At 40.7% G+C, this 72,089-nt stretch overlaps 1 protein-coding gene across 1 annotated transcript; it reads left to right on the top strand.

Moving 5' to 3' along the window:
- The first annotated feature begins 8,272 nt into the window (after positions 1-8,272).
- Positions 8,273-55,306, top strand: LOC148018198 (uncharacterized). Its single transcript, XM_087661991.1, has 9 exons — positions 8,273-8,514; positions 8,730-8,896; positions 9,281-9,369; positions 51,314-51,452; positions 53,981-54,055; positions 54,174-54,295; positions 54,429-54,504; positions 54,816-54,875; positions 55,040-55,306. Exons 2-9 carry the CDS (start codon positions 8,792-8,794, stop codon positions 55,166-55,168), a joined length of 795 nt encoding a protein of 264 aa, XP_087518117.1. The 5' UTR covers positions 8,273-8,514; positions 8,730-8,791; the 3' UTR covers positions 55,169-55,306.
- The last annotated feature ends 16,783 nt before the right edge of the window (positions 55,307-72,089 follow it).

Raw genomic sequence — 72,089 nt, forward strand, 5'->3', positions numbered from 1 at the left:
AAACTATCTTCAATGCATTTGTTGCTATAGGGCAAGCTCTTCATCAAGGCATTATTGTGTTTGCAACTTTGAGAACCTTTGCTTTCCTATCTTATTATTCTCCTTCTTGCTTGACCATAGAGTATGAGAGAGGTTGGGAGCTCAACAAAGTGTGAAAAAGAGCTTGGAAGAGGCTTTCCCTCTCCATTATCTTTCTTCCACTTCTCTTTCTTCTCTCTTTCTCCATGTGGTAGTATAGCGGTAGAAAGTGAGTGAAGGAAGCAATAAAATACAATGAGTCTCCTACAACACATTCTCAAGCCTTCTTAAATTTTTTGTATTCATGGGATTGAATAGAGAGAGCATACATGGTACAACGCAAGAAAAAAGTTTACTATTTGAGAGGTATCTTGAGCTTAGAGAGTGGAAGCACTTGAAAGAGTAAGTCTCTATCTTAGTCTTGGTATGATGAGCTCTCATAGAGGCCAACAAGAGTCATCACAACTATTAGATATCGATATTTAAATTCTTACATGACACTACTTTCTTGGTTGTAATGCATTTTGCTTGCCAATTATTCAATAGGCTTGTTGAAGCCATTTCTCTTCTAGTTTACTTTTGTTAAAGGTAGATGTCTTATCAACCATTTCCTTTCCCATTTACTATTGTTATATGTAGAGGCCTTATCAACCATTTCTCTTCTTATTTACTTTTGTTACATGTACAGATGTTATCTATTTAATGCTATCACATGACGATACCTTATTTTGTATTCTTATCCACCTCCTTTTTCCTTTCACTAAATATCATTATTTTATTTATGCTTTTACACATTTCTTCTCATATTTAGAAGAATCATAGCTCTTGTTCTTCAAGTGGCACTCATGCACTCTCTATTTCCTTGCATATAAATGTGGTATAGCTATAGCCAAAATTTGGTTATCATTTGATCTCTTAAACACCCATAAATGCCCCTTTAGGAGTATATACTAGAGAAAATAACCATTCAAGGCTTGGATCAAAATCCTTGTTGAGGATATGCATGGAAAGGATTACACAACCTTTATCTACAATGGTGATTTTACTAGAAAAACATATTATAGCAACTTAGATATTCATAACTTTCAATCACTAAGCTTTAAAAGTAAAGATGACTAGTTTTAATTTTTGGTCCTACCATAAAGCATGATATGCATACCATATCGAGCCAAAGCTATTGAGGTAACATGAATTAGTGTTTGAATTCTTAAATGGTAGTAGTAGATTGTCGAGTATAGGGTGGTGCTACACTAACTCTTATTAGACTTTGTGGAACAGATAAAATTAAAGTGAGTATTGCATGGCATTGCTCTTGTGCCTCCTCACTTACTGAAAATATGACTACCTTTACTAGCTAAACTTTTGAAAGTCTAGAAAAGTGCCTAGGTGTGGCACTTGCCAGCACCTTTTTACAATTGTTGCAATATTAGTACTCTTACATGTAAGTGCTGCCATTAGATGCTCTTAAATGTAAAGGTGCTATTTTCTTTTGTTGTTCACATATTTTTTCATTTAATGAGTTTTTATTAAGCCTTCCACATGTGTGAGAGAGAGAGAGAGAGAGAGAGAGAGAGAGAGAGAGAGAGAGAGAGAGAGAGAGATGCATGCATGCATGTATATATGAGAGATATATACATATACACGTACATACAAAAATACATACATACATATACACATGTGTGTGTTACCAAGAAGTATTAACATAGTAAGGTTGGTTACACACCAAATAACGGATGCCCATTTTATAAGCTTTAACCAATGAAAACACTTATTTAAGGGTTGGGCATTCGCAGTCCTTTACACACTAGAGAGGACATTACCTATTGTTTACCTGCTAAACAGGTGAACTCCCCGCCCACTTTTGGACAGGGAGTCTCCCCTGCCCACTTTGTAAAGTGGCGAACAAGGGTGCACTTTTTCCATTTGCAACCAATCAAAAGATTTATAAATTTATTATTTATTATTTTTTTACAGATTGTGTCTATTTGGTGTGTAAAGGTATGATGCCCATGTCCGTGCCCAGTTTTAAAAAGTGCATGCCCACACTCTGGGCGAGGGTTGGCCGTCCATCACTTGGTGTGTAACCAGCCTAATACTTAACCATGAATGTAGAGACGAGCTATCATCACAAACCACAATTGCTTCCATAGAGCTTTAACAAAGGACACTTACATTTCCATTATCCAACTACACAAATATAATTTTTTGCAAAAGATAAATACCCTTTTTTTTATTTCTTCAAAAAGTAGATTTCAACAATTTTCAAAGTTATGCATCCCCAACAATGAATGTCATTGTGTGTGTGTGTGTGATATAGGATATATCCCCACACACACACATACATAAGTACATACATACATACATATATACATATACATATATGGCAAGAGCTTAGCCAATCTTTGGCTCTTGTTTCTTTTGGAGATACTTGAAACCTTATTTTGTATTCTTATTCACCTCCTTTTTCCTTTCACTAATTTTCATCATTATCCTTATGCTTTTACACATTTCTTCTCATGTTTGGAAGGATCATAGCTCTTGTTCAAATGGCACTCATGTACTCTCTATTTCCCTCCATCTATGTGTTGTATAGCTATAATCAAAGTTTGGTTAGCATTTGATCTCATAAATGCCTCTTTAGGAGTATATATTAGAGAAAATAACCATGCAAGGCTTGGATTAAAATCCTAGTTGAGGATATGCCATGGAAAGGATTGTCGAACCTCCATCTACAAGGGTGATTTTACTAGCAAAACATATTATAGCCACTTAGATATTCATAATCTCCAATCACCAAGCTTTAAATGTAAAGATAACTAGTTTTTCTTTTTGGTCCTACCATAAAGCACAATATACATGCCTTATCGAGCCAAAGCTATTAAGGTAATACAAATTAGTCTTTGCACTCTTAAATGGTAGCAGTGCCTCCTCGTGTACCAAAAATATGAGTACATTTTACTGCTTAAACTTTTGAAAGTCTAGTAAAGCGCCTAAGTGTGGCACTTGCCACCACCTTTTCTCAATTGTTACAATATTAGTACTCTTACATCATGTAAGGATTTCCATTGGATGCTCTTAAATTTAAAGGTACTACTTTCTTTTATTGTTCACCTCCTTTTTCATTTAAAGGATTTTTCTTAAACCTTCCACATGAATCACACACACACACACACACACACATGTATGCATGCATGTATATGTGTGATATATACATATACCCATACATACATGCATACATGTGTGTGTGTGTGTGTGTGTGTGAGAGAGAGAGAGAGAGAGAGATATATATATATATATATATATATATATATATATATATGACACATACATATATACACATACATACATACACATATATGGAAAGAGCTTAGCCAATCCTTGGCTTTGTTTCTTTTGAAGATTCAACATGTAAGCTTTCATGCTCTATGATGTTTGCAGTTGGAATGTTATTATAATAACTTGCAAAAGTTGAATTGACGTAGTTAATGGAAGCATTACCCACTTCATTAGTTCTCATTTGTCATGTGATTACACCCTTGCTTGCATGTATGTACATGTATAGGTGACTCAATGTTGTGGTTCAATATTATATGGCATATGTGTGTGGTTCTCTAAGTATATGTGCGTGGGTGTGAAAGAGCGAAAGTTGAAGAACACACACACATGCGCGCGCGCACGTGCACGCATGCACACATGCACATGCACACACACACACACACACACACACACCTCCCTGTCTTTAAGGTTTTGGACTTTTTGTAATGGTTGCAAGATTAAGGTATTTGGGTTGGCATGCTCGTTCATGTTTATGCTTTGGGGTTGGGTTTCAAGGATAGGTGAGGTGGATTGGAATTAGGTTAAGGGGGAGGGTTATAGTTTTAGATTGGGGTTTAGGTTTGAGGTAGTCTGGATCTTACAAGCAAATGGAGTAGGACTTAAGATTAGAGTTTTTGGAGTGGAGGGAAAGAATGGAAAGAAAGGGCAAAGGTTTTCAAGGATGTGACATTGGCATCACACCCTCTCTTTGCCCTAGGTCATTCAATTCTACTTAACAATGTTACCATTATTGAGACCAACTAAGAAAGTTTTCATGCACATAGCATAGTTTAGTCATATACCAAGTATCTCAAAACTTTGCATCAAGGTTTGTACCCCAACGGGGAATGGTTTGAGAATAAGGACAAAGTAAAAGCCTTTGTAGGCCATTCCTAAAATCCATTGGCTAGATTTGCCTTTGATACACAGGGCAAAGTGGTTACTCCATGGGATCAACATTGTCCATCATCTATTCCAAAGAAGAAGGATGATTCCTCTACCTCAAACTTGGTAAGTTTGAGTCTGAACTCTTTTGCAATGCTACCTTATTTCCTTAATGAGGGAACCCTTGATATGTTAGTGGAAAAAGTTAAATCAAGGCAAAACCATCCTCGGCCCTAATTTTCTTTCTTTGGATGCATATAAAATTTGCCACTTGGAATGTGCATGAAATTTGTTCGTGTAGTAAGCAACATAACATCCGATGCATTTTGCATGATAATAAATGGGATGTCTTGTGCACTCTTGAGCATAAGAGTCATGATAAAGTAGGGAAGATTGTGGACTATAATGGGTTTCACTTGTTTTATGTTGGGGGATCTATAACCATTACTTTGATGTGCACATGGTGGTTCATATGAGAGATTTCGCTTTGAATGTTCTTCAACAAAATCTTTGATCTTGGCTATGCCCATTGAATTCGGGATTCACTTTTCATTTGGCACAACATATGGCTACATGGTCTAGATTGGATCATATGTATGTTATGCATGAGGATGCCTTTCTATCAAGATCTTGACATGCAAGTCTTACAATGATATGTCTTATTGGATCACTTTTCCCTACAACTTGAGATGATTGCACATCTTGTTACTTCTTTTGCACAGTTTTTGGGTAAAATTCCATTGCACTTTGATTCTTCTTACTTAAAACACCCTATTTTTAATGGTTATATGGGTCGATTGCTTGACCAATTCTTGGTTGTTGACCTCTCCCTAGGGATAGTCACTCCTTCAAGCAATCGATTAGTAATGTGCAAAGGGTTGCTACCCATATGGCATCCACCATGCCTCCCTTTGCAGACAGTGTCGGTAGCTAGTGAAGGAATTATTGGCTTTGATTTGCTCATTTCTCCTTGAATCCCTAGATGGTGCATTTCTATCTCCATTGGCTACAATATTGGTTGACCTTATTTAACAATTTTATGTGAGATCTTATCAATAGGCTAGCCTAAAATCTCTAACCAAAAACTTGCAAGATGCCTCCTATTAGTCTCATAAATTCTTTTGGGATTTACAACCTTCTCTTGCTAGAGAGAACATGGTTAGACTCTAATGCTTGGAGGACCACATGGTTATGGATCTACATATGATTATTCAGATGTGTAGAAACTACTTTATGGGCCTTCTTAGCTCTATTCCAATGCCATTTGAGGAGATTTCAAATGCCCATTTGGCTTTTTATGCTTTGACCAAGGACCGCATTTGACCTAACGTCCATGTTGCTCTAGAAAGTAACATTTGCGAGGATGAAGTTATGGATGCATCATTGCACTTAACCTTGGATAAAAGTGCAAATTAGGACAGCCTCACTAATGAATCCTTTAACACCTTTGCCACTCCTTTGGTCAATATGTCTAGAAAATGAGGGTTATGATAGTATTATGGAAGGAAGGACTGAGTTATTAAATTGATCCCAAAAGTGCCTTCTCCATCAATGTTGAAACATTGGAGACCCATCTCCTTAATGGGGTTAGTGTATTAATTTTTCTCAAAAGTATTGGCTAACCACCTTCCTAAGCATCTCCCCAACATTGCACACTCCAATCAATATGTATTCATCAAGGTCAAAAGAATCTTTGCATAGTGTGCTGAATGTGCAAATGGGAATTGACTGTACCAAGCATTCCAATTAGGAGGTGGTATTAGTGTAGTTGGATTTGGAAAAGGCCTTTGATTATATAGGCTAGTCTTTGGTTGCAAAGCTTATGCATAACGTTGGCTTTGGCTCGCATATGTCTGACGACTTGGTATACACTATCATTGTTGATGCTTCACTCTTATGCACTTGATCAGATAAGGCTACCCCTTGAGCCCTCTATTTTTTGATTTGGTAGCCCATCCCATACTCACCGTGCTATCCCATGTGGTGGACTCTAGGCAGTTGACTAGTTTGTCACTTCCTTTTGAACACCATTTTGTTGCTTAGTCATTGGTGGATGACACGTTCATGATCTTGCATCCAAAAAGGGAGAAGCTTTGCACGGCTTTTGATGTTTGGAATATTTTTGGGCATAAAATCCTCCTTTATCAGTTGCACTAAAGTCTGATTTTCAATCCATGGGATGGCAAGGGTTGGCCACACCTTGTGTCTAGGATATCCCTTTAGTGTCGATGTTCAACCAAATGCTTTGATGATATGGATATTGCAAAAGTTGGAGGCTAAATATGTTTATTGGAAATCCTAGAATTGGCCCTTTCATGTACATCTCAAAGTCATGTAGACCATCATGCTACCCATGCTTGCTTACTTTGCCACTCTTGCCTTGGAGTACCTCTTCTTTGAATTCTCTTACCAAGCACATTCATTTCATGTTGTGGAAGAATGACTCATTGCATGTAGGTATTTCTTGGATTTCTTAGAGTCACGTTTCCACATCTAGGTGGTGGGGCTATTCTAGATGTGAAGACCCATACAATGGCTTTTCGTTAATTGCTTTTTATGGCTACGTGCACATATAATCACCTCTTGGTCTTTATTGTATGTTTCTTCTTAGAAGATCGGGGACTTATTATATGGTAATTCCAACATACAAGGTTCATGTGGCATATTCTTAATATTGATGAAAACTTCTCCATACCCTCTTCCTTTTTGGCAAATCATTTGGTTTATTCTTTGTGGTTCATTCTTTAGAGGGCGTGTTAGCATTTGACAGAGGATCATTAAAATCATTTGGTGCCTAATTCCTTTCAGATGGAATAGTTAGCTGTGGTGTGGATGATTTCTTAGGAGGGGAAACATGAGGACCGGCCAAAAATTAATCATATAGCACATCTTAGTTTGTCCTCTATTGTTGATGCCACTCTAGTGAGATGTGGGGTTTTGATGTCTTTTTGTACAACTAGGAAACTTTTTAGGATTCCTCATGGATATCGTGACTTATGGGGCTAGATTGAGAGGGTGGTGGAGCGTATGTAGTCCTTTCCTTGCACTTGACTCTAGTTGTCCTTGGTAAGACTAGGATCTTGCTAGCCATCTTAATCTTTGAAAGGGCTTGGTTAACTAGGTGTATCATCTCATGATTTAGGATCAAGTGCCCACTAGGATGAGTTTAACCTTAGGCTATTTTTCTAGGTGAATGAGTATGAACTCAAGCTAGTTGTTCACCTTTGATTTCACACGAGATGGAAAATGTTTATATACTAAAATTGAATCAGTCTTTAGTATCATCGGATGATTGGATTGATGGATTGAACATGAGGGCTAGTGGCCAATGGTGCAAGTTCATATACCTTAAAGCAAAGTTTTTGGATATGGGACGAGGGTGATAATTGGTATTTCTATTAAGAAAATATATCCAATTAACACATTACAGGCAATAGCTTGTGCCAACAGCAGATCAGGATGGGTGTGAATCCAGCCTATATAAATACATGACCTAGATGGGTGTGAATTTGATCTTAGAGCTAGATCATGTGTAAGTGAAATTGACTTGCACGAGTTCATAGAGTTAAGTTTTTGGACGTGTAACTAGGCTTATTGATTTGAACTTTAGATAAAGGGGAACCTTGGTAGGCGAACTGAGTACTCACACTACAACTGAGGGCACTAAGGTTTGCTCTATTTACTTATAGGACCCATGCTGGCATGTCCAATAGACATTGGCACCTCCTTAATTCTCTCACTCGAAATACATTTTCTCTCTCCTCCCGCATGCCATTGGGCTTGTTGGGAGTGGGAGCCAATGGTTACTCCAAACTTAGGCGTGACCGTAATTCTTGGCTCTTGCAGCTTGCCAAATGCATAGGTCGATTGGCCCCCGGGGCTATTACACCTACAATCTCTTAGAGAAACACACTATATTTATGTTGGTCACGTAGGATAAGAGCACGTCGGATTTCGTATAACTTATTTATAGGTGTGTCTTTGCATGGAGGATTACTTAATTATAGGTATTTCTTGCATTGAAGACTATTTAATTATTCCAGCGTTCAGAATAACCGAACGATTATTGCTGACTAATTGAGAATCAAAATTCTTTCCGATTGGGCCTTCGGGGCACGACAATCTCCCGCAAAAGGGGCCTTTGATCGATCCTCACTCAAGAAGCCTTCAAGCAGCCATAAATTCTAGACAGGTCCTCTCTCTTTGCCTTCCTTCGGACACCACAATCTCCCGCTAAAGGAGCCTCTGATCGATCCTCCCTCAAGAAGCCTTCAAGCAGCCATACCTTCTAGACAGGTTCTCTCTCTCTCTCTCTCTCTCTCTCTCTCTCTCTCTCTCTCTCTCTGTGCATGCCTGCCTGTATTTGTGTGTTGTGTGTGTGTGTGTGGGTGCAGTTGACCTCCTCCTTTCGTCGTCTTAATTTTGCCCCTGGGATTTCACCATCTGACTGGCATTGCTGGATTCCATCAAGCAATTCACCGATTCTCAAGTTCCTTTCACCGTCTGTGCAGACAATCTCGTGCAGCCTAGCAAAGCGAGCCTCCTCTCACCTGCTCACTTGATTATTGTTCACATGACGACTGTCCAAGAGAGACAGCTCTTTTCTTTTATCGCAGATGATGGCGAACCTGCTCTATGGGTCTCATCGGTGCTTCTTGGCATTCTTGGCTGTAAAACGGTAAGACCATCCAGGGTTTGCGAATGTTAACATCGTTCGCTACAATGCCAATAGAACTGATAGCAGTGATTGTTGCAATATGTTAATGACACTTAGCCTCACTAGAATTCATCTTACGCGATAAGAAATCCAAGGATTGTGAAAGGAAAGTTATTCCATTATTCTTCAGGATTTTTCCCTTAGGTTTAAGGACACTAATTCAATTTCCTCATATAGCATAAGTATGTGGACTGACAGTCATATCTTCCTCATATAAAGCTACTAAAGGTTAAGTTCTTTCTAATCCATATGCATGTTTAGGATTCTGTTTGGAGCTATGTAAGTTACATCATATTTATTTTTCTTGTCCATTGTTACTGACCTATACTGTTTCTGCATTTCCAGGTTTATAATTCTATGAAGGCGTTCAGTCCTCTTTGCTTCACCAGTTACAGGAGGCTCTCAAAGTCAGAAAAGATTGAGTGGGACAACAGGTCAGTTTTGCTGCGGTGCTTACATGAGTGAAGTATGGTTGATTCTGATTGGATCAGTGGAGTTCATGTAGACCAGTGAAGTTTCCTAAGCATAGGAGCTTTTGATGGATGTGTGAACATCTAATTTGTATACAAGTGTGAATGTTGAATTTGTACAGTGAAATTCAACCCTTCCCAGCTGCCTATGACGTTTCACAGAAGATTATAATTTCCCTAGACTGTTGTCTGCATAATTTGGATTGTGAGGGTTTACATTTGTACATAGAATTTGTATTCCTGCAACAATTTGTCTGGTTTTGTATCTAGAAGGCACGGGTATGTATGTTGCTTGATCCAGCTCCCATTTCTGTTCTACCTCCTTGCCCCTTGAAAGTGCCTAACTTAGTCCTGACCAGTCTTTCATGTCCTGGTTCCATTAGGATACATTTTCCCATATTTATTCTGCACTTTGCACAAATTATCCATGTCAGAGCATCAACTCTAATGAAGCTAAGTTTGCCAAATTCAAGGTGAAATTCGGTAAAGCCCATTTTTGGGTTGAACAAGGTATCATAATTCAAATGTAAGGGAGTTCTGCAGCAAAAAAAAGGGATATTAAAATAAGTAGATTCCAATATGCAGGGAACTACAATTTTTTTTTTCACTTCTAAGGTCAGCTTTGATGGGAATGGCCAATTTGGCTGCCCCACTATCTATCCGCCTTGTGCAATTAGGCTGCGATACCCATGTTTGGGATCAAGAACATGTTGGCACCCTGTTGCTCAACTAAGTCTTTTCCTGCACCAAATAGTAATTATTTAATCCAACGAGCACTGTTATAGCTAGTTTCACATTCCAAGTATGTAAGCATCAACGGTCAGCTAGGCAAATTAAGAATCCGTTGGGTCTAGTGCTGGTTTTTTTCCACCTACATCTGCATTGATTGTTGCTGGCCAACTCATGCAGTCAAACATGTACATATGGAGTGGGAAGAGAGGAGATAGAAAGATTGCATGGTGCATATTGAGGCTGTGATCTTATGTGTGTTCTCAAAAGTGAACTGGTGTGATCAGCATCAACCTTGCTGACATTACTACTGATGACATGGAGGGTGGTAATATGATAAGGCAAACTGGCAGTCAGGTACTAGCAAATTGGTCATTTAGACAGGTAGACACAGATGCAGTGGTGGAGTGGCAGTTGGATTCTACGTAGCTGGCCAAACAAGTAGGCAGCTTGGCCCACGTAAAGGCAGTAGGTTTGCTCTTCAGGCTGCATCTAAAATTGTGCATACTCACTCCCCATGGAATATATCCAGCCCTTGCAGTTTCTGCAATTTAGAAATGATTGTATGTCTTGGATGCATAGACATGCGAGGCTCTTGGGGATACTCACTTTGCACTAGAGCTTATTTAACTGTTAAGTTCATCATTCTCTTTTCTACCTTTTAGTAAGTTTTAATTACTGTACTCTCTAAATTTGACTAACCGTTACATTTGGTATCAAAACCAAATATCAAGAACCTGTGGTGAAACTTGGCAGAGCATCTTAGGTGATGGCTTATTCAAGAAAAGGAACTTAGGTATCATCTAGCTTTGGAGGGCTAGTTGTGGCAAAAGTGGCAAGTATCGTTGATACTTTGACAATTTCACTTTGAAGTTGTCTCTCTCAATGATTTTGAACTCCTAGAGCTCATGATCAAGATTGATCCGATTATGAGCCATATAATTGTGGGTCAAATGTGCCCAATGCTCAGAGTTGTAATTGTGAGTGGATTTCAAGCATGAGACCTTGCATTGACTAGACATTAGTTGTGGCATTATGGTTCTTCCAAGAGCGAACCACCTTATGTGAAGACCATTGTGGATTAGGTTGGGGTGGTTGTCCTCAAATGAGGTTGCATAGGTCCTAGGAATCTAACAAATGCCACATAAGGTCAAACCACATCATGTAATTTAACTCATGAAGCGAGTCTTGTCATAATCATGTTCTTGGCCACAATGGTATGTTGAGAAACCCACTTCTTCAGTCGATATACTTCATTTAGGGTTTCACACTGATAGCCCCAAAAAGGGTTGTGTCCACATTTTGACCACTTTTTCAGTGGGCACCCACAAAGTGGTGCGCTGCCCTAGATAGCTTATGCGTATAAATAGGTAGTCACTTCATTCATTCTTTACCACCTTCTTTGGTCACCACCACCACTTCTCTTCTCTCACAAGCCCCTTTCATTGCCCTCACACCCCTTTAGGAGGACATTGTGATTCGTGGCTCGTGGTTACTATAACCAGCCTTCCTTTTGTGGATGGGTGGTAAATCCATGATTACAACTTAATTACAGCAACAAACAATAAATGCAAATCTGAAAATATAAATTTACCTATTGATCTTGGACAATGCACACCCGATTGGCCTCGAAATTGGCGCCTCTTTCGGTATTTTTTTAGCCTTATTGAAGAAAAAGTTGTTTTACAATGGGATTCTCCCGATCCCCTTCGCAATCCAAACTCCCCTTGTTGTCCAAAGTGACGAGCAAGTCTTCAATCTGATTTGCCCCTTGATTTAGGCTCTTAATTGGCCTTCACCCACTTCATAGACGACGGAAATGCCCCAAATTCTATGGTTGGTTGGTCCTCCACTTGAATTTAGCTGAAATTCACATTCAGCCCTGTTGAATCCAAGTCTTGGAGCTTCCAATTTTTGGCACGCTTCTTGAGGCTATTGCTAAACCCTAATTTCTGCTGTAAATTAGGGTTTACAAATTGCAATTTCTCCGCCTCCAAGGGTCCAAATGTTGAGATCATCGGAGCAAGGCTGTGAAATGGTTGGGAGATAAGAGAGAAAGCTGTAGAGAGAGGAAATTCAGAGTTTTGTCGCGAATAATGACTAAAAATCAATCAAATGTAGTTGTTGCCTTGCCACAACAACTTGTAGATGCAAATAACTGAAGAAAATCAATCATTTATTGCTGTTGCCCTGTCTCAACAGCCTGTAGATGCTGTCACTTGTTGTTGATTGGTCTTCTCCTGTCCCTGACTGCCTCAAATGGTCCTTCAATGGTTGCAAATCAGACCAGCAGCATCTCCTCCCTCTCTCTTGCAGGCTGAATATACTATAAATGTCTCTTTCTAGCCTCTAAAGACGTTTTTCAGACTTGCACGGGCATTTTTTGACTTGTGGCAGTCTTTCCAAATGGTTTTTTTAGCATTATCCATAACTAAATATCAATTTTCAGTCTTTAAATACTGAAAATTAATTTAATAATTATTTCGGTGCCTTGAAAAATAATCTGACTGGCCAATAATTAAATTGGCTAGGCAACTTCCGTTCCCGAGTGTCTCTGCGCCATCTTTGACTATCAGATTGGTGTTAGGTACCATTAAATGCCACTTCTCTAGTGTCACCAATTGACACTTATGGCCAAATGAATGACTTAGACCAACAACTGGCACCAGATACCACCAAGTACATGTGTGGCATAACTTATAATAACTTTTGCGTTTGACATCCCGTGATTTCCTCGAGTCCTGGACTCGTAAATTTACTCTAACCCCAGTTACACCTCACATGTGCAACATTAACTTAACCATGTGATTAAAAATTAATCCACATGCTAAGTGAGGTTTCAAAAATACATGTTCTCATGATAGCCCTCCCCCTTGAAATCCTTGCAATCGTCCTCAATTGCATTGCCAAATGCATCAAAAGCAAAGAATTTCCATAGGGCATCTTAGTCAACACAACATTGTGCACTGCTGTTCAACCATTCCATATGCAACATATGCTGAAAATTACTAGCCAACATAACATAACTTAAGACTCACAAAGAATCTCAAAAACATTGCTAGATTATCATGTGATATGTCAATTTCTAATGAGTTCAACTCATTTGGCAAAATCAAACCATAGTATAGCGAAAACCAAGCATAAACCATGGCTGAAATATCAATGGCATCATAACATATGTTGCTATCCATGGAACCAGATGTAAACCATTGAAAACTGAGCATAATCTATTATCATAAATTGATCACTTGTTGATCTGAGAACTGATCACAAAATGCTGCAAATGTGACCCCAAACTGATCACAAAATCATTACAAAAACTGACCAGTAATTAGTGTAAAAACTGATTCAAAAAGTGACCATAAACGGTTCTCAAGCCGATCAAAAACTGAGCTGAAACTAATTAGAATTTGTCTCAAAATTGAGGCAAAATTCACGCTAAATTGATCATAAGTTGATGCAAAAGTATAGTTTCAGTGCTCGGGTGAAACTCATACTCATTTGCATACATCTCACAGTGACTAGTACACTAAGTAGTGACCTCATGGCAAACATAGTATCAGCGCAGTACCTTGGATGCATGCTGAATACATCCGAGATCCACTATATACGAGAGCTGTCCATTACTTGAGAGGCAGAGGTGCTAGTTTCCTCACAAGTATCAGGTAATACTCTGGACCTCTGCTCTGTTGAACCTGATTGAGCCTGAACTAAAGTCGGCTCTAATTGGAAAGCATCAAGGTAAAGTTGCAACAACTGAGGATGGTCTGTCAACGTCCAAGTCATCCTCCTCTATCCATTTGGCATCCACGGGTAAATAAGTCTGAAACTTCACCAAGTACCTTTTGGAACCCTTACCCCTGATCTTACTCTCTTTGTGCGCCAAAATCTGCTCTGGTACCAGTATTTCATCAAGCTCTTCAACCTCCGGCTGAATTTCAGCAAAGACATCCTTTGGCACATCTCCATGAAAAGGTCTAAGCAAGCGCACAAGAAAGGCATTGTGTATCCGCTAGTGTGGAGGCAATTTCAGCCTATAACATGCATCACTGGTCCTCTCCAACACTTGAAATGGTCCATAGTATCTCATAGACAGCTTCGGATACAATTGCTCTTTGCCCTTCATCTTTCTCAGTTGTGCCTTTTCAAATCACAGCAATACATAATCGCCCTCTGCAAAGTGCAAAGCATGCCTATGACGATCAACTGCTCTCTTAGTAAGCTGAAAGATGATTTTTCATTACTTTAGAAATAGCAGAAGCATATACAACAAGGACAGATTCCCCTTTCAATTTTACATCCAAAGTATGAACTTTGCCTCTATGGAAGAGGGTCACAATCATATCATGAGTATCAATCACTGCATGCACACGATGACACCAAGGCATACCAAGCAAGACATCACATCCTTCCAATGGAGCAATAAAGAACTCCTCTGTCCACATAACTTTAAATGTGCAAATGAAGCTTTCCAATGATAGGAGTGACCAACTTTGCATGTCCCTTGCATGCCATACCAATCTCACCCATGGGCCCCATCTTATCCTCTCTGATGCCTAAATGGACTGCCATATCAAGAGAGATGAAATTTGACCATGCTCCTAGATCAAGAAAAATCAATGCATGCTAATCTCTGATTTTGCTCCATGTCCTGCAAAGTTCAGTACTATCTTGATTAGGTTGATCTGCCACTACATCAAGCACTAAACCAGTAGTGGTTTTGCCTTTCTTTCCCTTATTATCATCCTTTTCAGCTTGTTGTTTATTAAGACAGCTGCATGCCGTATGCCCTTTCTATTCACAAATATAGCATTTATTTGCAGTCATTAGCTCCTTACGTCGTGCATCACTTTTCCCACTCTTTCTCTGCGATCTGTTCCTCTTTCCAGCCCTATTTTCAGATCTGCCCTGATTTTCAGCTTTGTTTTCAGATTTACCCTTTTTCTCAGCCTTTGCCTCTTTGATATGTGACTTGGCATCATCATTGTGGAATCTTGCATCCTTTCCACGCAGCAATGCGTCGGTTGTAGTAGCAGTTTCTATAAGCTGAGACATGATGGAAACAGTGAACTTGATGCAAAAATCCCAAATACCCGTTGGCAAACTACAAATATACTTCTCCACCTACTCACGGGGTTTGTGCAATAAGAAGTAACTGGCAGCAATGCATCCCAAAACTTCTTATTATACTGATCCAAGTTCTTGTAGTCTTTGGAATTCAACTGATTCTAAGCTGTCATAATGTCTACTTCAAAGGTACTTGTCAACAAATTTGAAGCAAACATTTACTTGAACTGGATGTGAAGAAAACTGCTAGGGTTTGCACTGAGGACAAACAGAGTGTATGATCACGACAGAAACACAAAGAGACAGACATAGACACAGAGGACAAAATTCAAACCCTAAACGTAAAACTCAATACTCAAACACAAACAAAAGAAGAGAGAAAGAGAACACAACTCTGAAGTGAATGAATGCTGTAAACGAATGTAAGAGTGTACAGTGTGCTTAAGGGCAGAGCAATGTTGGAGTGTGACGTCCTCCGTAGACGGATCCTAAGTCTGTGACCACTAGTCGGAGTGGAGTGGTGAATAGTGAATGGCAGCAGGCTAGTCACCAAAATGCAGCAGTCTAGAAGCTGGAAACTGGTGAATGCAGCAGTGTACTGCCGATCGGAGGCTGAAAACTGCGCACTGTGTGCTGTAAACAGCAAGCTGACTGATGTGGCTGGCAATGATTGGATGATCGGATCGCAGCAGATGATGATGTCACCATCAGCTGATGTCAGCATGAATAAAGGCGCCAATAGTAGGAGCAAACACGGATGGAGTGGCAGCAGTCTCCAGGGCTCGACAGCCATGTGGGAGGAGATTGATGACTGAAATTTGCACGTGGAGTGAGAAACTTGCACAGATGGAATGAGTTGAATGGGGGCAGCCTGTCTATTTATAGATGTGGAAGGGCGGCCCAAAAATTAGTGTTTCCACTGAACTCTCTCGAACCGCTCCTTGTTTTAGGGTTTTACTCTAAAAGAGCATTTTTTAGTGTGCTTTGGGGCTGTTTAAAAGGCTAATCAGCAAGTAATGCATGTTTTAGCTCAACACCCCCTCTCAGGCCCAAAACTGAGCCAAAAGGTTAGGCTAGCCATTGTGATGTTTCTTGACCCCAAGGCGTCCCACCCCAACGTAGCTAGGGCATCGGACAAAGGGTGCATGTCGGTTGCCCAGTGGCCTACCAAGACTACAGAGATGATGGTTATCTTACCAAGGGAATCCAAGTGGTCACCCTAGAGAGGATAGGGCATCGAACAAAGGGTGCACGTTGGTTGCCCAGTGGCCTACCAAGACTACAGAGGTGATGGTTATCTTACCAAGGGAATCCAAGTAGTCACCCCAGAGAGGACAGGGCATTGGACAAAGGGTGCATGTCAGTTGCCCAGTGGCCTACCAAGCCCTACAAAGGTGGATGGATCTACATGGAACTTTTTTTTTTTTTTGAATAAGTGAGATAAATTTTATGGGATGCGGTTGATTGAGTAATAGTGACCTAGAAGACAAGAGTAAGGAGGGTACACCCAATACATCACAAAACAATACAAGCTAACCCATCCACTTAGGGTGTTGATGATAAGGAAAAATAGGTGATGAGGTATCCATGTGATGGAGGATGGTGGTGTGGTAACAATAGGTGCCGGTGGAAACAACTTAGGATCCGCTTAAGTGGTGCTCTGCACAATGAGATGCAAAGTATGCTACATGCTAAAGAATGCTCATGCAGCATGTGCCACTTGGACAGTGTCGCTCGTGGGAAAATTATTCACTTACCCAAGCGCCCTGGTACAAAGATGATGAAATCATGTAATGCAAAGGGTAAGGTACAACAGGGGGGGAAAAGCCAATGTCGAAGACAAAGTGCTGAAGCCTGTAGAATACCAAGAAGGGTAGGAACCCCCTCTCAACCTAGATGCAGATGCCGAAGAAGGAAGAGGAGCCTGATGGTGGTCTTTGGATGGTGCCGAGAACCATAAGGAATGAAAGAAGAGGAAGTGGATGAAGCACCCCGCTAGAAGAGCAAGGTAGAAGGCAACGCCATGATAGCATCGAGAGAGATGCTGCACTATTCGCCTCAGAAGGGGAAACCGCCATGCTAGAAGAAGAGCAAGCACTCCTAGGATGATGAAACCATAAAAGGAATGGTGCGCATCCCCATGTCTCTATCCCAGGTAGGACCAAAGCAATCTACAAGTTAGCCCTACACTGAAAGACAAAACCCTACAAAAGAGATGAGAATCTGCAAACATAGAGGTTAGTGGTGAGATGTTCCAAAGCAAAACATAACAGAATGAAAGTCTAACTCAAAATAAATGCAATGAATGTGTATGTGCGTGAGTAAATGCAGCGGAAGTCGAAAGAATGGAAAAGCTAAGGACAATGAATCCTATGGCCTCGACTCTAAGAGTGCAAAAAATGAATGCTAGACTGACCTAGGGTATCCGAAAGGACCTAGAGACATGCTAGTCTAAGAAGATGGCCACCATTGCGTATGTCCAGTAGCAGGGCTTTGCCAAGGGAATGCCTCACGAGGTGGGGAGGAAGGTGAGATAGATGCATAAAGTGCAATGGGATCAGAACTTGCAAACCAATCACCTAGTCCCTCAGGGGTAGTGCAAGAGATGGGCTGCTGAGGTTGTACTCGAGCCACATGTTGAGCAGCAACAACGGGTGCTGAAGGAGCAGATGAAGCAGGAGTGGAAGGCGTAGCCCCACTGGACTGCGCAATCGCAACGGTTTGCTGAGGCTTTTTAGGTGGGAAACCTTGGGCCTTGGAGCGATACTCCTCATCCACATGGCCTGCACTTTGGCAGTGTGTGCAAAACTAGTTTTTCTTAGGGAGTTGTTGCTAGATAGGTCTAGATGCTTTGATTCCATCTGAGGAAGAGGAGTCACCCTTTGATTGGCTTGCCTTTGCATCTTGCGAGTTCTTGCCACTGGTGGTTTTCCCTCCCGAAGAAGAGGCAACCAACCCCCTTTGCTCTGAATAAGGTTGTGATGAGGATTTCTTGTGGACTTGATCATGCAGCTCTTGCGTGATGCAAGAATTGACACTCAAACTTGTAGAAGGTTGGCAATTGAGGTTGGGAGATGACGTGTTGAATGAAATTAAAGTACTTTTTGGGCAACTTATTCAAGAAGAATGTAACCTGATCGTCATTTGACTTTGGAGAGCTAGTAGTGGCGAACTCGGCAAGTAACCGCCTATATTCAGCCAGCTAGACTTTGAGATCGTCCCCTTCCTTAATTGAGAACTCTTGAAACTCAAAGTCGAGATTGATGTGCCGAGTATGATCACGAGCCGCATAGCGGTCGAGAAGGTGACTCCAATGCTCTGACACGAGCAGGAAGTGCTGCAACTGAGAGTGAAACTCAGGATGCAATCCTTGTATCAGCTCAACATTAGCTATGGCATTGCGGGCTCTCCATTGACGGATGTAGTCAGGGTGAGCTAGTCGAGGGTCTGGCATCGGTTCTAGACCAATGACGAGGTCCCAAAGACCCTGAGACTCAAGCACTTGTTGCATGAAATTAGACCAAGTGGTGAAATTTGACCCGTTAAAACGTATCTTATCCGTGAAGGCATTCTTGGCCGTTGCAACAAGAGTGTTAGTGCTCGGAGATGGATAGTGTGAAAAAAGTGTAGTATGGGTAGGATGGGGGAGTGGAGTACACTTGGGAATGGGCCCCAGAGTGCCCACCAGGCATGCGGATAGTGTGCAAGGTGGATCCATAGGTAGGGATGGGTTGACTAGGCATGGGCATGGTAGCCACATGAGGAACCCAAGGAGGTGGAACGGGAACACGGGAAGGAGATGGGAATCCGTGCGTAGGTGTAACCCAAGGAAAGTGTGAAGACGCACCATAAACTGATGGAAACCCCTGTGTTTGAGTGGTCATGTGAGATGTGAAGCTGGGGATAGTGAGGGGGATGCCCATCACAGTCGACCCAATAGTTATGGGTGTGCTCATTTGCTAAAAGGTGAGAGGCATTGTGTTAAAGGGTGGCATTCCCCCTAACGAAGTACCATGGTGCAAAGAGGTAGAGAATGGGGTGAAGGAAAATGTGCTAGGAGCGGAGATGAAAGATCCAACCCCTAGGGTGTGTGATGCAGATGTGGAGTGTAATCCAAGGTTTTGGAAAGATGACGAGAGGTGATCAAGGTGTGATATAGAAGAGGGTAGGATGGGAGGGAAGTGAGAAGTATGTGTGATATGCTCAAATGGAACAGAATTTGTAGATGTACTTGAATTCCGTCTGCTTCGTGAGCCCCCTCTATTAAAGTTCACATATGCAAAGCCATGCGAATCCTGTACCTCAAAAGAAGAAACAAGCGAGGGTTTTGATTCATGCAACACAAAAGAATTGTACAAGCCTGACATTGGACCTGACTGAGATGATGAAGATGGATTGCCAGACATTCCGAATGCCGTATGTCCTCCATGATCGGAGAGGTGGCCAACCTCACCAGCCGGTCCGAATGTGATAGCAAAACTGGTAGGAGGGGTGTAAACATCATCATACTTGTTGCGATAGTACTCCTCAAAGTCCTTCTCTGTCATGTTAGTGAAATCTGGTGAAGGTGGAGTGTTGTTCTCCTCACTGAGTCTATACTGCCGTCTTAGGGCCTCCAATGATGGAGAAGCTTGATAAGACATCATAGGAACCGGAGAAGAAGGTGTCTGGGACATTGTGATTTGGTTACGAGTTGTATTGTGTGCGTTGCACAAAGACACAATATTCGGAGGATACTCTTTACAAGAGCACCGACTTTGATACCATGTGAAGAAAACTGCTAGGGTTTTCATTGAGGACACGCAGAGTGTACGACCATGACAGAAACACAAAGAGACAGACACAGACACAGAGGGCAAAACTCAAACCCTAAACGCAAAAATCGAAACTCAAACACAGAAACTCAAACACAAACAAAAGAAGGGAGAGAGAGAACACAACTCTGAAGTGAATGAATGCTGTAAATGAATGTAAGAGTGTACAGTGTGCTCAAGGGCAGAGCAATGTCGGAGTGTGACGTCCACTGGAGACGGATCCCAAGTCTGTGACCACCGGTCGGAGTGTAGGAGTGCTGAATAGTGAATGGTAGCAGGCTGGTCACCAAAACGCAGCAGTTTGGAGGCTGGAAATCGGTAAATGTAGCAGTGTACCGCCGATTGGAGGCTGGAAACTGCGCACAGTCTGCTGTAAACAGCAGGCTGAAACAATATCTGATGTGGCTGGCAATGATTGGATGATCAGATCGTAGCAGATGATGATGTTGCCAACAGCCAGCATGGATGAAGGCGTCAGCAGCAATAGGAGCAAACATGGATGGAGTGGTAGCAGTCTCAAGGGCTGGACAGCCACGTGGGAGAAGGTTGATGGCTGAAATCTGCAGGTGGAGTGAGAAACATGCACAGATGGAATGAGGCTGAATGCTGGCAGCCTGTCTATTTATAGATGTGGAAGGGCGCCCCAAAAATTAAGGTTTTCACTATACTCTCTCGAACTGCTCCTCGTTTTAGGGTTTCCACTGAACTCTCTCGAACTGCTCCCCGTTTTAGGGTTTTATTGTAAAAGAGCATTTTTTAGTGTGTTTTGGGGCTGTTTAAGAGGCTAATCAGCAAGTAAGGCATGTTTTAGCTCAACACTGGATCCAAGTGGTAGGTGACTTCCCTTGAATAAGAAGTGTAGACCTCCACTGCAATGCATTTTCCTTAAAAAATGTGGCTACCTTGTGTATCTTAGATGCCTCTATGACGTTGCCTCCAGAATAGGCTGCATCAAACTGCTGAATAAGAACAATTGCTTTCAGCCTATCTTGTGCACCATTGAAAGGCTCAAACTTCATGCCTTAGCCATCTTCATCATAGTCCTTCAGCAGACCTATGGGAGTCAAGTTATCATAAATGGGCTACTGCAAAAAGGGTACATTGGCTGTATTTGCATAAAAACGGCACTATTAGAAGCACCTACATGACCAGCACCAAATCCTTGTGCTCCAACAGTCCCTGGGGGTGCCAATACATAGCCATATGGCCTGCCCCGAGTATCATGCCTATGCTGCCATACATGGAATTAGGCATTCCACTTGCATTACCTGGATACATTGGGCGTTGTGAGCCATGCATTGACTGCTGCATACCGTAGGGCTTTGTGCCATACATTCCTGTATGCGGTGCCTATCCAATCATAGCATGAAAAATGGTACCACCACCAAAGTATCCTTGCTGTTCCCCATGCTTGCATGAGCATAATTGCCTTGCTGCCCATGTTCCCATGGAGTGGCACTACCAAGTTGGCCATTCATTTGCACTTGCTACCCCATGGATACCAACTGTTTGTGCTCATCAGGCATTTTGGGCCCTTCTAAAGAAGGCTCAGGCTTTTCCTTTGGTTCTTGTGGCTGTCCCAAAGCTGTAGAAGGTGTCTTCTTCTCTTTGCCTTTGCTGTCCTTCTTTGGGGCATTCAAGAATCGAGTAGACCGGGGATCCTTTGCCAATTCAGCAAAAAGATTTGCTGCTGTACGCATTCGATCCTTGAAGCTATCATCAAATTCTTCAGTCCCTTGCTGGTCATCGGCCTCTTTATGCATTGAAGTGCCAACACTTGGGTCATTTCCCACATTTTCAGCATGTTGTCCATGCTGAGAACCATGCCCAACATCAGTCATTGTATTTCCCCCTTCACCACGTGATTGACCAAGGAGTGATGCATCCTCTCCACTTGGTCCCGTATCACCATGTGAAGACATGCTTGCCGTAATTCACTGCTGAGAACAATTTCAGCAATAATGAAATAGTCCCAAGTTGCAATCAAGTACCAGTGGCCAACCAATTCAAAGGATTTGATGGTATGCCGGCAATGGAACCATGTAACCAGCCTTCCTTCCTTGGATAGGTGGTAAATCCTGATTACAACTTAATTATAACAGCAAACAATAAACACGAATCTGAAAATACAAATTTACCTACTGATCTTGGACAATGCACACCCGATTGGCCCCAAAATTGGCGCTCCTTTCGGTATTTCTTTAGCCTTATTAAAAAAAAAGTTGATTTACAATGGGATTCTCCCAATTCCCTTTGCAATCCAAACTCCCCTTGCTGTCCGAAGTGACTAGCAAGTCTTCAATTTGATTTTCCCCTTGATTTGGACATTTAATTGGCCTTCACACACTTTATAGACGATGGAAATGCCCCAAATTCAATGGTTGGCTAGTCCTCCACCCAAATTTAGTTAAAATTCACCTTCAACCCCATTGAATCCAAGTCTTGGAGCTTCCAATTTTTGGCACACTCCCCAAGGCTGCTGCTGTTGTTGCTAAACCCTAATTTCTGCTATAAATTAGGGTTTACAGCAAATAAATTTGTAATTTCTCAGTCTCCAAGGGTCCAAATACTGAAATCATTGGAGCAAGGCTGTGAAATGGTTGGGAGATGGGAGAGAAAGTTGTAGAGAGAGAAAATTTAGAGTTTTGTTGTGAAGAATGATTGAAAATAAATCAAATGCAGCTGCTGCCGTGCCATAATAGCTTGTAGATGCAAAGAATTGAAGAAAATCAGTCATTTACTGCTCTTGCTTGTCTTAACAGCCTGTAGATGCTGTCACTTGTTGTTGATTGGTCTTCTCTTTCCCCTATGCCTCAGAAAGTCCTCCAATGGTTGCAAATCAGACCAGCAACATCTCCTCCCTCTCTCTTGCAAGCTGAATACACTATAAATGTCTCTCTCCAGCCTCTAAAGACGTTTTTCAGTCTTGCATGGGCATTTTTGAGAAGTTGCAGCCTTTCCAAATGGTTTTTTCAGCATCATCCATAATTAAATATTAATTTTCAGTCTTTAAATACTGAAAATTAATTTACTAATTATTTTGATGCCTTGAAAAATAATTTGACTGGCTAATAATTAAATTGACAAGGCAACTTCCATTTCCGAGTGTCTTTGTGCAATCTTTGACCATCAGATTGACGTTAGATACTATTAAACACCACTTCTCTAGTGTCACCAATTGATACTGATGGCCAAATGAATGACCTAGGCCAACAACTGGCACCAGATACCACCACGTACCTGTGTAGCATAACTTATAACAACTTTTGCATTTGACATCTCGTGATTTCCTTGAGTCTCAGACTCGTAAATTTACTCTAATCCCAGTTATAGCTCACATGTGCAACATTTACTTAACCATGTGATTAAATATTAATCCACATGTTAAGTGAGGTCTCAAAAATACATGTCCTCATGACAACTGCCTTCACCATTTCTCTTCTACTTCAAGCACCCTGTTCCATCATCAGGCCTTGCATTTGGAGTATCTTTCACTTGGCGTTAACATCATCTACTTGGTGTCAACACCCTTCACTCGCGTTTTTTAGTTTGAAGGTCTTCTCTTTGCTTGGTGTCATCATCTCCAACTTGGCGTGAGCATCCTAGCCTCCGGCGATAGTCTACACTACCTAGCGTCAGTGATTCCATCATTCATCTATCATAGGGGCTGTTGGGACTTTCGTTTTTGCAACTTGGCGTCCTCCTCTATGACCTGGCATTACTGGTTTGTCACAGAGGCTACTAGAACCTCCGTTTTTGCGGCTTGGCTCATTCTGCATTATCTAGCATCATTATTATCCACTTGGTGTTGAGTTGCTTTCCTTGCATTTTGTCTAAACTAACCTCACCAAAGCACTCCCATCAAAGCCTACTCTCACTGTTCCAAAATTTCCCCTCGTTAAAGGCTTTAAGAGATTGGTACATTGAATCTCCCACTAGAGCTAAAAGGGAATATCTCAAATAGAAGGATTACCAATCCATTTCTCATAAAGCATATCGCAAAATCTTGAGATGAGATAACAAAGACAATCACAAGAACCAGGCCATCCCTTTACCCCAAATTCACCTCATAATGCTCATCCATTACCTACAGCTTGGAGGGAGGTGCATAAAGGTCCTTGCACCAATTTGAAGCTCCAAATTGAAAGAGGACGCATTGATATGGGCACAAGTTACAATGAGCTATCCAATCTCTACACTTCCTCTAAAGTTTGTGCAACATATGCAAGGTTAATATTATGTTAGTCCTTATTTCGTTACTCCTACCGACATGCATGCTTAAGACACAAGTCACCATGGAGACCAAAACCCATATAAACATATAACTTTTCATACGAGTTTGCTTTTGGTGCATTACCTTCTCGCATTCAAATCCCAACCATCCTATCCTCTACTTCTTTCTTTCCCAAAAAATCTATGAATAACACCTTGAAGAAATCCCCTTGAGATAAAATACAAAGTACAAAGAAATCTCTAGAGTAGTTAAGTACATCATAAACACAATGGTTGTGTGAACAACCAATCTAGTGGGCTATAATGCCAGCATAGCTGCCAAGAAACCTATTTCATAAGATTAGGAAACTCATTTCATATCTTGGTGTTTCAAAAAGGTAGGAAACACCTATTTTAAACCTCTAAGGAATAAAATCTACCCTAAAAACATCTTGGACTTTAAAACTAGTATTTTTCCTGGATTCCTTTGATATGATGATGTGGATTACAATTACTAATTGGTATTGATTGCAAGGATTTTGTTTGCCATCTAAGCTATTCTATAGGTAAAGTTAATGATGGTTATGTGTAATGCACCATGATGCATGTAAATGTTGAGGTTATGTTGAGCGTTCATTCATATGGTACAAAATCTGAATCCTCATCAATTCATGTTTGCTACATCACTTGAGTCATTTTCTATATATGGAGCTAGATAGTTTTTTCCATCTTGAATGAAACCCATTCCTAACATTTTACAAAACTCCTATGAAACCTATGAAACCCATTTCGTATTTTCCGTTTTAGAAACCCTCGGCAACTATGCTAGTATCTAGACCATTTGAGGGGCTATGTGAATAAAGGTGCCGAAGTCTCAAGTCCACAAGAAGGCATCTCTCCTCCTCATCCTCTCAAAGCCACCATCGAGCCTCTCCCATCTCTTGTAGACAATATGGATCTTTGTCAAAATCCTTGAAAGAGTCTCTGTAGTGGAGACATCCTAGAGATCTTTAGTATGAGTCATGGTTGCACCTCATAGTCCAAATGTACCAAACAATAATAGTAGCAATCAGCTCCAATGTGAAAATGTCTCTGGTTCCACTATGCCTATGAGGAATCTAGAGTGGGGATCCTCCTCACATGATGCTGTCCAATGATGGACAAGCAGTAGCTACCTTGAAAATCCTCATATCCACGTGTTGGGCCTCTGTCTATGACCCAAGCTATGGCCCCCCAAGTCACAACCATAATTTCTATCGTGCCATGAAAGACCATCCTAAGGGATCTTCTCTATACTTCCAAGGATATGGCTTAATTCCATATGCACTATCTCTAGGTCTCCTCTAGCTTGCCTCATCTTGCACATGGCACTAGGGCCCTACCATATCCAAGCCAACTAGTAAGTTCCTATGCCATAGGAAAAAGGATACCTTGAACCTTCATATGCCTAAAGCTATCATCCAACCTCCTTCAAAAGCAATCACTTTGCTTGGAACTACTAATCCCATTTATCACTCATCTTTTCATTCTCACACAATATTTATGCACTTAGGGGGTCCTATTACTTTGGCCACAAACCCCATAGGTCACTCCTTTTTGTCTTTAAGTGTTCATGGTGGAAAAGTGGTGGGAGTTCCACTCCCAAGACAAGCACCCTTGAGTGCTCAAATGTAGGTATCCATCCGACACATATGAATCCCCGATCATCACTTAAGTGGCCTCACAATTTGCAAAATGTCAAAGCCTAGTGGGCCATCTTACTCTTTTCTAGAAAATCTCTCTACACATACTTGGAGTGCACATAACAAGCACCTCAATACCATGTAGTGTCCGACTATCTTCTAATGTTTGCCACCTACTTATCCCTCACCTCACACCTCTTTCTATTCTATCACTATGGCTAAGGACATGTTTAGTGATGAGATTGCCTTCAACAAGTCAAACTACATGACACGGTCTAACCTTATTCGACACAAGTTGGATTCCTAGGATCTATGGGAGCTTGTTCAAGGATAGGAACCCCAACCTAATCCATGACAATCTTCATATGAAGTGGTTCGCTCTTGAAAAACCATAATATCACAGCTATGATCAAGTAAATTTAAGGTCTCATGTCTAGATTCCACTCACAATTACAACACTTTGGCACATTTGATTCGATGCTATATGGATAATGATTTGCCATCTACTTATCCCTCATCTCACTTCCCTTTTCACTCTACTGTGTCAAAATAAGAGGTATGCTCTGATACCATGTCAAAATAAGCAACAATGTAGAGATACAATAGGGTTTGCGGGGAGTAACACAGAGTGCGTACAACAAACACTGAGAGAGAAGAGAAACTCAAAAACACAAGAAGAACATGGTGATGATGCACCGAATCATGCTATGAGAAGAAAAGTTGATACAACTGAGCCAAAGCTTAGAAGATAATTACACTGTCCTGTCTAAATTAGGCAGCAGCACTTGTGGGAAATCTGCATAGTGGAGGGAGCAAAACGTAGTCCTCCGGGGAGTGGACTATCAAAGTAATCATTGGAAGGTGAAGGACAGCTGTCGAGGGAGCGAACCACAGTCCTCTGATACCGAGGAGTGACTCGAGCAGCAAAATGCAAATCCCAAAGTGTCGAAGCTGTCAAACACAGGGAGAGCAGCCCAGATACTAACACCAGGTGGATAATGATGATACCGGATGATGGAGGATGAGCCAGGCTACAAAAATGCAAGTCCTAACAGTCCCTATGATAGACGAGTGATGCCAAGTGATGGAAGAGGAGCTAAGCTACAAAAACACAAGTCCCAACAGCCCCTATGATAGACGAAAATGAAATCATTGACGCTAGGTGGTGTAGACTACCGCCAGAGGCTAGGATGCTAATGCTCGGTTGGAGATGATGACGCCACAAGGAGAAGACCTCTAGACTAAAAAACGTAGGCAAAGGTGGAGCCTAAAGGAGAAGGGTGTTGATGCCAAGTAAATGATGTTGATGCCATGCGGAAGATGCTCCAAATGCAAGGCCTAACGATGGAACAAAGAGCTTGAAGTAGAAGGGGAAGGGTGAAGGCAGCCATAAGCCACGGATCACAATGTCCTCCTGAAGGGGTGTGAGGGCAAGGAAAGGGGCTGGTGAGAGAAGGGAAGTGGTGGTGGTGACCGAAGAAGGAGGTGAATAATGAATGAAGTGACTGCCTATATATATAGGCATAAGCTCAAGCTGTCTAGGGTGGCGCACCACTGTGTAGGCGCCCATTGAAAAAGTGGCCAAAGTGTGGACACAAGCCCTTTTTGGGGCTATGAGTGTGAAATCCTAAATAAAGTGTGTGAATTAAAGAAGTAGGTTTCTCAACAACCCCTCTTTGTCCCAAAAAGGGATGAAGAAAGAGAAGCAAAGAGAGATACAATGAAGAAGAAGAGGATCTCGGAGATCCAAGATTTCCACCTAAAAGGTAATCTTTAGTAAGGAACAATAGATAGGATGAACTGGAGAACTTGACTCCACCTTGGGAGAGAAGCCACTAGCTTTATAACTCCATGCTAGAAGGAACTCAAAGGCCTCGTCACCGAGTCACAATTGTACCTCCAAGGCCCTGATCTAGGTGGTCGCTACAGATCATGGGTATCAATAGGAGAAATGATTGCGCGAAGACAGCCATCCCCAAAGAGTAAAGGGAGGGTGACAAACTCCAGGATGAGGAGGTGCCTCCCAGAGGGTGGAGACGCAGATGGCCCCTTTGAAGCTGAAGTAAAAGCCCCCTCTAAGGGCAAAGAGAGTATATCCCCCTCTACGATAGAGAGGTAATCTAAAAACTCATGGATCACGAACTCCGAATCCTTTGATGACAAAGGAAGTGCCACTAGTTGTGCCAAATTAGGTATTTGGGGTATCGAAGATATCAAAGAACTCCCAAAGGTGGCCTCTTGAACCGGAGTAGCCGACGATGGGGACAAGGCAAGCTTAGGCTAAGCCAAGGGTGGGCAACAATCACGATCGCTCAGTGGAGCGAAGGGTGGAGCCAATGTAATGGAGGGTGTCAAACAATCATTGTCTCTCGGAGGAGCGGACTGCCGAGGGGACGATAGCCAACAATCACCATCTCTTGAGGGAGCGGACTAGGTTGTCGAGGTGGCATTCCTATAACCCTAGAAGAAGTAGAAGCAACCTTCGTAGCACAATGCGGTGGTTGCAAAGAGGCCATGGTACCAATTGATCCTCTTGTGGGCTCGAAAGGGCTTAGTGTGCTTCGGATGCATCTTTTTGCCTTGAGCATAAAAAACTGAAAGCCGGTGCAGAATAAACTCTGTGGCCTAGAAGGGAGAGGTGGCACAACGAGTGCCTAGAGGTAGACATGTATACTCCGGCAGGGCAGGGAGTAAAGGTCCATGTCAACAAGCATCGATGGGGGTTTCGATGATACCTAAAGAGGAGCATCCAATGATCTGTCCATCCCAGCAATAATAATCATTTGTTGGGCATGCTTGGCGCCGATGATAACCTTGACGGCACCAATTGTTTTTACATGATGCGACATGTTCTTGTCGCAAAGAATCTATGGCATATTGCTAATGGCACTGAGCAAAGGCCGGCTTCTCCAACACCGGCACCTTCTCGTGCTTCCACATTGTGAGGTGGCTCTTATGATGTTGAATCACCTTCTTCTTCAATGCCTCCCATGCAAGATCAGATTCGATGGGATGACGGTGACGCCCAAGCGCATGCCCTAATCACTTTATCCATAAAGAGAGTCATTATTCCACACATCCGATCATGTAAGACATCTAAGGAAGCATGGAATAAGCTTGCATCATTATATCAAGTGTGCAATGAAGCATGCGTTGCTTACTTATGTAAGCAACTGGAAGATGTTCACATGGAAGGAGGTAATAATGATGCCTATCTCACCGGCATCAAAGATCTTATTGAGCAATTATTAAATATTGATAAAGAAGCTCCTGATAACCAGCTTGTTTCCATTACTCTTAATGGCCTACTAGAGTCATATCAAGGTTTGGCTACTAGGCTGCGTTTGATAACTATGGGAACCAAGTTACCTACAGCTTTGACCAACTTGTGTCTCTTTCATTATAGGAGGAGCAAAGCCGTCTCAACTGCAATGCTACCATGGCAACCGAACATACCTTTTCCACCCATCATCATGGAAAACCCAAACCCAAGCTAAAAAACAAGGTGGTTGGTAAAAAAACAGCAAACTTTCATGCTAGTCATCCTTCTTTCTCCATTCCTTTTACATCAAAGATGCCCTTCCCTATTGATCCATCCTCTTCCAATCCTTCCAAGGGTCCAATCAACAAAGCTAAGAGGTGTAATTATTGCCAGAAGACAGGACACAACATCATTGAATGTCCTAAGCGAATTGCATCAGAGAGAAGGAGTCCGATATTGCTCTTACCCACGAGACCATGAACTATTTTTAGTTTAAGGATTATACTTTTTTCATTCAATGTTAGTATAACCCTTTTATTCACGATACTTGTTTTTCTATTACTGATGTGGCTTCTACTTGGTATTTCGACGATGGTGCATCTAAGTTATCACCTCTTGCCGAACATTATTTACATCCTTCTCTGATGTACCTAAGGGGGGTATAGTTATGTATGCTAACAATGGCTCTTATGCAGTTAAAGGCATTGGACATGTGCAGGTTGTCCTTGTCTTGGATACTTCTTTGACATTGCATAATGCTCTCTATGTGTCCGGCATTAAGAAGAATCTTATCTCCATTTCAGCCATTGCTACTTTCGGGTTTTGCGTCATTTTGATGGCTCCCGATGTGTGGTATATGATGATTAGATTTCTTCTTCCATTGTCTTGATGGGCACCCTCAAAGGTCTTTATCGTCTTGATACTTATGATCAGCAACTCACTGAAAATCCTATTGATAATGCCTTATTAACAAAGGAATCGTTTCATGATACACATTTATGGCATCAGAGTCTTGGTCACATAAACTATTGAGCATTGTTGAAGCTCTAGTCAGAGGATATGGTCAAAAGATCTTCCAAAAATTCACTTGCCATTAAATCACATTTGTGAAGGTTGTTTACTTGGTAAGATACATTGATTCTCCTTTCCTAAGAATTCTCATGTTCATTCTCTATCTATTTTGCATCTCCTTCACAATGATGTTTTTGGTCCTATGCAGACCAAATCCATTGGTGGAATTTTTATATTTAGTCACATTCATAGATGACAAATCCGGATTTACTTGGGTATATGGGCTGAAATCTAAGGTTGAAGTCTTCTCTTGCTTCAAGACTTTTATTGCTATGTTGCAAAACCAAAGCGGCATTCGCATTTGGACCCTTTGCATCGACAAGGGGGGTGAATATCTTTCCAAATAGTTTTCAAAGTATCTTGTATCTCGAGGAATTCATCATCAATGCATTGTTCCTTACTCCCCACAACAAAATAGAGTAGCGGAGCGGAGAAATAGGTCACTCATGGAGATGGCTATTGGGGGTAAAGGTGCCTCCACCTAGCCGCCCATGTATTACTATACTTTACTACACTGACAATACCCGCCACTGCACACTGCAGGTGGCGGACTCCTGTCATAGTCACTTATTCTTTATTCTTTTAGTGACAGTTTGAATAAAGGAAGGCCCAGCTACACATTGTGGTTGTTAGAGTTTCCACTTTGAGTTTTTCTCTCTCTTGCTCTTGCTCTCCATCTGCCATAGCTCTCACCGCCGAGCTTCTTCCTCCTGGGTTCTACTTCCCTTTCAACTGGTATCAGAGCAAAGGCATTGGAGCTTGCCCAGCATTCTCTTCAGCCCGGATTTGAAGAGCTTCAACTCGAGCTTCAATGGTAGCCATGGCACCTTCATTTACAGGTATGTTTTGATCTTCCACCTCCTCGATCTTCTTGGCTTTCATTTGGCACCTTGCAGGGCTACATTGGAGCCCCCTGATCATTGCCAAGTGCTTAGTAGTACTATTGAAGACTCCCTAGCCCCTAGAAGCAGCCAGCGCAAAATGCGGCGTATTTTTAGGGAACTGGGCTGATCCACTTCTTGCATTTCCAGCTCCTTCCTCAGCTTCCCGACATTGTTTGCAAGCTTCCTGATCATCTTCGGACTCCCCGGCATTTGATTTTTGATTCTCGGCAATCGATACGAGTGCTTTCACGTTCAGCCATTGCTGTATACATAGTCCCAGGATTGTCAAAAACAGGGGCAACACTCGACATTTGATGTTTGATGATTCTTGGCATTGCCCGTTTGATGCCTATTGATGCCCGGATGTTATGGGATGCTATGTCTATGCTTTGGGACTAATTTGGAGCAGATTTGGGGACCGATTGAGCTTCATTTGACAGTGAATATGCTGCTGTAATACAGTGGGCTGAAGCTCATTTATTTGGTGTATGCATTGGTTCTTGGATACGGGGTGCTTATCGGGGATTTGAATGATCATACTGATGCATTTGGAGATTGTTAAATACTTTTTTTTTGGTTTCGGAATACTTTTGAGCTTGGATTAGGCTCCGTCTTGGTCGTCATTCACTGGCATTTGGATTGAGTTGGCATGCTTTGGACCGGTTTATGCCCTATCGTTATTGCTTGACATTTAAGCCTTTTGCATTTATGCTTTGGTCAGATATGGCTGCCACTTGGTTTGCCCATGCATGACAGCCACTAGGAGCTTCGTCTTTGGATATATTTGAGCATTTTGGACCTATTGGGCATTACATTTGGTTGTCAGTTACATGCTATTTGAATAGCTTGGGATTTATGCTCTGGATGTACCCTACTAGGATTTGGAATGTCTGATGCTATGAACTCGATGCATTTGAGCGTCACTTGCTTTATTTGCATCTGACTTTACTTCCCGTGGGAGTCTCTTGGCATATTTGGATGTACACAGAGTTTTACTTACACTTGAGCTTGAGCTTGTGGGATAGTTACATGCATTTGCTCTCTTGAGAGCTTTATGTTTGCAGTTAGTTTGTAGTGGGCTGATTTGATACGCCTATCGAGACAGGCACCTATCTCTGTCACAGGCTTGTTAGTTTTGTATGCATCTTGGATGGTTATGCATTGAGCTTCTTGCTCCATCAGTTGTGCTTGTGCTTGGTCTCTTCTCTTACCCCGAGACCCATTACATGCGTGCCTTCTAGATCTATGAGATGTATCTTGCCTGGCAAGTTATTGGTTTGACAGTTCTTGGTACCTTCTTGCCCCTTGACACTCACTGTTGGATGTATCTTGCTATCTTGCAGTTGTAGTGACATATGTATCAGTGATTGCTTCACTTTGGGACAGTTTTACATACTGCTGTAATTTATTCCAGTAAGTTGAAATCTGCAGATTTCGAGCACTTGTATGAGAGTAATGCTTACTGTTTGATGTTATCTTGGTCATATTTGGTGGACAGATGGTTCTCTTGGTGACATCTACTGTTTCAGCTAGTTTTAGCAGTGGTTTTAGTGCATTTTTCTGCTAATGACAACAACTTGCATTTTTACATTTTTGCTTTGATTTGGGATAGTATGGCTGGTCATTTGAAAGACACAGCTCTCTTTAGCATTGCCAAGTTGGATGGTACCAACTATGGGTATTGGAAATCCCAGATATGGCAGGTTTTGGTACAGAAGTTGCTAATTAAACCATTGCGTTTCAAGGGTGCTAAACCCGAGGATATGGATGTTGATATTTGGATGGAAGTTGATGATCTATACAAGTCTACCATTATCTTGTCACTCTCAGAAGAGGTCCATCATAATGTTGTTGAAAATGAGAATTAGAGTGCATGGGGCTTATGGGAGAAGATTTAGGAGCTTTATGTACAGCAGAGTCCTGCGTCACAGTTGTATTGGCTGAAGCAGTTAATGGACCTTCGTATGGAGGGGACATCTCTATCATCTCATTTTAGCCAATTTCATGCTATCATGAAGAGTCTGTTGTCAGAGGGTATTGAGTTCAAAGACAACTTGCATCCGTTGTTTTTGCTTGGGACCTTGTTTGAATCATGGGATGTCTTCCGTACTGTTCTATGTACGAACAAGCTTGATGGGCTGAAAATCAAAGATGTTGAGAGTGCTTTATTGACTGAGAAAATCAACAGGAAAAACAATGATGCTTCCCGCTCTTCACATGCATTGCTCGTTAGAGGTGGCAGACCTGGCAGGCATGATAATGATCATAAGGGCAAGGACTCTCAGAAGTCTAGGTTAAAGTTACGTGGCCGTAGTAAGTCCCGTGGACGGAAGTCTGTTCTTACCTGTCATTATTGTGGGAAAGCAAGACATATTAGGCCGCAGTGCCATAAGATGCGCGATGATAAGCATAAGGAAAAGAAAAAAGAGAAAGTGTATGAAAAGTCTTCTGAGCGCAATATTGTACCTGCAAAGTCGAGTGTAAAGATAGAAGAGGTTAATGTCATGCAGGCCACTGATTCAGATGAGGATTACATACTTGCAGCTTCTTCATGTGATGCCTTACAGGCTTTTGAGACACATTCTATGTATGCGCAGTGCTGGCTTTTGGATTCGGGTGCGTCATTTCATGTGACACCCTGTAGAGATTGGTTTCATACCTATCGTACCATCTCTGGTTTTGTGCGTCTTGGTGATGATAGGTCTCCTGACATTATGGGCATTGGAGATGTTAGGTTGCAGTTTCCTTCTGGCAGTTCTTTTGTTTTGCATGATGTACGCCATGTACCTGCGTTGACTCGGAGCCTTATGTCAGCTGGACAGCTTGATGGTGCATGGTATTTTATGTCTTTTGGAGACTCTGCATGGAAGATTACTCGTGGTAGGCTTGCTTGCAAGAGGTGCCAAGTCTGACAGCCTCTATCCCTTACTTATATCTGGAGCTACCTTGAATCATGTTTTGTTTGTGGGTTCTATCTCCCATGTATCCCTTTGGCATGCTTGTTTGGGACATATGTCTCTTAAAGGAATGAAAATGCTCCGTGCTTTACAGTATCTTTCGTCTTTTGACTCTTCGCATTTTGATTATTGTGATTATTGTTTGTATGGCAGGCAGACTAGGAATACACATAAAAAGTCTGGTAAAAAACGCATAGGTGACCCCTTGGCTCTTGTGCACTTAGATGTATGTGGGCCCATGTCATGCCAGTCACTAGGTGGGGCAAAGTAATTTGTTACTTTCGTAGATGATTACTAATGTAAGGTTTGGGTTTATTCCATAAAGAGAAAATCCGATATCTTAGACACATTTCAACGTTGGTTTGCATTAGTAGAGAACCGGTTTGGGAATAGGATGAAATGTCTAAGGTCAGATAATGGAGGTGAGTATGTATCACATGCTTTTGAGCAGTTTTGTGATGAGCGGGGTATTAAGCGTCAGTTGACCGCCCCTTACACCCCTCCCCAGAATGGTATGGCTAAACACATGAATAGGACCATTCAGGAAAGGGTCCGTAGCATACTTAGCCAGGTTGGCTTACCGCAACACTTTTGGGTTGAGGCAGGTACTACTGCAGTGCATCTCATTAACAGGTTACCTAGCAATGGCATTGACTTTCAAGTTGCAGAGGAGGTATGGGTAGGCAAGTCCCCCTCTTATGATCATTTGCGTGTCTTTGGATGTGAGACATTCTGCCATGTGCCCAAGGACAAATGTAATAAGCTGGATCCTAAAAGTGTCAAATGCATTTTCATTGGCTATGGAGATACATGAGAGATGGGTTACCGTCTATGGGATTCGCAGGCGCGGAAAGTGATCCGCAGCCATGATGTCATCTTTCATGAGGACAAAATGCATATGCAGCCTGAGAAAGTGGTTGAGGTACGCAAAGTTATCTTTCAGGAAGAGCCACCTGCTCCCGTACAGCCCGCTCCACGACCAGCTAGACAGCGTGCAGCATCACTTGATGCTCATGGCTCAGATGTTAGACATGTTGATATTAGATAGGATGTTGGTTAGGCAGCAGAGCCTGGATTGAGGCGTTCTACTAGAGATAGACGACCTCCTGACCGTTTTGCGCCCTCTATGGATTATGTACTTATTACAGATATAGAAGAGTCTCTCACTTATATTCAGGCTATGCACAAGGGTGATTGTCACTCTTGGGAGAGGGCTATGCAGTCTGAGCTTAACTCATTGCATAAGAATCAGACTTGGGATCTGGTTTCCTTGTCTCAGGGTAAGAAGACTTTGCCATGCAAGTGGGTGTACAAGCTGAAAAGTACCCTTGGACACCCCAAGCCGACATACAAGGCTCAATTGGTTGCTAAGGGCTTTAAGCAGGAGCATGGTGTTGACTTTGATGAAGTCTTTTCTCCTATGGTCAAGATGACTACCCTATGCTTAGTCTTGGCTTTGGTTGCACAGCTTGACCTGGCCTTGTACTAGATGGATGTCAAGACGGCTTTTTTACATGGGGACTTGTATGATGAGATTTACATGGAGCAGCCTAAGGGCTTTGCAAACCCTGGCAGGGAACACCTAGTGTGCAAGCTAAAGAAGAGTCTATATGGCTTGAAGCAAGCACCTAGGAAATGGTACCATAAGTTTGATGCATTCATGTAGTCACAGGGCTACAGCCGCAGTGCTATGGATCTGTGCTTGTACACGAAAAAAGCCCGTGACGGTTCTTTACTGATTTTGATACTTTATGTGGATGACATGTTTTTAGCAAGGACAACTCATGAGGAGCTAGATGCTCTTAAGGCTCAGCTCAAGAAGAGCTTTGAGATGAAAGATCTGGGACAGGCCTCTCATATACTTGGTATGCGCATTACGCGCGATAGATCTCAGGGACTACTCTATTTGTTACAGAGGGAGTACATTCATAAAGTCCTTGAGCGCTTCGGTATGCAGGATGTTAAGCCTATTGGCTGTTCATTACCTTCTTATGTAAAGGTTTCACAGGCCGATTGTCTGCAGATAGATGAGCAGAGGGCCGAGACGGCCAAGATTCCCTATGTATTAGCCTTGGGCAGTCTTATGTATGCCATGATAGCCACTTGTCCAAATATTGCTTTTGCAGTTGGGATTGTGGTACATTATATGGCTACACTTGGCAAGAAATATTGGGATGCCGTGAAAGGTATCATGAGATACCTAAAGGGCACAACAAATATGTATATTTGCTATGGCAGCTAGGATACAGGAGTCATGGGATACACTGACTCTGATTATGCAGGATATGCAAATAGTGGGAAGTTCACTTCTGGCTATGTGTTCACTTATGCTGGAGGGGCTATCTTTTGGATGTCCAGGGCGCAGAAGTGTACAGCTCTCTCTATTATAGAGGCCGAGTATATTGCAGCCACAGAGGCTTGCAAGGAGACTATCTGGTCAGGCCGTTTGATTGCAGATCTTGGTATGACAGATGCTATGTCTACACTGCATTTGGATTCTATGAGTGCCATTCAGTTGGCCAAGAATCTGGTCTTCCATGCGAAGACGAAACATATTGAGCTGAGGTATCACTTCATTCGCGAGGTCGTTGAGGACAGGTCTGTTGACCTTGTTAAGTTTCCAAGCGAGCAGAATTGTGCAGACTTGCTCACGAAGAGTCTCACTACAGAGCGCTTTGCCTTTCTCAGGAGATTGATGGGCGTTGGATGAGATGACGTCTTTTTCCTCATCCAGTTGTACATGTGTACATGTTGTACTGTCTTTTCTTTTCTTTTCTCTCTCATTGGGACAGATTCGCCTTTAAGTGGGAGGTTGTTGGGGGTAAAGGCGCCTCCGTCTAGCCGCCCGCGTATTACTATACTTTACTACACTGACAGTACCCGCCATTGCACACTGCAGGTGGCGGGCGCTCGTCAGAGTCACTTATTCTTTATTCTTTTAGTGACAGTTTGAATAAAGGAAGGCTCGGCCACACATTGTGGTTGTTGGAGTTTCTCTCTCTCTCTCTCTCTCTTGCTCTTGCTCTCCATCCGCCATAGCTCTCACCGCCAAGCTTCTTCCTCCTAGGTTTTACTTCCCTTTCAATGGCAAGATGCATGTTGAAGAGTAAGCCTAATTCCTTTTGGTTAGATGCTATTGTATGTGCCGCTTATGTTTTGAACAGGTGTCCCACAACAACTCGACCCACCATCACTCCTTATGAGGGATGGATTGGCTCCAAGCCTTCTCTCTCTCATATGAGGACTTTCGGATCATTGGCATATGCTCATGTGAAAGGTATAAGCTGGATGGTAAGGCTGTTCGCTGCATATTTATTGGATATAGTCTTGAAAGTAAAGGGTATTGTCTTTATCAACCCTTTATAAGCAAGGTTATTCTTAGCAGAGATGTTATCTTTGTTGAATATGCTTGTCACCCCCTATTGGACTGCAAAAATAGCCTACTATTGATGCTGCAGACATCTTTGATAGCCTACTACCCCTTGCCCATAATAGTTCCATGTCCGATCCTTCTTCTCAGCCTTCTTTTCCACCATCTATAGATACAACAGTCTATGCAGCCTCCATGTCTGATCCTTCTTCTCAACCTTCTTCTCCACCATCTATAGATACATTACAGCAATCTATTCAGCCTGATTTACAGACACAACAACATCATGATATCTTGTCTGAAGAGCAGCCCGCTATTCTAGATCAATTGGAGTATACAAGGGCTGAAATTCAGCAGCCTAAAAGAGTCCCTCGTTGGTTGTTAAATACTCTTTGAATAGCAAACATCCTTTTCCTTTGGTTGCCCACACACGAGCCTTTGCTTGCAACGATCAAGGTCATCTTCTTACACATGCATTGGTGGCTACGACATGCGATGATGAATCTCTATGTTATAAGTATGCTTTTTTAGATGATCATGGGTGGAAGCAATCCGAGACGGAAACGGGAGCACGCCGTTTCAGGATCCTACGGCCCGGTCCCGTTTTGCGCGGTTATCCAGCGCCGAAACTCATTCTCTTTCCCAACTTCGTGCCACTCGCACAGCTCTCGCCTCGGCGCTTCTCCTCGGACCTACAGCAGTCAACTCCCGCTTCCTCTTCTTTTTTTTCTTCTTCTTATTCATGTAAAGGCACCATGTTCATTAAGGCCATCAATGCCTCTGCCTCAAGTCTTACAATCACAGAAGCTTTCATTTGGGAGCACATGCGACAGGTCATCATGGACATAGGAGTCCAAAATGAGGTGCAGGTGGTGACAGATAATGAAGTAATTGTGTGTCTATGGGACGTATGCTTGAGAAGGAGTTTTTCCGTATAGTATGGACTCCATGTGCATCCCATTGCCTTGACTTGCTTATTGAAGATGTTGGGCAAATATCTTGGGTGGATGACATTTTTAAGACGGCAACAAGCATTTGTGAAGAAGAGGCCATTCGTCACAAGTATGTTTGGAGCCAATAGTACACTTGAGCTATTGAAGCCCTCCACCACTAGATTTGCTTATATATTTATTGTATTGGAGAGGTAGATATGGGTCCGTCCAAATTTGATACGGACCATTGCATGCCAGGAATGACTCACATGGAATGACAGAGAGTCTCCAAAGGCTCTTGCTTTTAGATGCAATATTTTAAATGAGAGTTGGTGGGTTGAGGTAGAGGTATTGGTGAAAAGTCCAACTCCTATTTACACTGTATTGCGCATCACTAATATGGAGGAGAGTACTTTGGGGCTTCTATATGAGTATATGGATAACATTGGTGAGGCCTCACTTCGCAATAGCTTTTTGCCCCAAGACAAGTAAGTTTTTAATTAACTTTTACATATGTAATTATTTGGTATTAACGACTCCTTGATGATTGACCATTATTCTAATTTCTAAGTTTTTAACATATTTTGTTTATAGGGTTGATGAGATTCGTGTAGTGTGGAATGCACGATGGGATTGGTGCCATAAACCAATCCAATGCTGTCGCATATATCTTGCATCCCCTTTGGCGTAGCGAGGAGTAGTACACTAGCAAGGAGTTAGAGGAGGGCTTTATGGAGTACATGAGGTGCCTCACAAGGGATGATATAGATATGATGAGAAGAGTAGAGGATGATTTGCTGGCATTCCATAATTATTTTCTTCATTTTGGCCGACACACAGTTAGGCTTCGAAAGACACAGCTTCAGTCTGTCTCTTGGTGGGAGAAATACGACAATTATGCTTCTACTTTGGTATGTGATTGGTGACTTTTATATTTTAAATCTTGATTATCTAATGTATTATGCAACCTAGGTAATAAGTTTCGTAATCTATTGCCTACTCAAATGTTGTTTTTGCAGCATGCATATTAGCAATTGCTAATTACTTAATCTCAATCTCTTAAATTTGAATAGAAATGCATTGCCATTCAAATCCTCTCGCAAGATTGTAGTTCAGGGCCTGTTGAGAGGAACTGGAGCACATGGGCCCTCTTCCACACCAAAAAGAGAAACAAGCTTACAACTGCCCAATTGGAGCGTTTAGTGTTTTGCCATTGTAATCGCCAGCTTCTCGTGAGGACTGTTTTGTTCCCTGAGCCTTCACAGGTAAATTGATAATGATTAGTATTATGTATAATTAACTTTTTAACCTTGAGTCCTTGACACTTGACATTGCTAATTTGCTTGGAAGTTGAATTGTAAATTGTGATATGTATGAAGTTTGAACATTGAACATATTGAATCTCCTCTCATATAATATATCTTTGTCTCGTTCACCTTTACAGGTGAATGTTGACAAGATTGATATAGAGAAGGTGCATGACATTCCGCAGATACCATAGGAGGAGCGAGATATCTACTCCATGCTCTATGAGGAGCTATCGGCACCGGTGCATGAGACTCGTGTACAGAGGAGGGTTAGAGTGAGGGCCACACATAGTCGTGTATCACAGGTAGAGTTAGAGCTAGAGTCTGAGGATGAGGTTGAGGTTGCTTCATTAACTTCTCGATCAGGGACCTCGAAGTCAGACAAGGAGATGGTGCACAGATCCTCAGAGTCCGGATGACTCGTGATATACATGAGTTAGTTTAGCAGTGCAGAGTCTAGACTAGAGTTGTCGGTTGTTCATTGATGTTGATACTTATAGCCTCACTGGACTTTGGAGTTTTGACAGATAATAGATTATTCACATAACATAGTTACTATCATTGTATCTTGATCCCACTTATTATGCATCTTGAATCTTGTTCCATTGTTCTTAATGTCAGTCTTCACTGCTCTTTAAAGTTTAGATCATAGATTATTCACGAGTCATAAATTCTAATTCATTTTGTTGCCTTATATTTTAAAAATTAAGCCTTAATTGTGTTAAGCTGTCTTAAGTTTCAACCATTGAGTCCTTAGTCTTGACTCCTCAATCTTCACTCGTGAGTCGTGAGTCGTGACTTGTGAAATGTGTAATGAATCATGATTTTAATCATATGACATAAAGACTCAAAGTTTTATATGAAAGTTGAATACATGTTGTTGTAGGCATTGATATATTTACATACCCACATATTATTGTATTTTTTTTAGTGTACAATTCGAAACACCGTTTTCTCGTTTTCAAAATTTGGTCGAAACTCCGAAACTCTAGTTTTTCCCATTTCTATTTCCCCCGTTTCCTAAACTCCCATGTACTATGGAAGCAATGAGGGCAGAGATTGATTTCATCCATTAGAATGACACTTGGAATCTATGTGACTTGCCTCACGGCAAGCGTGCCATAGGTACCGAATGGGTTTACAAAATGAAATGAAAGTTAGATGGTTCTATTGATAGGTACAAAGCCCGCCTTGTTGCTAAGGGCTATGCCCAACAACAAGGAATCGACTTTGAGGAGACTTTTGCCCCTACCTCTCGCATTACTACCATTAGGAGTATTATTGCCTATCAAGATGGCATTTCTCCATGGATATCTCATTGAAGAGGTATATATTTCTCAGCCTCTAGGATTTGCACTTAAAGGCTCTAAGCACAAAATTTGTCGTCTCAAGAAGACTTTGTATGGTTAAAAGCAAGCTCCACGGGCTTGGTACGCCCGCATACATTCTCATCTATTGTATCTTGGATTTCAAAATAGCCCTATTGAGGCTACTCTTTACATTCGACATCAGGGATATGATTTTAATATTCTTATGCTTTATGTTGATGACATGCTTGTCATTGGGACCAATGCTGGTCAAATTGCAGCATTTAAGGCTGATTTACAGCAAACGTTTACCATGATAGATCTTGATCTACTTCACTATTATTTGGGTATCCAATTTTCCACCGTTGAGGGGGGGGCATCATTATGACACAATCCAAGTATACTGGACAACTTCTTTAGAGTTTTAATTTTGAGGATTGTAAGCTCGTGTCTACTCCCTTGGAGCTTGGGTTTAGATTCACTTTTGATGATGTTAGTGGATCCTTTGATACTACTTGATATCAACAGGTTGTCGGATGCTTGATTTATCTATGTCACACGAGGCTTGGTCTTCAGTTTGTTGTGTCCCAGTTGAGTAGATATATGCTAAGTGACACTGGGATTAGGGTTTATTTTAGGGTTTTCTATGGCGGTTAGGCTGTTAGGATTTCATTTTTTATTATTTAAAGATATCTTGTGTCTCATTTTTGAGGAAGTGTGGCATCATTCAGTGTGATCGTCTAGAGTGTTGTACTCTCTCTTTCTCTCTCTCATTAATTCATTACTTCTTATTTATGATCGAGTATGGTTGTGTATCGATTAATTATTTCATTCTCATTCATTTTCCATTAAATTAATCACACAATCACTCTACGCCTAGGCCAACAATACTAAGGCGGATGGAACTCTATGGGGGGAGGGGAGAGAGAGAGAGAGGGAGAGAGAGGAACTAAAATGATTTATTAATGTCCACAAAAGGCTAGATTGACCTATGAGACAATGAGTTACAACCATATGTGATGATACAATTGTTCGAAAGTAAATCTAAATGAGCAGGATTAAAATGCTAAAAAACTGTGGTGCTAACAACTAATAGAAAGTCCTAACTAATACAATCAAGAGTGACAAAGTGTAGTGCATATGGGCCAAAACTAGTAATAACATGGACGTACATGCAGCTTGGCTTTAGGTTGAGCAATGATCTTTTGTATCCTCATATAGGTGTGCCATTGATGCGTGTGTCAAGATCTAGGATGTTTAGATTGAGCAAGCTAGGTTGCTTGATCAATCAATGTCCCTTGTGTAGGTGTAGGTTGTGGTTGTGTCGAAGTCTTCTCAATGCTCCTCTTGGATGTAGATTGAGATTGAGACTTCTTTGAAGCCCTTTGGGCCTCCCTCATAAATAAATTTGTAAGCGATCTTTGGATAGGTTCTCGGCATTCTGGGGCTTTGCTCTCGAGGAGTGTCTCTAAGTTGGTGTATCTCAAGGAGAAAGAGGCCATGACATCGTTGATTAGTGTAATCCACGACTCTCAATAGTGGCCCAAATTTGTCTTTGAAAAGACAATGAAAGCGGCCCCAAATCTAAGTGTGTCGGGCAATAGCACATGTAGTGCTCCTTTGTCTTTGTCTCTAGTTGAAATATTTGACATATGTACTCTAGGGGTATGGATCTATATTTGCTAGTCTCAATCTCTAAATAATGTGAAGAGATGTGTAATTGGTAAATAGCACATCTAATCTCATAGGAGAGGTGGGTGTCTATGTAGTGTAGATGGACGATAAAGCCATCGTTTGTGGTACAGAGAAGATGCTCTTGGTAGAAAGTCATCTTTGTCTTCAATTCTTGTATTGGTACTTGCCATGTTGAAATGTCCACTAGGGTCCAACTTGCACATGAGACATAACACAAGCCATATTCACAATGAAAGGGATTGAACATTAGACTCACCTCCCAACCATAGAGCCAAATGGGGTCACCTCCAAGCCTGGAAACTAGTAGCACTCCGGGCCATTACCATATCCCAAGGGTTAGTGTCCCATACCACTAGCCCACACCATCTTGGTGTATGGATGTGTCGGCCAATGGGCCATGAGTCCAAGAGTGGTGATCACACAATGAATGCATAGTAGGGCCTTGAGTCCTATAGATAGGATTCGGATGCCCTAATTTAGATTGCCCTTGGTGCATTCGCACTAAGTCACTTCATGACCACTGTAACCAATCCTACTTGCGCCCATCCAGATGCCCGGGGACATAATACTTCCCCTTTATAAATGATTGCTTTCCTTAGCAATATCCTCAGGAATGAAGTGAGGGAAATGACTCTTCAATGAACGTATCGACTGCCAAGTAGCCTCCACCTTTGAGTGTTTTTTCCACTTGACCAAATACTTCGGGATAAATGGTCCAACGAGGTCATTTAGTCCTAAGGTCAAGAACCAATTCAGGTTCGAATGGAATATAATGAGCAGTATTCTCAAGCTACGAGACTTTCTCAATCGGAACAATTATTTCACTTGTACCAATCATTCTTTGAAACAACTAACATTGGAACATAAGGTGAACTCGGCTTTGCGAAGGTAAATCCAGCTTGTAAGATATGCTGCTAATCTTCTTGGTAATTAGAAAAGAACCACAATCAAGTGAATATTGAAAGGGGGGTAGTCTATCCATGCTAAAGCCATGTAGCTCTAACCATGTAGACATTTGTGCATGCCAATATGAGGTATTTCCCTTTTTTGCAAGCTTGCAAGCTATCGAGAGGACTCAATAGCTAGTCGTGCATATCTATGTTTGGGTAGATTCCATAGATTATGTCTAAATGAGACAAATTAGGTGAGGCCGCTACTACAATCGGTGTAGCCCCTAACTAAGCTATTATGACCTCATGTGGGACTGAGACATTACATTTGGTCATCCTAGAGATCTTGGATACGAGGGATCCCTTCATTGATCTCCATCTATCATAAGTACGATCTAATCGGATGTGGTGATCAAGACCATATCCATTGACCAATGCATAAGAGTGTAGTGCATCCAAATGTCTTCGTAGCCCTGTGTATCTCCTCCTCGAGACAGATAATTATCTCATCAAGATATGGCCCAAATAATTTGAGAGAGAGAGGACCTCCCTACTTCACTTCAATGGTGGAGCAAACATGTGTTCTCTTGGTATAGTATCAAAAGCTTTGCAAAAGTACACAAAGCAGCAATAGATCCGTTGTTGCATAGTAGGCTACACACACATGCAAATGTTTGCATAGTCGTGCGCGCTCAATTGTGTGTGTGTGTGCATGTCCCTCCCCTTCATTTTTTTCCCTTAAAGGGTACTTGTATAATTACCAAAACATAAACCCAACCCCGCACTTTTTCCCTTAAAGGGTACTTGTATAATTACCAAAACATAAACCCAAACCAACCCTCTCCCCCCCCACGCAGATATTGATATGCAAGGATTAAGACAGAGTTCAGAGTAGGGAGAGTGGGCAGAAACAGTGAGAGCACGACACAGTGTTTGGTACAATGACAAGATGTACCACTTTAGGTTTTGATAATATATATTAAGTACAAGTGTAAGGGTACGTGCACACCCGAACACCATAAAAGGCACGAAAAGCCTTTATTGCTAACCTCCCACATTAAGGCAATGTGCTTGAAGGTAGAGGAAAGAATCAACTAAGTCTATGTATGTACAAAGTTGAAATACACATATACTATCCAATCCCCATCATCGGGCGGCAATGAGCAAACCGCTCTGCTGGAAGACCCTTTGTAAGAAGGTTTGCAAGGTTATTATCTGTACGTACCTTGACAAGCTCGATGCTCTTGCTGTCAAGTACATCCCTAATAAAATGATACTTCACTTGTATGCGCTTTGTCTTTGAGTGAAAGACAAGATTCCATGCTAGCATGATAGTACTTTGACTGTCACAATGGAGGATAGGAACCTCTGTAATACCAAGCTCTCTCACCAGATGTGAAAGCCATAAAGCTTGTTTGCATGCCTCAATGGCTGCCACATAGTCTGCCTCTGTAGTAGACAATACAACACACTTTTGCAGCCTGGATATCCAAGAGGGTGCTCCCCCTATGAACGTGAACACATATCTTGAAGTAGACTTCATGTAGTTAGGATGACCAGGATAGTCTACATCCATGAAGCCAACAATAGATGACTTTTGCTTACCAAAGCAAATACACAAATCCTTTGTGCCCTTAAGGTATCTCATGATACCCTTCATGGCTTCCCGATGCTTTTTGCTAGGATATGCCATGTACCTTCTAACCACTTCCACTGCAAATGCAATGTCAGGATGTGTAGCAACCATATAGTACATCAAGCTACCATCAGCTAAAGTACAAGGAATCTTGGCCATCTTAGCCTTTCCATCATCAGATGTAGGGCTGTCATTTGCACTAAGTTTCACATATGGAGGCAATGGTATACCAATGGCTTTTCTCCCCCTCCATATTGAAACGTTGTAAAACCTTAGTAACATACTCCTGTTGTGATAGAAAGAGAAGACCCTTCGATCTGTCTCTAAGTATACGCATGCCAAGATTATGATTGGCCTTGCCAAGATCCTTTATATCAAAGCTACTGTGTAAGTTTTGCTTCGAGGAGTCCAAGGCATGAACATCCCTATCTGCAATTAGCATGCCATCCATATACAAAATCAAGAGAATAAGGCTGCCATCTGTGGCCTTCTTGGTGTATAAGCAATGATCAACTTGAGAGTGATGGAATCCTTGAGATTGCATAAATGTGTCAAACTTATGATACCATTTGCGGGGTACCTATTTCAACCCATATAAACTCTTGTTGAGTTTACATACCATGTGCTCTTTTCCCTTTACAACAAAACCCTCAGGCTACTACATATGGATCTCCTCATGCAGATCACCATGTAAGAAGGCTGCCTTGCCCATCTGTATGAGTTCCATATCTTTAGATGCAACCAAGTCCAAGATGGTTTGCAAAGTAGTCATTTTGACTACAGGAGAAAAGATTTCATCAAAATCAATTCCATGTTCTTGCTTGTACCCTTTAGTAGTAGTCATGCCTTGTACTTTGCCAAAGAACTAGAAGTGACTTTGATTTTGTAAACCCATTAGCATGGTAGCACTTTTTGCCCTTTAGGCAAATGCACCAAATCGCTAGTGCCATTTTTCATGAGAGATTTCATCTCTGACAGCGTAGCCTTATGCCATTTCTTGTTGTCTTCTTTGTCCATTGCTTCCTGGAAGTATGATGGCTCACCACAATCTATCTGGTCGGCCTACGGACCCAATGGTCAAGATTTGCTGGTTGTTCAACCTGTAAATCTGCATTAACAGCTTGCTGTTCTGTAGGTTTAGCATGTTGTATAGCTGGTTGCTTGTTCCAAAGGCAAATTGTTCTAGCTGAATTTGTGGTACATCATGGGCAATATCTTGCTGATTATTTTCAGTATTATTCCCTGCATTTTCAAGGACATTTACAGCAGGTATTTGCTGCTGTCTAGCGGGCATCCTTTACTGTCCAATTAGTACATCCTTCCGCAATACAACCCTTTTGACCTCCTGTGTCTTTTCGGGCTGTTTGTGCATGCAATCTTCTTGGAAGATAATATCATTGTTGTGTACTACTTTTCTTTTCTCGGGATCCCATAATCAATACCCCATTTCACCTTCATTACCATATCCTAGGAAAATACATTTACAGGACTTTGGCTTAAGTTTGCTGCATTCTTCCTTGCAAATGTGCATAAATGCCTCGCAGTCAAATTCTCTCAAGTGAGCATACGAAGGTGGCTTGCACGACCACACTTGGACCTGTTTGGTGATTGATTAATCAAGTGTATAGTTGTCATAAAAGCCTCTGCCAAAAATCCATGAGGTAAAGCGGCATGTGCAACATTATACGGACCTTGTCTAGAATGGTCTTGTTCATATGCTTTGCAATACCATTTTGGGGTGGATTGTGAGGGGCGGTGAGCTCTCTTTTTATCCCTTTGTTGGATTGTGAGGGGTGGTGAGCTCCCTTTTTATCCCTTTGCTGTCACAAAAGTCTTGAAAGGCTTTGGATACATATTCCCCACTATTGTCAAAGCGAAGTCACTTTAATGTCTTGTTGATATGATTTTCAGCGAGTGGCAGGAGTGTAAGGGGCGGTGAGCTCCCTTTTGATTCCTTTGTTTTTACAAAAGTCCTGAAAGGCTTTGGATACATATTCCCCACTATTGTTAGAGCGAAGACACTTTAATGTCTTGCTGGTCTATTTTCAGCAAGTGCCATGAATTTTTAAAATTTATCCAAGGTCTTGTCTTTATGACGGATTGGATCATACTTTGCGTGTGGCATCATCAACAAAGGTAATGAAATACTTCTTTCCTCTAGAGGTAACCCTAGCATTTGATATATATCTGAATGTACCAACTCTAACGGTGAAGACTTTAGAGAGAGAGTTTTTTTATGTGACGTTTGAGCATGCTAACCATAAATACAATGATCACATTGTTCAAAATTAGTATATCTCAAAGACAACAAATAACCCAAGCAAGAAAGCACTTTCATTTCAGTTTGACTCATGTGTTCCAAGCGGCCATGCCACAAAAAAACACTTGGTTGCTCAATTATGGCGACTACATGGTCACGTACACTAGATACATGCAAAGGATACAAAGTACCACTTTTAGAGCCCTTGGCAACAATGTGAGAGCCCTTACAAATTTTCCATTTGCTATCCCTAAATGTGGCGTGATAGCCTTCGCCATCTAGCTGCCCTGTGCTTATCAAGCTCTTCTTGAGCTGAGATACATGCCTCACATTATGCAAAGCAAACACGGAGCCATGCAGAAATTTCAATTTCACGTTGCCAATGCCTCAATTTTACATATATAAATATCCCCCCAGTGGACAACACCATGTGTACCACCATTGTAGTTAGAAAACCAATCATGATGTGGTGTAACATGAAAAGACACACTCGAATCAAGTATCCAAGTATGCATGTCATCCTCAGAATCTGCAATCAATGCGTATGTACTCAAAGAAAAAGTAAGAAGTACATCATTGTCACTATCATTCTCATGAGTGACTACATTCACGTCTTCTATCTTCACACTGCTCTGCTTTGTAGTCTGGCTGTCCTTTTTCTCAACCTTGTTGTCTTCAATGTTTTTGTTTTTGCCTTTCTCTTTCTTCAATTGAAAAGTCCCATTTGTAGTGCCCTTTATTGCCACAATGATGACACTCCCCATTTTTGCCACGAGACTTGTTGCGTGCTCTATTTTTTGAACTTCCTTTTTGTTGAAATTTGCCCCTAGTGTGCAATGCATTAGAAGACTTGTTTATTGAATTATTTGGTCTGTTGAGCTCTTCCATCAGCAAAGAACTCTCCACATCAGAATATAGCAGCTGAGCATTTGAGTTACTCAAGGTTGTCTTGAAAGTATCTGAACTTTCGAGCAAAGTGCATAGTAAGAAAGTAGCTTTGAACTCATTATCAATATGGAAATCCAAAGTAATCAGCTGATTGAAAATGGAATTGAACTCGTTCAAATGTACAAACAAGACTGTATCTTTCTTCATGTGAAAGACCATTAACTTTTTCAGCCAATAAACCTTGCTGGCTGCACTTTTCTGAGCATACAATTCTTCAAGTCTTTGTCACATTGCATATGCTGAATTCGGCTTCTCAATGTTAAAGAGCAAGTTGTGTGACACTAAGAGCTCAATGGTAGAGTGTGCAAGCTCATCCAAATTATCCCATTCTTCTTGTTCCATACTTGCTGGTTTTATTCCCTTCGCTTTGATAAGCTTCACCTGTTTCTTTTGCACCAAGACATTGTAGCACTGTTTTTGCCATATTGCAAAATTATGTGCACCCTCAAGCTTCTTGATGTGCAAAAGATTGTTGCTGTCACTGTTTCCAGCCATAATTTGCAGCATTGAATTGACTCAAAAGTCACCAAATGTAAGCCCAAATGTCACACAAGTGACCACAGTACACTGTAAGTACCAACCAGCAGTGAAAATAAAAAAATTGCAGAAATTTCAGATCTACAAATAGATTTTCAGAATTAGCGTGTGTCTGCTACTGCACTCCACAAGCAATTACAGCCACATTCAGAGGCCAAGGCACCAATTACATGTGAAATCCCTGAAATTTGATTGCAATTTCTACTCCAAAAGCATTCACGGGCACAAATTTGACAATTTTGGTCAAGAATGCCAAATTTTCAAAAGGAAATCCATCCAGATTGCATCAATACATGTGCATATACCAAGCAATTGTTGCACAAATTGAAGGAATTTTGCAAAGCCCCAATTTTCTTGGATACGGTGTGTACAAATTTCAATGAAATTAAAGAAAATTCACTAAAATGTGAAAAAGACCCAAAATGTCTCGGGCAGATGTGCACCAATTTAGCAATTTTTGGGTCAGATTATCCTCCTCTGCATCACAGTCCCCAAATCCGGGAAAAGCCCCAAATTTTTAGGCTAAGATTGCACATTGTGCTTGTGCACACGAACACACGGTAGAGGGAAAAGAAAACAAGGATTGCAAGAAATTAAAAAAAAGGAAAAAAAATCAGGCTTGTCAAAATGTTGACTAGGTGTGATCTCTGCTTGAGCCGAGGTGTGGCCCTGTCACTTGCTGAACCTATGCCACTCCCCTGTTGGACCTGCGCGCTTGCACACATGTCACGTCTAGTCATTGCCCCCGCCTGATCCGTCACGTGCTGACAGCTGCAACTTGACCTGTTGCAGCTCCCCCATTGTCTATTGATTGTGCCCAGCCTTGGTCGTTGCAGCCTGTGTGTTACTCGCTAGTTGGCTTTGCTTGGACACGTCAACTTGCTCACACCTGGTCACTGTCTCAAGACACGTCACTCTTGAGTTGCCTCTTGCCTGCTCTGATACTAGTTTGATGACGATGTGCAAGGATCGAGACAGAGTGCAGATCAGATTGAGTGTAGAGTTCAAAGTAGGGAGAGTGAGCAGAAAGAGTGAGAGCACGACACACAAAAGTGTTTGGTACAATGACAAGATGTACCACTTTAGGTTTTGATAATATATATAAAGTACAAGTGTAAGGGTGCGTGCACACCCAAACACTGTAGAAGGCACGGTAAGCTTTTTTCTGTTGTGACCGCTAATTTTATTAATTACCATAACATAATCTCAAAAGTACTCCCCCTTCTCTTTGATTTTTTTTTTCGTGAATAAGTGTAGATTAATGTATGTAATATTTACACCAGTCCTTCAGGCCATCCAAACAGGAAGGATACAATTCCCCTAGGTGACTATGAGGGAGCACCTCTAGCTCCCTCACCCCACAGCGTCGAGTTGTGTCTGGAAGTCTGTTGATAGCACCAGCCCTCACTTGCGAACCGTGATTCTCTATGCCTTCGGCTAGTCATGTACAAAGTCTGCCTTTGTGAATATGAGCTTTGCCCTCAAGATGGGCCATTTAGCAAACTTTGGTTCCGTGTCGTGTTGAGGTGTGCGTGTTGAGTTGGGAAACGGTGTTGAGACGCAATGCGTTGTGGTCTTGCGAGATGCCTCCAAGGGTTCATAGGCATGCCCCACGGGGGATTCCAAGGGCCGGTGGACCGTCACCGCCCCCACCCCCGCACCCCCCCATTCCCCAATTTTAGGGCTTTGGGCCTACATCATGGCTGCTTGCTTTGGAATTGCACCCCTCTACACATTGAGCCTGCCCACTATTTTCATTTGTAAAAAAGGGGCCTACCTAAGGCTTACTGCAAAGATAGAGGATGAAGTTTGAACAACTCAACATTCCTTGAGCTGCCAAATTTACCACACACCACCTTTCATGAAATCCATTTGTCTGCTGTCTTTGAGCTCTTATTGGCAAAAGATAATAGAAACATTAATTGAAAGACATATAGGCAACTGCAGGAATAGTTCAGGCTGTATGGGTGTCATATTATGGATCTTAGGGTCTCACGAAATTATATTTTAAATCCAATTTCAAATGCAGTGTCATAGGAAGTGGATGTAGCTTGGTTGTTTGGTTATTTGTTTGGAAACTGTTTTAACTTTTAGAGAAGCATTTGTGAAGTAGTTTTTGATAACATTGCATCTTGAGGTCCCTTTGGTTCTCCATGTGTTGGCTTTAATGAACCTGATAGGTTATTTTGATCTAATAATATTATTTTTCCATAATTAAGCATTTGAGTGTTGAAATTCTTGATCCCTCTTGCTTTCCACAACGTTATTGGTTTAGAAATTAAGTTTATGATCTTCAATAACATTGCTTGCTTTCCAATCTTGTCCCTATTTTCTTGAAAATACCACAGGGCCTTCTCTACTGTTCATGCTATTGTTGTAGCTGCAACAGCAATCTATTTAATATTTATAAGTGATTTCTTCAAAGATGATGCTCCCTATGGTCCTGTGGTGTTTCGTAGCTCAGTATTGTCTCAACTAATTCTTGGGGTAAGACAATTTGACATTATTTTATTTTATATATGTTTCATTAAAGTTGGACAGCAAAGTAATTGTGTTCATTAGTGATTCATGTTTATAAAGCTTCGTGAAGTTAATGGCGGTATGCATTGAATAGTGTTACTGAACATTTTCATCTGGTGTTGTTGCATGGTGGATGTCATTGATTATAACCTCAGTCCAATGACTTTTGCTGACGAAAATTGCACTTAAGAAGGTTGTCAGAAAACTCAGAATTTAGCAAAGTAATCAGTTGGAATAGTTAGAGATATGTAATTTCAAGGCATTTGTATTCATGAAAATTATGTCCGTATGGTTTTTATTTGCATGCTGTTTTCAGACTTGAACAATGCTTGGATTTTACCCCATGAAAGTGTTAAAGCTTCTGCATTTTACTACTCGTTGAAGTCTATAAGAATTGGGATGCCTTACTACTAGTACTACTTTTGAGACTTGGTAAATGCTTGAAATTTACCCGTAAAAGTGTTTCATCCTTTGGAGTTTGCCAAAAAAGGTATATTGAAGATTCTGCTATATAGAATTGTGCTTTAACTATGCAAATAGTGAGAGCCCTTCTGTCATTCTAGCTGTTGAGGCTGACGAGGGGTAAGTTCTGCTTTCATTTAAAAGGCTAGAATCAAGGAAATGGTCAATTAGCCTTCTTAGGAACATGAGAGATGTAAGGGGGCCTAGGCCGCAGCTGAAGATCATGAGCAAAACATTCTGGAAACGGCTAGAACATGAACAGGAATGGTGCTCCCTTTCAGGAATGGCTCAATCAGTGATGCTGTTTCCCAAAATGTTGAATAGTGAGTGCTTTAATTATTTACATATATCTAGTGATGTATGATTGTAGTCTTGTGAGGCTGAATCCCAAAATTTAAATTATGCAAATGTGAACAAATTTTGGTTGAACATGTGGATTGACATTGATGGTATGTACACTCTTGCATTGACATGGCAGTCCATTTGTGTTCCCCTTCTTGATATAACTGTTTCTGTTCCCAAGAGAGTTGCTGTTCCTGTTCCTATTCCTAGTTACATTGTGACTTTGAGCCAGACTATTATACTACTTTGTTGGGCTCCATTATCGGATCCTCTGGCTAGGAGGACAGTAGGAAAACAATATGATGAGAAGAAGATTGTGAATGCATTGTTTGTCGTTTGGGGAGAAGATGGTTAGACAAGACCTTCATCCAATCTTATTTGGGAGATCATTAGCAGGGATCTAACGAGGGCTTTTTGGGAGATCATTGCTATGCAAGAGAGAGATTGATTCACCTCATTTCCAAGGGTTTTCTCCAATGATGCTAAATGTCATTTATCCTACTCTGATATTTGTGTGGGAGTGTAGCATCCTGGGCAACAACATTATTTTTTGGAGACTCATAACCCAAGGGGATGGGACCTTATTTTAACTTCTCATCTTTGAGAAGGTATTTGACAATGGAGCATAGCTGTCTCCATATGTAGTATGGACTGATCTGTACAGTATAATATGGTATGTATCCATATAATTAGGTATGAAAAAACTGTCCCTTTTTTGCCATACCCATTTTAGTACGAAAAAATGACCCTTTTTAGTATGAACAAACTGCCCCTTTTGTATGATAATTGATGTATGATGTATCCACTCCCATATATCTACTTGTAAGTTATGCGTGTCGTGCATGTGTCATATGCTGCATAAGTTTTAGCTTGACACCCTCATGTATTCATCTTATATACTCTAATTGCATTGCTGTTTTGGGGTTTAAACATGTACTCTATCATCTATATTCCAAAATAATCAAGTTAAGACTTTTTTCGTAAACACACTAGGGGCACTTTGGGGTCAGGGTAGTCAAGTTCTATAAATATGACTTGAAGCCCATTTGATCACATTCTTGTGATTACTGCGCTTGGAATGTAGGTTCAATGGCCATTGCTCTGTACACTGGGATGGTGTGGGTTTGGTGGTATGGGACACCATTCCTTGTGATGTGTGTGTGACCCAATCTGCTGTTGGCTCCAGGCTTGGGTAAACCCATTTGGTTCTATGTCTGGGAGGTGGGTTTGATGTTCATTTCCCTATGGTTTCTTCATCGTGGGTATGGGTTGCGTTGTCTTGCGTGCAGATTGGTTCCTAGGTGGACATTTAGCTTCAACCTGCTGTCTGGTGCAAGACTCAATGACATGTACAAAGCCAAGTGGGTTGCTCACTGTTCTATGGGTAGTCATTGTTCTTTGTAGTAGGGTGTGGGTAGGTGTAGGCACTCAGGTAATCCTGTGTAATTTTCTGTTTTTGAGTGAGAGAGTCTTTTGCATTTGCGAACCTCCTTCAAGAAGAATCCCTGGCATTTAATAGTTTCTGTTTTCTGGATTGATATGTAAGATGACAATGTGAGCTTCTGGGCAGGTATTTAAATGCCAATATATATCTCTAACTGGATGAGAATCTTTTTTCACCATTCTTGGAGATCTGAACTTGTCTTGCATAAGAGATGCCTGTACACATCTGATGATTTTGTTTTCTTTAGGTATCAATTGGTTACTTCATCTCAGACTTGGCCATGATTGTGTGGTTCTATCCAATGCTGGGTGGCAAAGAATATGTAAGTATTGTAACTAATGGACTCCTATTTTGTGCTTTCTTAAGGTGAAGATATATTTTCCATGATATGTACTTGTGTGTTGCTGACAGATCATGCATCATCTGCTATCTGCTGACAGATCGTGCATCATCTGCTATCGGTTATCTCTGTAGCTTTGTCTCTGTTTAGTGGAGAGGGACACTTCTACATCTACTTTGTGCTTTTCTCAGAGGTCACCACTCCCTCAGTGAACTTAAGATGGTAAGTCAATTTTGAAGAGTAAATATGCAACTGTTCAATAGGCATTTTAGTGAGAGGAAGAATTAGCAGAACTGTTCCTATGCAACAGTATTTCTTGTAAAAGGCATCTACTCTCATAGTTACAGTTAGGCAGGTACCTTGCTGCTGCTGGGATGAAAAATTCAAAGGCCTACATCATTAACGGATTTCTCTTGTTCTTTGGATGGCTGGTAAGCATTTCAGGTTTGTCATATTTTAAAGATGTAGCAAACTACAAGCCAATAACAACTATAGTCATCCTCTCATAATGTATTAACTCTGGTTAATCTACTCGGAAGACATTTCCATCAGAATGAAAATTTGTTAGTGGGGAGGATATCTGCAGATGTGGTTTTGTGTCTTCTTTAGTCTTTCATTTTTAATTTGTTTCATCTCTGTATTTCCCTTGAACTCAAAAAGACCACATTGCAGAAATGTAAACATTATTAATGATCAACTCACAAGAAGAAATTTAATCGTTGTGTGTTTTCCTAACATGCAGTTTGCAAGGGTTCTGCTGTTTGCTTACGTATTTTTTCACATTTACTCCCACTCCAGTCAGGTATGCCTCATTTCATTGCATGAAATACCTTGATGGTAATTGCCGATTTGAGTTTTAATTATGAGTGTCCCACTTTCATTACACCTTATTTCATTGCATGAAACACTGATGGTAATGACTGTTTTTAAGGTCCAATTCTGAAGAGTGGCCTGCTTTGTTAACAGGTTAAGGAAATGTCTACAGCTTGCTTTTACTGCTTGCTCATTGTCCCTCCTTGTTTGGCTTCGATGAATCTCTTCTGGTTCTATAAAGTTGCAAGGGGTTTGATAAGGACATTGTTAAAGAGAGCCTAAATTGGCTAGCTTACTTCACTGCCCAGCTGTGGTGTGGATAAGGCTATTGTAGGTACTTAATAGTCCTGTGAGTGTACATATTACCATGTATACATACTATCTTGTAGCAAATGGTAAATATGGTTTTTTTTGCTACCCCTTTCTTCTCAGCTTGTGGTTGTACAATGGTATCATAATTCAGTGTCTTTTTGGGCAAATTCCAGGCAATCCTGACCACAATATGACTTAACCATCTTATCTGGTATAGAGATAATGCCTAATGACAAGGTTTATAGTGCTTCCCACTTCCAATTCTGGGTTGGGTGCTACTTTCATGCGGGGATATGAATTTTTATGACCAGTTTTACTTTTTTCCTTGCAATCGATATGATACAGGGACATGGTTGTTTGGGAAACTCATGAATAGGTTGATTGTCTGAACACATCTAAAGTAAGCATAATGATAATTAATGTATAAGCTAATTTTACAAGGATACCCATAATTACATTCAAAATGTCAAGTAATCCTTAGTACCTTGCCTAAATCTAACCGTAGCATGCTCCCAACATACGTAGGCTCAACACCCTCTAACTTATACCACTAGATTATCATCTCACCACGTGTTTGAGAACCCCATGCACCACATGTAGTTAGGACCACTAACCCTAGTCATTAGAGCCATCATGTCCCTAGGATTAGTCTAGTCAACTTTTGCATCACATTTAGGCATAACACACGTAGGTTTCGCCGGTTATGGCCTCACCTCGCATAGCCATTAGGCACAACACATTTGGCTAAGGTCATCTAGGATTGAATTGTGTGCTACCACTTAGGCATGGGTCATTTGTGTTGAGGAGAAAATAATCAAATGTGAGCTGAGGGTTATATTAAGCTAAATCCAAACCATTTTTAAGAATGATCTAGAGCACATCAAGACTATGGGAGTGTAAAAGAACCGACACTCAAGCCACTAAAAGGACCCTCGCATGTAGGACTAGGAGTTACTGTCAACTTCCAATTAGTTTGGACAATCCCCAATAAGCTTGCTTGCCAAGACCTAGTACATCCTACCTAAGTGGAGCTAAGCCCAAGTGAGTTCACTAACTTGAGTCGATAAGTGGCTTACCCTAAAGGCATTGGCCCTTGACCAAAACATAATATTGAATCCCTCTTTGGTGCAATTATTTAAAATACTATTAAGAGATTGCATGGGCAAAACATATTGGGTTTGCAAGGAGGGAAACCGAGTTCAGCACGAGCTCATGGTTAGGGCCTTTGAGTTGAGTACCACAACTTGACTCCAGTAAACTTGAGTTAATAGTGTGCAGTCCATTGAAGAACCAAGAGCCTATTGAGATGAAACTAAACAAGAAACCGGAGGACTGGACCCATGATAGGGATAATTGGGATTGATGATGACAAATCTAGAAGACATAAGACTCATGAGTAAGGTCATTAAGGGCCCAAACACTATGAGCGCATGCATTTATAAAGCAATAGGGAGGTACATCTTCTATCACTGTTTGTTGCATCACGACACATATCGAGAAAAGAAGAGCCAAGAATATCTCCCAACAGGAAGATAGTTGAACCATCTCAAGAAGCTCTTAGAGTCCCTACGTAGTGGCCAATTGAAACATGGACATTCAGGGGTCCAATATAGGACACGGGTAGACCAGAGTTAGAACATCTTGAGCAAACTAATGGACCTAGCCATCTTAGTTTAGTAAAAGGGAGAACTACAAAGAGGAATGAAGGAGTCACCCTTAAATTTTGGATGGTACACCCTTAAATGACTCTAGCACAAACCTTTTGTGAAGGAGATGAAGGGACCAAAATGGTACACTCTGAGGTCGAACACTTATAGCAAACACCTAGCTCATAGAAACGAGTGCCAATCCAAGGGCCAAAGGACCATCCAAGCAAGCGAGTGAGGGATGACAATCTTGCCACTGAGGCAAAGCAATTGCAAGTCTTCAAACTTCACCTAGGTGATAGGTTAAGAGCTTGGCCCACAAACCTTGAGGCCTCCAAGAAATCCTCCACCTCTCTCAAGAACCCCTTCACTATGCAACATACCCAAACTAGATAAGGGGAGAACCATGCTAATTAGCCATTGAATAGAGAATGCCAAGAGGAGGAAGATTCAATATTAAGAGTGTGAGAGTATGGAAGAACCCACTAAATATAGGAGGGCCAGATATCTTAAATTGCGATTTCATAGACGTTAGAACAGCCACAAGCTATGAGAGGGAATCCACAAGAAAACCTAAAAAATAACCTCATGTGAAGGAGTTCTGATCGCGAACTAGAAGCTTTACAATCCCAATTCAAAAGCCTTGTAGCATCTTCCCCAAAGATTAACTCTTCAACTTTCTCATGGACTAAAGCTATTGAGAACAACTCCACTAATGTTGCTCTTAGGTAAGAAAAACACTTTACCTCATGCCATGAGGAAAGCAACATTGTGCCCAAAAAGAAAAAGTGAAAAGGAGATGAGAAAAAAGACCCAACCCAATGAAACCATAATGTATCGAGTTGCAAATCGTTGGGATATATGGTTCATTACTACCCCATGAAGCAAAAATTTCACCAAGTGAATAAGATAGACCCAAACTGCTATGACTGTAGTATCTTGTGTGCATATCCGGATTTCTCTCAACATGAAATGATCAACAATTGGGTTGAGTTGGTAGGGTGTGAAATTTCAATCTAAAAGATCAAGGGTACTAGCATTGACCTCAATAATGAAGAGTTTATTTATGCCTCTTACATGTCTTAGGGTCAAACTAGTTGCAAAGAGAGAGCACATAATGGATGTTTTCATTGATGAAGGGGTGGACTTTAATGTCCTAGCCAATGGTGCATGGTTTGAGATTGGACAGTCAGAGCTTGTATCCACAAACACAACAATCCATCCTTTTGGAGGATCTTTATATTCTCTCTTAAGTAAATGCAAAATTCTATAGTTATCGAGGCTCAAAGCATATCAACTATGTTCTACATGTTGCCCAATCATGAGAACTAGTGCTCTGTGCTAGTACTTGTGCAAGCGCGGGTGCTCAAAATGGTAGGACTTGAGCAAGTGTGGGTCTCAATGGAGCTTATAACATGATGCTATTTTAACTCCCCTACTCCTCTCTTTCTCTTTCTCTCTCTCTCTCTCTCTCTCTCTCTCTCTCTCTCCCCTTTCTCTCTCTCTCTCTCTCTCTCTCTCTCTCTCTCTCTCTCTCTCATTATTTGTCATGACAACACAATGCATGTTTCAAACAGCAACCAAAACACTGAAAGTTCATGTCAGATTATCTACACGTAAAACCAACAAAAGACAAATGATCAAAGCACCATCTAGTCTTAAAAATAGATTTCTTTTTCTCTCTCTCTTAACTATGCCCTTATCCTAAACAAATTCTCTACAATATGTAAACCACATTCATGTTAGTGTGGATGTCATTATTTAGTCAAATGAATGAGAACTCAATATGCTTTCATTGAAACCAATTGTACATTTTGGAGTGAAATTTTCCAAGAATGAGTGCATAAAACTATCTTGCATGGATCATGAGTTAAGCTGACATTGCATGCAAACGCAGATAGTACGTGGTTGAATGCTTATATGCGAGCAGGCTATCCCAACCATTGTATTGCCCCATAGACTAATTGAGAAGCTTTCCTTGATAAAGAAGGCCAATCAAACATAATAAGGTACATGTGCCAACTTGTGTGACGTGCACCACACAATGTACATGTAATAACATTAATACGATTGTTTGTTTGATTATGACACTTGTGGAAGACACATATGAAAAATGTATTGATCATGCACATAGTTCCCTTAGATTATCATGTAGGTGATACAAAATGATTTATCGTGATATACACATAAAAAAAACTATATACTAAGACAATAAAGGACTTTTATGTGCCAAAATTAGAGATGCATACATATTTTCTCAATTGACTATTTGTTCATCAACCCTAAGGGGGGTGTGGGATGATGTTTACAGATCTGATTTAGATTCCTCAAATGCGTGCCGCCATGTAGGATCTATGGTCAGTGATTTCAAGTTTAGTGATGGGTTTAAAATGTCCAAAAATTGTAGATGGTATACACATACATACATGATAATTTTGTAACCACTAACCACTTGCACTCCTCATTCCTCACAAATATGTGAGTATTTTCATTCAAAAAGACATTAAAAAATAATAATCATAATAAATAGTTTGAAATTAAGATTTGTGTTGCCACATCAAAATAAAAATGCACAAATCATTGCAACCCTTGTGCAATACTAAGCACATATTATTTTTTAGTCAAATGAGTTCAATTAAGAGACAATGTAAAATGAGGTTTGCACAAATCAAAATTTTCATGTACATGTAAAATATGTGTTGCTAAAAAAAACATGTGTGCCCATAAGTTACATCAAGAGAACTATGTCTATTTGTTTATCCGGCTGTTTCTCTCTCTCTCTCTCTCTCTCTCTCATACACAACTTTCTAAATCACATCATTGTATTCATTTGAAAACATAAACATTTCGCATATATAATTTCCTTGTAGAGTGAACATCATTCCAACCATGGCTTAAAGAATGCTCTTGGACACATGATAATTGTAATGCCATAACTCATGTAATAGAGTAAAGTAAAATAATTGATTTGAATGTGAATATAGAACAACTATTGTTGGAGGTGCAGGAATTCTAAGATACTCTCTTCCATTGTAATGTCCTTATAGGAGAAGTTGCTAGGGCCAGCCCACTTGGGTAGCTTTTACCTTTCTTAGTAGATAGGAATTGTAACCTCTACCATTGAAGTGGCTGCTTGCATTGACTGTGGGGTAGTTAGGAAGGTGAACTCCGGTAAGGCCTCAGAGATTGGCATGTAGAGTTGTGCGGTGTGTTAACTCACAACTTTCAACACAAGTGGTTTCACTTGCTTCCAATGGAGATGCAAGGGATTAGCTTGTAAACAAAATATAAAACCTAGTGAGGAGAACAAGAAAGTGTGCTAGTAGTTACTTAAGGCACAAGAAGAGAAGTGATGAGTCCCCATTTGCTAACTATAGCTAAAACTCAACCCTCATTGGAAAGGAAAATAGGATCTAAATATAAAGCCGAGTCAAAGCCTAAGATGCTTCATTGTGGTGTTCACTTTTCAAATGGTGGTGGAGTGGAGTTGAGGTGATACTTGATGTTCTTTATTGGAGATGTGAGGATACACTGGAGGTGATTAACAATGGGTTAGAAGTGATGCTTTGGAGATGAAAGGTAATCACCTCGAGTGGCAATAATCCAATTAAGGTGATGTTGGTCAAGATAATGTGATTAAGGTGATGTCGTTCAAGATAATGTGATTAAGGTGATATTGTTTACCTTGAGTGGTCATGAAGTAACAATACATAAAAACAAGATTTTGAAGATCAAAATGCAATAATATTGGGTGTAGAAAGGTGTGTTTGTTTATGCTGTTCTATGATCAACTATATTTTGATGCTTGCATAATAGCTTTTATTTTGTTTCCAAGTGGAAAAAGGAATAGAGGAGTGCCTCATGGTATCTATGACTTTAGATAGAGTTGAAATCTAGGTACAATTTCATGATGGAATTGAAATCAAAGAATGATGTATTTTTTTTTTGATACACTAGTTTTTTTTTTGTTTTTGTTTTGTAAACATTCTCTTTTTAAATTTTCAATGTTTAACAATCATATCTCATCTTTAATATTTTTATTTTTAAAATGGTTCATACCCCATTTATATAAATTTGCAAGTCTCTCATTCTCATATTTCACAACTTACTTTTTGCTTCCCTATGACCTTTTGATTCTTGTCCTCACATATTCCCTTACATCTTCTAAATTGTAGACCCTCACATCACTTTCTATGATAAGTACTTTGGCATGGGGCTAGTCTCAATGGCCTTGATGGATACATGAACACCGATCTTTGAGAGTGTATGGTGTCTCTCAAGGGATCCCAAGAGGATTGGTTCCATGTTGATATGTACCAACAAAGATGAAGCCTTTGCAAAGCAAATCTCTAGGTTTGTGAAAAACCTAATTCATGCCTTCTACAGGAAACTTATGATGCAAGAGGCTAGGACACTTGGGATTGACACATTCAATCATGAATTCCTTTCATTTGTAGCCACATTTGTCCTCCTATTCAATGAGTAAGCGGATCCCCCCTCTATCTAGATCAATGAAGAGTTGATGGCTTGTTGAAAGATGTCGCAAACTCTAAGTGAGAGCCATTGAACAAAGCATAGGAAGAGGAAGCCACAACAAAAGAGCGTGCTATAATCCTTGCCCCTCGTGAGGGATTATCTATAGAGGTAACTGGTAGTGGTGAGGGGGAGGGAGCGTCTGAGGAAGTATCCCTTCAAAGAGTTCCTAGAGTGTGCTCCACAACTTGAGACAAGGTGGATGAGAGCGTGGATACAGATGCAAGGGTATCCACCTTGGCCAAAAACTTTGTTGGACTCAGAGTTCATCTTTCTTCATGATGTGGAGAAGATATTCAGTGTGTGGGAGGACAAGAAACTCTCCATGATGGCAACAACATGTGAGTTTCTCGTGGACACCATGTCAATGTTGCTAGTGCTTCCCTTTTCCCCAAAGATCAAAGATACCAAGGGTGCAATTGAAGTCCTAGTGGTCACAATTGACACGTTTGAGCAAGCTACAATTGGGATAGGAGAAATTGAGGCGACTCCCACTAGGGTGGATGTGATGATGTGCACCATTCCTACACCTCAAGTACCACCCCCAACATAATAGATCAGTTGATATCTAGTGTGGACCTAATCAAAGAGGTTGAGGTTGAGGCCAATGAAGCCCAAGAAGTAAATTTAATTGCTCATATGCGTATTTTTGTTTTTAATAAAATTATACTAATGGTGTTTCTTATAATTTTGCAAGCCATGTTGGTTGTAGATGAGTTTGCTAGTAGATAGGGGTGTCAAGAAGCATTTGGAAGAGATGCCACCCTGGTTCAATACATAAGGTAGACCCCCCCTCGATACATTGCTAGGGTCCACAATGAGTTCACCCCTACAACTCATGCCTAGCTCATGATTCTCAAAGTGCTTCTAAAGGTGCTACATGTCTCAAATATGACATCAAATGAGTTCACCCCTACTACTCATGCCTAGCTCATGATTCTCAAAGTGCTTCTAAAGGTATTATATGTCTCAAATATGACATCAAATGCCAACAAGATCATCCTTGTTGAGGAGTTGGTGGGATACATTTTTGGAAAGTACTTACATGGATGGATCATGAGCTTGGTGGCTTTGAGGAGCACTTTTGAGGCTCCAAAAGCAGAGATGGTAGCCAATGTGGTGCAAATGCAGTTGGCAATAGTAAAGTGATGCAAAAAACAAGTAGCTAAAGCCATAAAGAAGTTCTCTATTTGGAGCAACTGATTGCCTTTGTAGTATTGTACTCCCATCATAGCTCTATGTTGGTGCTTAGTTTTGATGGAAAAAGAATTGTAATTCTAATAAAATTTCCTCTTTCTACATTACTTATACACGCAAATATGGTGTCTCAATCTTGTTTCTATTCATCTTGTGTAGGCAACTATGAATACATGATGTTATCAAGGATTTTGTTTTTGCGAGCTTTCATTTTCATTCTTTTGCAATCAATCCTTTTTTTTCCAGCTTTTTCATGCAATGTACTAATTTTAGAAATAAATATCTCTATAGAACATACCCCCACATGGCAGTATCCTAGGTCATATATGATTTTCATGCATACATTCATAGCATGATTACCAATTCATAGTCATACAAAAATAATAGACATGAAGTGACACAAAAAGAAAATAGCAATTCTTCACTATTACTAAGAGAGTATGACGCTTTGCATTTACATGAACACACATCAAGAAAGAGAAAATCAACATGGCATATTCTCAACATAACCAACCAAATCAAATATCCATGCATGCAATCTCTTAGGTGGAGTCTCCTTTGTGTAGCAAACATATTTCAATATGATATATCAACCACCCTCACTTGGGCTTCCAGAATGAACTCACCTATATGCTTTGGAAGCACATAGTGACCAAGAATCCCTAGTTGGCCAAAATACTCATAGCCAAGAACGTAAAGCCTCCACAAGCAAGCTTGTATGAAAATCTACAAATATCAATCAAGCTACCTCTTGACATGGAACTCCATCTTTGCTATAAAGATGCGTCTTCTATATTGCAAACAAATTGTTCATGCTATTCAAAAAACAACACATAGTCATTGATGTTAAGTAAACAACGATACAATGCAACATGCAACATGTAAATTGATGTCCTTGCAATATGTGATTGTAATCTTTACATATTGAGGGCAAATCTATCAATCTGTCTCACATCCACTAGCAAAGCATCAACATATACTTGATACTAGGACCCTATAACAATTATTTTAAGTAATATATTTTTAATAACCATACATACAAGTCTTCATCATGGGAAACAAAAAGGCACATGAATTTCAAGTTAATATAAGATTACTCACCTACTAAAAAATCCATAGGTCACCTCTGCCGATTCTCTCAGCAGCCAAGAGATGACTTTGCAACAAAGGCAGTGGTGGATGCCACAGAGGACTCTGACACATTTTTTCTCTATGGACAAACCTTTGCCTCCCATGCCATCAATTTCCTCTAGATGGATTAGTGCTTGCGATTTGATTCAAAGGGCTTAAAACCATTCTTCTAAAATTTATTAACTTATGTTGGTCAAAGCTTGACAAAATTCTATTAGTAACTTGCACTAAAATTAACTTGAGAGTGCTGTGATTAATTTCCTTTAATCCATCTTTCTTCACCCTTTTAAATACCTACAGATCTTTTTTATGAGCCATTTCATAACATCCATGAATTCCTTAAGGGAAACAAATTCACATCATCTCAAGGTTGGATGGTCTGCCAAGAACATTTTCCTTCTTTGGATTGCACAACATTTGGCTTCACCCCAACCAATTCTTGGCATACAATTTTCAAAATATGATTTCCTCATATCCACTTTAGATAGAGCCTCCAATTCGAGATTAGTACATAAGAAAACTCCTCCATAATTGCAAAAAACTTGTATTATGTGAATCTCTCCGATCGATGTGGGTGAGAGCTTAGCACCATATTCTTGCAATTAGCTACTAGTGTATATATTGTTCTTGATCCCATCATGTTTGCTACAAGCTTGATGTGGCTAGGGTCTACCTAGAAGCTCTAGATGGTATCCATGTCTCATGGCTAAAACCACTAGTAATCCATCAAAGAAAACACATATGATTTTTAAAAAACACTAAAAGTTATACCAGCACATTAACTCAGTATTGATCAAATTTAATCTTCACAAAAAAATGAATATGCTCACATTTAGTTAGCATAAGGTCCTTAGATATTTGTTCAGCAATTAGATACACTATGGATCCATCATCTAGAGACATCCTTCACTAATTTCACTTCTAATCCACTAATAGAAAATGGAATTCTAAATCAATGATCTAGACTAGTTCATTAACTTTGGCTAAATGAATTGCTATTTCATTAGCATGAGAATTTCAAGAGTCAAAAGTATCAATATCCTTAGAGGTAATTGCAATTTTCAGTATTAAGATACTATTCAACATATCTTTGTGCTCCAATTCTTGCACTGCTACACACTACTTCTATTGAGAAGAGTTTTATGTTACACAATATTTTGCAAGATGCTTCACATGAAAATTTGCCTAGAATCACTATGGTCCACATACATCTATGTAGTCAAACAGTCCCCTAAGCTTCTAACAACCACTCTACCTTGCAATCTTGCTTGTCCACCAATTTTTTTTCACCCTTTTGTTATCTTTACATATTGTTGTCCTTGCTATCTTAGATCACATTTTGCATGATCGATGAATGAAACTAGAAGTAGTTGTGCCGGAAAAATCAATTGCTGTAGAAATATCCAAAAAATGGTTCTCATTCATAGGCCCCTCCTTCATAAGGACCTTCGAAAACTAGTCTCTAAGGGATCTTAGTTATCAATGAGGTGACTAGTGCAATATTATCCTTTGATCATGAGTGTTGTTGACACAACTTGTCATTAATAGGAAAGAAACCATGGGATGTATGTAGCCTCCCCCTCATATATCACAATAGCAACCGCTCTCTTATCTCTTAGTAAGGGGATGACACTATAACAATTTTAGATCCTCCTAAGCTTATGGATCGAATTGATAGCTATAGCTAAAACTCCTCTCGTAGCTTGTTTGTAGCACACATTTTTGATAGCTAGCCTCAATATAAAGCTTGCTGTAGATATCCTCTTCAATAATTTTTATGTATATTAGATAAAAATGACCATACAACAATAGGAATAAGGAAAAATTTTCAAAAACATCTCATGTATATAACATAAAAATGAACATGCAACATTAGTCATAGGGGGATTAAGAGATGTGTGCAATGGATTTGGTAACACCACAATATAACTGCATATATTACCATGAGATGTAAGATAACCAAACAACTACATGCTACAAGGAAGAATAATAGAGAAATAAAATTTGATTTTTAGTATTTATTAGTTTTTAAAAACTTGAGAACACACACAAGCATTCTCAATCACTTGATCAGAGGTAGGCATGAGAGGGGCCCTAGTAAAGCACCTTCTTATCGGCATAGTTAAGAGGGTGAGGGATTTGTGGTAATGGTCATCCTTGGAGGGGAGGAATGATGGGCTACTAGAGGCCTAAGCCTCATCAATGTATTTCACGATGATGGATGACTTGCAAAAAATAACCTTCCTATTGTGGATGAGAATAGGGATCTTCTTGTGGACCAGATGGAGGACTTGCAAATGAGCTACCAGTTTACAACAATGAGGAGGAAAGGAGAAGCACCTTGCCAAGAAAATGTGTGCAGATGGAAATGGTGGTGTTCAAGATGCCAAGGTTGTGTGCAAATGGCAATGGTGGTATTCTATTAAACAAATAGCATAAATACAAAAAAAGGGGGGGCAGGGGGTCGCAAAGTCCCCCCATCATCCACATGGATGCGGATGCTATGTGGGCTCCATTTGGAGCATTAGGTATTAGAGCACTCTACCCTACTTTGGGGCCAAAAAGGGGGGGCAGTCCCCCATCATTCATGCAAATGTGGATGCCATGCATGCTCCATTTGGAGCATTAGTCATCATTAGAGCACTTTGCCCTATTTCAAGGGAAAAAAAAGGGGGGATAGAGCCCCCCCATCGTCCACATGGACGCAGATGATGGGGGGGCTCTGCCCCCCCTTTTTTGCCTCTGAAATAGGATAGAATGTAGCGCAGGTGGAGCTTAGTCATAGAGTACTAGAGCATGTTGGTGGTGACTAGATTCCCTTGGTATGCTCTTAGGGATGTAGATGGGGGCCATGATGGAGACCAGGCCGAAGCCCAAGCCCTTCTCGTCATGCTCTTGGCCTCATCCTTCACAAGATGTCCCGTCAGATTAGCTTCTCATCCTAGTTGTTGTAGAGAGTCACAACCCTATAATATTTAGCAGCTCCTACTATAGTATCCTTGCTATTGTCCAAGCCACCCCTCATGCAATCGTCTCTCACTTCTCCTCTAACTCCTTTTATGAAAGCTCTAGTTGTCCCTGATCAGGTTGATTCAACTATCATGCCTCCTATTACTGCAGTTGCTCCCTCCTATATATACAATGCCCTAAACCTGTAATAATCAACCTTCATTATGCCTTCCCTATCACTTTAGATGGATGGCCCCTATGATAGCCTTGACTAGTGCCATGGTCACCCTTGTGTTGTAGCCAAAGAGCAGCCCCTTAGCCCTGTCTCAAGCTCACCCACACCTAGTTGCTCAACCCTTCCCCCTGTAGCCTCCTGATACTCTTTTGTCTCATTATAATACATTAACATGTATAGCTCATCAATAGAGTCCACATAGCCTCTTCCTTTGAATGAACCTTCTACTTGATAACTTGTATCATACATCTTAAATTGCAAGATTGCCAATCTAAATAAAATTTATTCGAATTTGGGAGTATATTGTTGTCAATCCAACTTTACTTTATTGCTATATATCATTGACAACCAAGTGATCACAATATGTAACTTGTGGAAGGTGATAATAAGAATTATTTAGCTTTGAATTACTAAGTGAGGTTAGGCACTACTCATGTTGTGGTCATCAAAAGGGGAGAGTCATGAATTCATATTTGTGCAATAGTTTTGTTGGAAAGAGAGCCAACTTCATTTTTCTAGAGCTATATTTCAATATCTCCATTAAAAAACTCACTACTGGTTTTTTTCCACGATAAGCTTGTGATCTTCTTAGAAATGCATGAAAATTATCCATGTTTGCGATTACTAGCAGGCCAATTGATGAAAAATGCACCGAAACTTTAATACTTTTATTAATTCTAACATTTTGAACATGGTCAATGTGCATGATTTCGAGGTATGACTTGGCAAAATTTAAGCAATTCAATATGTAAGTTTTAGTATGGTGATCTAGTATGCCCCAAAAAGTATCACCAAAGCCATAGGTCCATAAGTTCTTGAGGTCTATGAGCTGAACCCAACCCAAGGCACGTGGCTATATGGCCCACTTCTATAAATTCAACAAAACCAATACCAAAGTTAAGATGCTAAACATGCTTGGTGCAAGAGTATAACCACTTATATACCCTAGGATCCCTCTTCTTTAAAATGGATAAAATAATTAGGTTTTGGAGACATAGTCAGTATACAGTCTTGTAGGGGAGAGAGAGATAGCTAGCTTTCCATGAGATAATGATTTAGATAAACTATTGTCGATATATGTACATGCACAAAGAGAGAGAGAGAGAGAGAGAGAGAGAGAGAGAGAGAGAGAGAGAGAGAGAGAGAGAGAGAGAGAGAGAGAGAGAGAGAGAGAGAGAGAGAGAGAGAGAGAGAGAGAGAGAGAGAGAGAGAGAGAGAGAGAGAGAGAGAGAGAGAGAGAGAGAGAGAGAGAGAGAGAGAGAGAGAGAGATTTCTAGTGTATCTTTTCTTGCACTAGATGGTGGAAGTAGGACCTTCTCCCTTGATGATAGCAAGGAACCACCCATGTTAGTCATTCCTTTATTCTCGATGTATAGTATGTTATTTTTTTCTCATTGAATGGAAGAAGATAGATAGACATATAGAGACACACATGCACACATTCTCTCTCTCTCTCTCTCTCTCTCTCATTGTGGCCTTGAAAAAAACCCTAAGTGGCAATTTCCTTGTAAATTTGTGGAAGTTAGACTAGATTCTTTGCACGTCCTTTCCTTCATAGAGTTTCAAATGAGCTAGTACTCTTCAACTACGTCAATGGTGGTGGCTCTAATAGATCTAATCTAGCTACATGTATACTTTGGAAAAAGATTGGTAAAGGAACATTAGGCAAGGATCCTAATACAAATTACCCTTGGATTCTCACCACAAAGGTGTCACAAGTGTCTTTTATGCCTTAAGTCTCTTTCAACTAAACCAATTAGTAAAATATGCAAGTCCAATCCCTCTTATCACCATCATCCAAACACAATAAAATGGGAGGTTCTAGTCTAATATCACACAACTACCTTAAGGGTCATATACCGTGATAGAAAGGTGGAATAATGGCAACACTACCATGGGTGAATGCCTCAAGTGCCTCATAAAAGGGTAGGTAGAGTGCTTCTAGTAGGAGAGTTCAAGGCAATGGCCTCAAGGGCGAAAGGAATAAGATATATGCCTCAAGGGCTTATAACAAAACAATATAAATGAAAAAAACAAAGGATAAAACAATGTAATCAGCACAACAAAAACAAAAAATGGATATACATAAATGTGATAGGAGTATCCTCTAAGATATGAATGGTTGTGGCTCTTAAATTTTGATGAGTCTGCGCATTCATAGTTTAATCATCTCAGCTTCTTGTAGTGACAACTACTACAAGTTTTAGGCTATTCAAACCCTATTGGGACCTCATCTAGCCCTCCCTTTTTCCTTTACATAGTCTTCAAACTATAAGCTTTTGTCTCGTCTTCATTAGATACACACTATGAGCCATATACAAAGTTGTTTTCTCTTCATGACTTCATGAAATACCAACCCTACAGAAAGCACAACGTATCAAGTTTTGTCATTTTGACTTGGAGAATAGCCAATGATTGCACAGAGCACAAGTTTTCATTGAGAAATGGAGAGGTTCTTTTGAGTGAATACTACCTACATAATCTATTTCCTCCAACACAAAAATTCCAGGGGTTGCAAGCCACCATAGAGAATTAAGGTGGACCAAACAAGGTCAAGGTGTCTTTGAGATGGGATCACAAAGGGCATGCACACTACCTAATTGATATTACAGTATGGACTAGCTAGTCTATCATGCACTCAAATGACTATGTGGATGTGTTTGATAGTATTGAACCAATAGAAGATGAGATTGATGACTACATCGATTATACTCCTAGTTGTAGCAAATCAACTCCAGTGTGTCTTGACATACCCTCAGATGATAGTAAGAAAGCTGATGACGTGACAATTTCAATAGACACATACAATGATAGAGATGTCCACATAGATCTACATGACAAAAATATTGAGGAGGAGCTACATGAAGGAAACTCCATGATAACATGTCACTATTGTCAAAAAGTTGTTAGTTAGATAGCCATCTACGGATGCATGATTTATTATGTGTTGCCACTGGATCCTACAATGACACATTTGGTGATACAAGTTGGGAGCATGCTCACAATGTTTAACATGGCACCAAAAGGGCAACCCTTGAAAAGGTGTAGAGTTTTGTTAGCACAGTCCTAAAGATAAAAAAGGGGGGACCCATGAAAAGTACATATGCTAGTTTCTCAACAAATGTTATTTGAATCTTTGACAAAAGAAGACGAATTAGAGGTGAGTAAGGTGGATCTTAATCATTTTCTAAAAGAAATGATGCCACTTGTGCAAAATAAAGGTTAAGCTTGTGTATTATTATTTTCTACTGATGTTGTTTGTCTTGCATTTGAAATAACCATTTAATAAATGCACATGTTCAAGGGTATCATTTCACAAGAGAGAGCTAAACAAGGTCTGTTGATAATCATTATGACAACATACTTCTATTGAAAAAATGTTATATCTTCCCATTTTTCCATGTAAGCAGTTTTCTTGGACAAGGTGGTTCCAAGGAGAAGTGCTACTTATTTAAAATGTCCAGCATTAGGGATGGCCTTATTGAATCATGTGAGGTGAATAGGGATTGAAGATCTAAGAATTGCATGGATACACTTTTATCACACCCATAGGATTGATGGATGGGCAACTATGTCTTGTTCAGTTTATGATCATGTGTATGTCAGGGACATGAATATGCCTTTGTGTTAGGGCAATCATGTAAGATATGCCTTGTCATGTGAAAAGCCCAAAAATAAGCACAACTTGTTCATTGTTTTGGCCCACTCGTCATCATGCTCACATTACTAGGGTGTGGCACGTTCTTTTTTATTGCAAGAAGATTAGGGTGTAGCAATCTTTGAAAATTTCTAGATATTGTACTCTTTTTGGGAGATATAAAAGTTCTCCATTGCTCACTGGAGGAAGGTTCCCCATACTCTTTCTAAATACTGTACTCTTTTTGGGTGATGCAAAAGTTTTGGGTGTAGCAATCTTGGAAAATTTCCAGAATTTTGTATTGCAGCTTCCTCACAAGCATTAAAAATATGAGATCTACATAAGTAAAAATATACAAATCACCAAACGCTTTCGAAAGCAAGTCTAAAAATAGTGAGATAGATATACAAAAATTGATTTCATTAACATAGAAGGAGAAAATGGATTGCTCTAAAATGAAATTACAAAATTAGCTCCATTACTCCATTTTTAAAAATACAAAACTAAGGACTTTAGTTGTGTTTGTCTCTAATTCTCCTAGCTGGTTACATATATCTATACATGATTGTTACTCACTTTGCGTGGATCACATAGAGATATGCATCTTCAAATAGTCAAACTAAGTAATCTTCCGTTGCCTCTTACAACGCCTCCAAGGCTATAGTTTGTATCTGCTTGTCATCTTCATTGTTTTCACAAGATTTTTTTGACTATTTGAGAAAATGGTGCTTTATTAATCAATATATCTATTCTCTTCTTGTACTTTTTGATCTCTCTCAGGACCTTCAAGTGGTAGTTCCTCCTCGTCTATATCTGTTGTCCTCACATTGATACTATAACATAGCTTATTTGGTCCCTTGGAGAGACTATGCTATATGAGGTCTTATTTGGTCCCCTTGGTGAGACTGTGTTGCTTGTGTAGCCAGTGGGATGGGTGCATGTGCTTGGGGCGGTTGTTGCTTTGGTGCAGAAAGGGCAAGAAGTTCCTGTATAGATGCGAGGCCTTCAATGGTGGGCATGCTCAGAAGCCCCTTGCCATGGCCATGAAGTTTTCTTTTATCATTGTGCTCCCTATCTGAGTGTGTTTGTAGACTCTTGAAGGGTCTGCTCTTGAACTTCATTGTCTTCATTGTTACCTTTGTCCCCATGATCCTCATCTCTGATGAGTTGTACATAATCCCCTCATTGCTAGACATTGTATCTCCACCTTGATATGATGGAGACCTAGTCTCAGTGAAGAGTTGTCCTTCTTGTCATCCTCCCATTGTCTCTTCACTTTGAATCTATCAAGCATAGTTTTCTCTCCCATTGTTGGTGGATAACCTTGGCCAAAGGTAGAACAAGAGCCTTTGTGGCACAAAAAATATGGGGTTCTTTGCCCTTGCAAAAGTGGGAACTTTGGATTTTGCATAGAAAGTAGATGGGGTCGTGTAGTTTCCTTCGTATGAGCCATTCTTGTGGGGAGAGCAAGTCCAAACTCCTATAAATAAATAAGAGTGAAGTATAAAAACAAATTACATACTTTATATTTAAAGGGCTTGTGAGTTAAGGGGGGTTTCATGT

Source organism: Lygodium microphyllum, chromosome 21 (genome assembly GCF_053477565.2).
Source record: "Lygodium microphyllum isolate KBCC chromosome 21, Lygodium_microphyllum_v1.1.10, whole genome shotgun sequence".
Lineage (NCBI taxonomy): Eukaryota > Viridiplantae > Streptophyta > Polypodiopsida > Schizaeales > Lygodiaceae > Lygodium > Lygodium microphyllum.

What these genes read in the sequence shown, in the direction of transcription:
- LOC148018198 (XM_087661991.1), top strand. Translation starts at nt 8,792, where the DNA reads ATGACGACTGTCCAAGAGAGACAGCTCTTTTCTTTTATCGCAGATGAT. An exon ending in TGCTGGGTGGCAAAGAATAT is followed by an intron (nt 54,056 to 54,173) that starts GTAAGTATTGTA and finishes ATCTGCTGACAG; the next exon opens with ATCGTGCATCATCTGCTATC. An exon ending in TTTACTCCCACTCCAGTCAG is followed by an intron (nt 54,876 to 55,039) that starts GTATGCCTCATT and finishes CTTTGTTAACAG; the next exon opens with GTTAAGGAAATGTCTACAGC.